At 43.7% G+C, this 71543-nt stretch overlaps 4 protein-coding genes across 7 annotated transcripts; 3 read left to right on the top strand and 1 right to left on the bottom strand.

The window, feature by feature from the left end:
• Positions 1-321: 321 nt before the first annotated feature.
• LOC139659552 (inositol hexakisphosphate kinase 2-like) lies at positions 322-8225 on the top strand. Of its 4 annotated transcripts, none has more exons than XM_071537858.1 (6): positions 322-1048; positions 3035-3269; positions 4083-4267; positions 4614-4789; positions 5443-5851; positions 5924-8225. In XM_071537858.1, the coding sequence occupies exons 1-6, from the start codon at positions 772-774 to the stop codon at positions 6091-6093; spliced, it is 1452 nt and encodes a 483-aa protein (XP_071393959.1). In that variant the 5' UTR covers positions 322-771; the 3' UTR covers positions 6094-8225. The 4 variants fall into 4 exon arrangements, with proteins under 4 accessions (XP_071393959.1, XP_071393961.1, XP_071393960.1 ...); XM_071537860.1 differs by having other exon boundaries at positions 5443-5821; XM_071537859.1 differs by having other exon boundaries at positions 5443-5812; positions 5894-8225.
• Positions 8226-43652: 35427 nt separating this feature from the next.
• LOC139659543 (protein transport protein Sec61 subunit alpha-like 1) lies at positions 43653-48971 on the top strand. The gene is made up of 12 exons (XM_071537848.1): positions 43653-43748; positions 44692-44759; positions 44868-44933; positions 45109-45187; positions 45430-45561; positions 45751-45860; positions 46234-46387; positions 46518-46678; positions 46908-47105; positions 47389-47580; positions 47702-47778; positions 47886-48971. The coding sequence occupies exons 1-12, from the start codon at positions 43742-43744 to the stop codon at positions 48070-48072; spliced, it is 1431 nt and encodes a 476-aa protein (XP_071393949.1). The 5' UTR covers positions 43653-43741; the 3' UTR covers positions 48073-48971.
• A 1467-nt stretch (positions 48972-50438) lies between these two features.
• Positions 50439-53426, top strand: chchd4a (coiled-coil-helix-coiled-coil-helix domain containing 4a). Its single transcript, XM_071537853.1, has 3 exons — positions 50439-50595; positions 51097-51195; positions 51287-53426. The coding sequence occupies exons 1-3, from the start codon at positions 50574-50576 to the stop codon at positions 51634-51636; spliced, it is 471 nt and encodes a 156-aa protein (XP_071393954.1). The 5' UTR covers positions 50439-50573; the 3' UTR covers positions 51637-53426.
• Positions 53427-53516: 90 nt separating this feature from the next.
• On the bottom strand, positions 53517-58378 carry LOC139659548 (netrin-4). The gene is made up of 10 exons (XM_071537852.1): positions 58303-58378; positions 57202-57689; positions 56767-57087; positions 56283-56409; positions 55284-55472; positions 54717-54933; positions 54462-54589; positions 54255-54323; positions 53950-54120; positions 53517-53677 (listed from the first exon to the last, which is right to left on the bottom strand). Exons 1-10 carry the CDS (start codon positions 58376-58378, stop codon positions 53541-53543), a joined length of 1923 nt encoding a protein of 640 aa, XP_071393953.1. The 3' UTR covers positions 53517-53540.
• Positions 58379-71543: the final 13165 nt, after the last annotated feature.

Below are 71543 nucleotides of genomic sequence, written 5' to 3' on the forward strand. Positions count from 1 at the left end.
ACTGCCTGTTCTGTCAGGTTGTTAAAACCCTCCTGTCACACAGAGAGAAAAACAGCTGAGTTCAGCTTGGCCCTCCCTCCTTGTTTTTATACTTCTTTCCCCTCTCTCTCCCCTCCCCCAGACCCCCCTCTCCAACCCGCCCTTGTCTTTGTTTGCTTGCTCTTTTCCCTCGAAGGGTTACCACCCAACAACCTGCTCCTGCTGCTGCTGATTGGTGGATTGAGGCTGATGGGGGCGGGCTGAGTGTCAGGCTAGTGGGAGCTTTACCAGTCGTGAGCCAGCGCTTGGCTGTCAGAGAGCTTTCAGTCTGCAGTGGAGACGCATGCAGGATCTGCGTCTGTCTGCCATATCTGCTGCTGCAGCACTAGTCTAAACCTTCATCAACACTCAAAGGACTTAAAAGGGGCTTTGTATTTCTACGCAGCTAGAAGAATTGCCAGACAAGGAGACAAAAAAGGATTTAAACATCTATCAAAAGCTGAGCCTTTTTCTTTTTCTGTTTCTATTTCTCTTCTATTTCCTCCTTCCTGTCCCTCTTTGTTTTCGAGCAGCAGAATCCCCCACCGCACAGACGAAATAGATCATCATCACAGCAGCCTCTGAAGACGCCGCGTGAGGAAGGGATCAGAATATCTTGCAGAAACCTGAGATCTTAATACAAGATACCAGGACTGGTTGAGCGAGTGTTCCTGCCCAGATACGGCCCCCACCACAGTGTGTGTGCGTGTGCGAGGCTAATGCCCGCGGTAGTGTGGTCAGGGTCAGAGGAGGATGAGTCCGGCTGCGGAGGCTCAGGCCCAGGAAGCCATCAACGCAGAGCAACAGCAAAAACAGCAGCAACATAAACTGCAACAGAACCAGCTGCAGCACCAGCAGTGCTACATGGAGAAAGGGGTGATGCTTGAGCCCTTCGTGCACCAGGTGGGGGGCCACTCCTGCGTTCTGCGCTTTGGAGAGCAGACCATCTGCAAGCCCCTCATCCCCCGCGAGCATCAGTTCTACAAGAGCCTGCCTGCTGCCATGAGGAAGTTCACCCCCCAATACAGAGGTAAGGCAAACTAGCCTAAACCAAACACTGACTGCCTGTGTTGTGGCTGCTGTTGTGTTGTTGTGTTCTATGTGCCTCCCTTGGGAATTGAGGTGGAAATAGATTTTTGCAGACACACTTTACTTTTCTGTGGGTCGTTGCAAGGTGTAAAGACTGTAGGGGACTGATTTTAGGGGACTGAGCTCCTTCCCCCTACACAAGCAATTTTTCTAGGTGCCTGCCAGGAACAGCTTGTGCTATACTGGACCTTGCCACAGGAGGGCAGTGTAGCAGTGAGTCCCTGTTGGCTGTGTGGTCTGTGTACGAACCACACCTCCCCACCTGGGTGGCCTGTTTGTAGGAGGCCAGACTGACAAGACAGGTAAGTTGGGTAAGCAGACAGTTGGGAGCTAGTGTTTCTCTGTCCAGTGCACAGCCAGTCCCTGTGTTTCCTCCCAGCATGGTGAATGCAAAACGAGGCAAAATCCTGCCTCGCTCGGGTCCAGTAGCCAAGAGATAGAGATCAATGGAGCTGCTGGAGAGAGCTCATGAGGTCATCTGAAAGGACCAAGACGGGCCAAATCCTCAGGATGACAGTGGATGGGCCCACAAAACTGATGCACACAGCACCACCACCACCTCCCCCCATGTCACGATCTAGAATAGAGCAGTCTGAGTGACGTGTACGATACCAAACAGAGACTTTGTTGATAGACTGGTGTAACATGTCAGCACTACCGAAGTCAAACAAAACAAAAACACATGCGCACATACTCTATCACCTTACACCTACAGTTCACAAATATATGCTCACATATTTCAACTAGCTGAGCAGGTTTTTTACTGAGGAAGCAGTAGGGGTTAAATCTGCCATGCAGTGAGTGACATCAGTGAGGCTGACTTTCTGCAGAATCTGCAGGGTCCTAAAAAGCCCTCTGTTGGGTTGACTCTACAATTGTATCCTCTTCCTCATCATTCCCCATACCCTTAAACTACCTCACGTTCCCTTTAAATGTTATATAAGACGCTGCCTCACGGGTCAGTGCAGCTGTTTCCCTTTTGTCCCTGGTAGAAAAGTGAAAGGTGAACCCTGCACTCCGGGAACATTAATCAGTGTCTTTCCTCTGACTGTCCCACAAGCCTCACTGCTGCTTTTAAAGTTTGCCTCCAGAACGCTGAGGAAAAAGGAAACAGTATTATATCTATACAAGGCAATTGTAATTGCAATTTTTTGTGTGGTGAATGTTAAATATGGGTTCTGTATGAGTTATGGCTATCCTTTATCTATCTATCTATCTATCTATCTGTCTATTTATATAGCTTTCTATCTAGCTAGCTTTCTATCTAGCTAGCTATCTGTCTATCTGTATATCTATATGTATCTATATCTACATATACATAACTCATCATGTTGTTTGTGATAAACTTGTGGTAATCTTAAATAAACTGCATTCTGTCTTGACATTTTTGTAGCGTTGTGTCATTTATGTTTGGCCTGGAGTAATTTTCTCTTTGCTGGTGCACGCTTTATAGCATTAGGCTGGCTTAAATATACTTTGTTGCTGTGTGTATGTGTATGGGTTGACTCAATGAGAAAGACCACTGTGCATAAATTGATATGGAAATATACGTACATGGTCTGCCCCTGTCCCCAGACTGTCTTCCTCTCTCTTTTTCTCCCTGTCTTGCTCAGTCTTCCTTTCTGTCCACATGTGTTGCTATAGGGAGATCAGTATCTCTGTGTCTGTCATAGTCTTGTCCAGGTATTGTTGGATTTCTATCAGATGTCTTAAAGAGACGTGGGTGCAGACACAAACTACTCTGTAAGTGTAACTGTGCTGCAGAGCAGAAAGAGATGGGGGTAAGAGATGCTCGGCACTTCACAGCTTTTTCTATCTTGTCAGCTTTATTGTCCTCTGGCCAATTTTTCTTCACTGCTTTCATGACACGTCTTGATGTCTTTTTTTTTATTTCCTCTTTCTGTCTCCCTCCCTCTCTCTGTCTCAGGTGTAGTGTCGGTGAGCTTTGAGGAGGATGAGGAGGGGAATCTTTGCCTCATCGCTTACCCCCTCCACAGCGACCCAGCAGGGGACCTGGAGAACAAGGACCCCTCGACCGACTGTGAGCCCAAGAGCAAAATGCTCAAGTGGGGCAACAAGATGGCATCCTCCCTGCTTGTGGACAATGAAAATTACAGCAAAGACGGCCGAAGCCACCACTCCCGCAAAGACAAGGATAAGAGGTGAGATGGGGAGGCAAATGTTCAACTCCTGGATTTACAGCCAGAGACAAAAAAACACTCCGGAACCTGTTGCCCTCCTTTTAGTGTAGGGTGTAGGAGGTGTGGTCAAACGATCAACAGACTGGGGCAATGTGAGTCACTTTCACAATCACATCAAGGCTCAGTGATATTGAATAAGTTGAGGTTGGCAGATGATGCATTGATCGCTTCAGAGCAGTTACTTAACTGTGATACATTTAACCCAGTCCTTCCATAGTTTCCCTTGGAATGCTGGAATCTGACTGACACAATAACAAGTGACTGACAAGAACAAATGACGCACGCAATGACTTACACATACAGCTACACATACAGCTTCATGCAAACAGGATCCGAATGCTGTAAGAGGCTGATCCCCAGATCTTGGCAGCCATAAGCAAGCACAGGCTACACCCCCATGGTTATGTAACTTCAATGCATGCTTATGCACACATACGCACACACAGATTTGATTCAGTCAGCCCTGACCATAGGAAAGGTGAAAGGACTAGAGGAGTGATAGTGGCTGAGGCAGAGGATGGGAGGAGGTGGATGTTTAAATTGATGGTAAATGTTGGTAAATGAATGACACTTTTGTTTCCCTTTTGTTTGTTGGCCCCCTCTTTATTTAGTGTGTGACGAAACAGTATATACACAATCGACCTGTAAAAGGCACCACTTTGTTGTGCAGGTTCGCTCAGTGTCAGTGCAGCCGATCCATGGTAACTGTTGTTAGTCCAGTCATGCTGTGCTGTAGTGTGAACTGATGAGTCTCTCTCTCCCTCTGATGTCCAGTGGTCATAAGCTCCAGGAGGATGTGGAGCTGGAGTGGCTGCAGCCGGCTGAGGTGCTCTACTACCGGCTGGAGCGCAGCCAGAGCAACGCTGTCCCACAGCATAAACACAACCCCTGGAGCCTCAAGTGTCACCAGCAGCACCTGCAGAGGATGAAGGAGAACGCCAAGCACCACAACCAGTACAGTATCCTTTCACTGACTGGAGAGCTGCATATTTACATGTGGAGAGGTTTATATGGTTATCAGTGGCCCATAGCTGAGAGGCTGGTTGTCTCATACGACTTCTAGGTATCAATTTATTTGCCTGTGGAGCGCTCACATCAGTTAGTTGATATTACTATGACTCCACTGACCATATTGTAATGACAATAGAACAAAGGTAGCATACAGAATGCAATCAATACAAGTCAATATAAGTGAAGTCTCTGGGGAGGGAGCTTGGAATCCAGCTGAGCGGAGTTGTAAGCTGATATCAGTGCATGTGAAGCCCCTGCTTCTTCCACTCTGTTCTCCTTGACTCGGTTTCACAGAATTCATCCTGCTAGAGAACCTGACGTGGCGCCACACGGTGCCGTGCGTGTTGGACCTAAAGATGGGCACCCGGCAGCATGGAGACGACGCCTCAGAGGAGAAGAAGGCCATGCACATCCGCAAGTGCCAGCAGAGCACATCTGCCTCCATAGGAGTCCGCCTCTGTGGCATGCAGGTAGGCTCCAAGCCAACACAGGGCTCTGTGGGGCTGTTTACTAGCCTGGTGTCCAGCCCCTATGAATCGCAGGTTTCAGCACTCAAATTCAAATTTGCATGGCGATTCATAAGGGGTCCACCATTCATTCATCCCTTATGAATCGCCATGCACATTCGAAGAGTGCTGAAAACTGCGATTCATAGGCGCTGGACACCAGGCTAGCCGTTTACCTGACTGACCTTTAAATGTGTCGGAACCTATTTAAGGTGTATTGGGCTCTACCTTGCAGCCAGGGTCTGAAATTAATACCTGCCAAATGCCTGTGAAATTTGTCTTTGACGGATAAATCGGTCGGCTACACCGGCCAGTAACTTTTTGAGATGAAAACATGTGAATGCTGGTTAGAATGCTGTTATATATACACAGTATATGTATACAGTTTTTTGGTCTTTACCTGTTCTCAGACTTTATACCTGCTGACCACCCTACAGTTTGTTTGACCGTGAGCTACTCAGATCAAAACAATGGCTCTGTATCAAACAGGCTTCTGTTTGGCTGCTTGTTACGCTGTCATAGTCACTTCAAAAATCCCCACTTTAGAACATCAAGTGTGCACGAAATATATCACAAACGTATTTCTAACCTCTCCATGTTTCTCCATCCCTCTCCAGGTGTACCAGTCTGACTCGGGCCAGCTGATGTTCATGAACAAGTACCATGGCCGCAAGCTGACCCTGCCAGGCTTCAAGGAAGCCCTGTTTCAGTTCTTCCACAATGGCCAGCGTCTGCGCCGCGAGCTGCTCTCCCCGGTGCTGCGCAGGCTCAGGGAAATGCAAGCCGCCCTGGAAGCCTGCGACTCCTACCGCTTTTACTCCAGCTCCCTGCTCATCATCTATGATGGAGAGCCCCACCGAATGCACGCGCGCCGGCACGCTGAGGACGGCCTCTCCGAAGAAGAAGAAGAAGAAGAGGAGGAGAACGAAGAGGAGACAGAGGACAGGGGAGAGGAGGAGGATGAGGAGGAGGAGGATGAAGTAGCAGGTGCGCTTGGTTTCCCCCATGGCCCGTCCACATCTAGCGGCAGCAGCAGCAGCAGTTGCTCCAGCAGCAGCGGCAGCCCAGGGGTGGGCAGCCGTCGCCCGGGCCACTCAGACCCCCGCAGCTACGCTGTGGATGTGAGGATGATAGACTTTGCCCACACCACCTGCCGATACTATGGGGAGGACAGTGTGGTCCACGAGGGCCAAGACAGTGGATACATCTTTGGCCTCCAGAACCTGATCACCATCATCTCCCAGCTGGAGGACCACAGCACAGACTAGACTGACAGCACGCATGAACACACACACACACACATATGCACACATCCAAACACACACAGATGCACAGTTACACAACATTTTACACACTCTCTCTTTTTATGACCCTTGGAAACAGCAGGGACTGGACTACAGAAGAGGAGAGATTTGCTCTTCCTCGCTTATCAAAACTGATGTCGTAGCCGGCCTCCCACGGTTCTCCCCCCGTTTCTGTCGTTGGTGCTTCTCAATGTTACTGTGTGTCCGTCTACAGGATATGAAGCAGACCTGAAGGTAACATAGAAGAGCCGTCTGTGATCTTCCGTTTAATTGAGTCAGTGTTTTACCCATTGTCACGTTACCGCATTCTGTTTTAACTCAGTTCATCGTTTAGGAAATAAGTTAGACAGCAAATAAAAAGCAGTTTTGAAGTCCAAGACGGTAAGCATGTTTTCCCTGTGTCCCATTCCAAAGAAAGTGCCAGCATTTTGCACACACAAATATGCACACTTATGGCCCTGCTTCACTACAGCCATCGGGCGTCAGCCATCAAAGGAATGATTCCTTTACCAGCACTGAAAGATGCTCCACTGCTCGCGTTGCGTCCACGTTGCGTTGCGTCCGATGGCTGCGTCCAAGCTAAAAAATCGGTGAGGCTCATCCTGATGGCTGACACATGCGTTCTCCGTCATTGAAATAAAGCTGAATTGATTGTTTTCTGGTGTATCCATTCAAAAGTCAACATGCTCTGTGGAGCAGGTAGAACGTCACATTGGCGCAGGGCTGATGGCGATGCAACGTGGCGCTGGTAGTGGAGCTGTAACGTTAGACACATTCTGATGAACAAGGCTTGTGTGTGCTACAGGTGGGACAGGGCGATCTGAGAGAGCAGGAGTTATCTGTGTGAAGACAGAGTTGACGGGGAAAGTGATCTCACCCTCCATTCATCTTTTCTAACTGTTCATTTTGCCATCCCTCTTTCCCCGTTCCCCTTCATTCAAAAGAGACTATATTCATATAGCTATCAGAGACAGATGATATAGAGATATTTATTTATTTGACATGTTTTGTAAAATAAACTAAAAAATGTAAAATAATTTTTAAAAAAAGAATGTGAATGGAGAATACTACATTCCATGTTATTAATGTTACAATAATGATATTAACCCTCTACACCCCATAGTGCCCGTTCTATATTTCACTATAGCGCCCAAGAGCGGCTATCATTTCTAAATCATTTTAAAAAAGTTGAGTTTTGTTTTATATAAACTTCAAGTTGTCATCAATGAACCAGACCCGGAAAATATATATGGTGACACTGACATGTTTGATTTTTTCCCGGGTTTAATTGTCCTCCAGCGGTAGATGTAACAAAGCACAGATCCTGTGCATACCCACGGCGCGCCCTCTAGAGGTCATCTGATGAACTGCAGGCTCCGTGCAAACCGTCCATGAGTGAGTGAGTGAGTGAGTGACCTAACTTTTCCACTTTCTGCCCTGCGGCAGCTTAGTCACCACTTTTAAAACCTTATGGAAGCTGTCAGATTGTGCTGCGAGACAGAACCTGACCCGCCGTGTACAGTGGAAAGTTACGGAGACATTGTGAGTTGACGTTTTTTGATCAAAATCGCTTATTCTTGCTCGATAAAACAAGACACAATCACCTTCTCTAAACAGCGGGACCTACATGACTCTCACTGCCAGAGACAGACACTGTTTTCTGGGAGGCAGTGCGGCGAAGAGTCGGTAGGACCGACCGGGTCGCACCGACTTTTCTCCATATAGCTACGTTTGGCGACTTTTTCCATATTTGTTTGGCAACTATTACTGTCTGATCTTATTATATTACTGTGTGGGTTGAAGCACTGGAGGTTTAGTATTTTCAAAGCTTGTCGTTAGCCAAGATAAGAAGGATTTGTTTTGTTGTCATACTGTGAATGTTGACACTAAAGTAAGGAGATGCTCTGAATCGCTTTGCCATGTATTTGGTACCACATTAAAGGGGAAGTTGTGTTTTTTTTTAATGGAAAAACTTTGTTTTTTTGGAATGAGCAAGAATTCTACTGGGGTCTAGAGGGTTAATTATTATTTGACATGTTCAGATACCTCTATCTTGTATATCTGTGTTGTCCACAGTTTGTTGGAGGAGAAATAAAGACTTGGTTTGTGTTAAATTGTCTGTTCTTCACATGTATGATGTTACTTGTAGACAAGGTCAGGAACTTTTTAATCAGTGGTATCAAGTTGTAGATAGACACAACAGATTTACTGCATCTGAAAATAATGTGTGTTCTAAAATTGGCTGCAATCAAATTTAATGTAAATGTACAGCATGGGAGGGCAGTTCCTGTGTGTGTGTTTGTTTGTTTGTGTATGACGAGGCAAATGACTGCATGCTGAGTGCCAGCCAGTGCCAAATAACTGGAGCACATGCCAAGCCGGCGGCCTGGTGCTTTCATTTCATGTCAGAGCTGCAGATACATGATGCTGCGCAGTACAGCCAAGATTGGAGACTCTCCCGTACATATCAATAGACTTGTTTATCCCGGACCAGAGGTATGCTTCCATTGCAGTGAGGCGGAGAAGGAGGATGACTGGTGTGACTACCAAAGAGAGATGAGACGGCTGGCTGTGAGGTCACCCTGGGCTGTCTGGACCGGTCCTGTTCATCTCCAACCGGTCCGAGGCAGAGAGAGAGCGAGTCACCAAGTCAGGCATCTGCTCCCTGGTGAATGTATGAGTCACAGGAGCGATGGGCTGCTCGGAGAGGAGCTATTAACCAGACACACAGGCTTGTGTCAACAGTGCGCACGGGCCATTAGCATTTCAGTGCCCTTTCTCTGGAATGTACCATAGTTTCACCATCAGTCTTAACCGTCAATCGAAGCAGCTGGAGGTGGAAAATAAATGTTACACCTACTCTACTTACTGTACTTAAGTAGATTTCTAGAGAGACACTAATTTTCAGGTATATTTTAAAGGACTTTTTTAAGTAACATTTTGCCTTTGAATAGGTGCCTTTGAATAGGTGTCCATGACAGCCTGCACCCACTTTGAAAACCCTAGTACATATAGCACTAAAATGAAAGTTGAGACGACATCTGTAGTCGTCCACAGCTGCTAACTGCATCCTTCTGTGAAATTGGAACCTAAATATTTTACTGACAACAGTTCAAAACATTTTTCAAAAGCTGGTTTATTATGAAATTTCACTGTGCCTTATTAATATCAGATGGTGAAAATTGTGCACTTATTTGGGTTGACATTGAAATCGATCTCCTCCTGCATGTCACCATCTGTCAAATGCTAGGTTTTGGACCTGGGTAATTTGTACAAGGAGATCTAGAGAGAGACCTATAGAGTAAAACCACTATATTTATACATATATATATATATATATATATATATACTACTACAGCTTAAGCATCTCATAAGCATCCTGTAGTTGACCATCAGTCCTTATACATGTTGTGCAGTGTAGCTTGTTGTCAATCTCAGAGACAGCCTATACTGTAATCCACTTATTCTGTTCTTATTCTGTCTGACCTGTCTCAGTAAAGGGTTATGACCCAGTAGACGGTCACTTGTAATCTTTAAGAGGCTGGGGGGAGGGGGGATTGGCTGTTAGCTGAGGCTCATGAGGAAGTAATCAAACCTGATGTGTGACAGCTAAAGGTGTGACGGAGTTCATCAAGCCACTGCTCACTCTGCTCGCTCAGCTGCAGTTCTGCCTCATGAAGAAGGAGATGTGTGTTGTAGAGCGCAGCTGTTGAGTTGACACACAGTCCTACCTCTGTCCTCTCCTCACATCACCTGAGGAAGAAAGCACAGCTGCCTAAACTCTCCCAACCTGACCTGAAAACAAACTTCACCTTCACCACACTCGCCTTCAATTGTTTGCATGAGTGTTTGTGCTATTCCACACACACACACACACACATGCATTATTGATGTCTTAAATCTCATCAGATCATCCAAAGATTTCAGCAGATTAATCCCCACACCCATCATCATCTTAATGACAGGAGTTCACCAGGGGCCCAATAAGGGGGCACCCTAATTAGGTCTACTGTTCTTGTTAGGGCTGAACGATGCATCGTATTTTTATTGTTATCACGATATGAATTTTCGCGATAAATGCATTGCAAAGGGCTGCGATAACTGGAGCCTTTTATGCAGGCCATAGTCGCCTGCAAGTCTACAATGACGCAGTTGCCTGTGCCTGTGCAGAGGCTAAAAGAGCTAAGGAGCGTGACAAAGCATGGCATAACCGCGGCCGGGTGTTCACTCGCCGGAGAGCTAGGCGGGAGCTGAAGGGGTTTAAGACCGACACAGAGCTGGTTTTCTTTCTCCTACACATGTAAGTGAAATACCAATAACGGTCTCAAATTGTGTTACCGAGGCTTTTAACTATTTTTTAGGACCCGTGTAGTTTATATCTGCGGTTATGTGTAATGGCATAACGTTAGTTTGTGTAGTCAGCTACCTGTAGCCTAGCAAATTAGCTTCACTTTGTCGGTACATAGCCGACTGCCGACAGAGAGTGGGGCAACAGAAGGGAGGGTGGATTTGAAAGATGCTTACTTTCATGTCCCAGTGGTGCCGAGACACAGGAAATTCCTGTGTTTTGCCTTTCAGGGGGTAGCTTACGAGTACAACAGACTAACGTTCGGCTACTCCCTGGCCCGCCGCACTTTTTCGAAGTGTGTGGACACGGCGCTCGCACCCCTGCGCCACCAGGGAATACAGGTCTTCTTTTATCTAGACAACCTGATTCTCATGGCCCGCTCGAAAGAAGGGGTTATTTTCCACACAGTGCAATTGGTGCAGCACTTAACCAGGTTAGGTTTTGCCATCAATTGGAAAAAGAGCGCACCCATACCAAGCCAACAGGCGGTGTATTTGGGAGTGCAGCTGGACTCCGCCACACTACGGGCGTGTCTGTCAGATCCCCGACAGATGCCCGTGTTGGAGGCGGTTCGGTGGACGAGACAGGGCGGAACAGTGACGACTTTGACCGTCATGCGGCTCCTGGCTCTCATGGCGGCGGCTCACCCTGTGGTTCCACTGGGGCTGCTGCATCGAGATGCCTTCAGAGATGGTTTGCCAGATTGTGTTTGGATCCACGACGTCACAAACGTCACATGGTAACCATCCCCCCAACAGCCAGGGAGGACCTGGCATATTGGGGGACCCCCCAAATACTGGCGGAGGGAACACCACTGGGGAGAGTGACCTCCTACGTGTCAGTGTTCACAGACGCCTCCCTGACGGGTTGGGGGGGAACCTGCCTGAGGCAGTCAGTCCGTGGTGTGTGGACTTCAGGGACAACCAGCACATCAACCTACTAGAGTTGACTGCAGTCATGCTGGTCTTACAGCACTTCCTGCCTCTGTTACAGGGGAAGGATGTGCTAGTGAGGACCGACAACCGTTCGACAGTGGCCTACATCAACAGACAGGGCGGAGTGCGATCCGCACCGTTGTTGAAGACTGCCGAGCACCTGTGGCGCTGGGCTACAGAACACCTCCGTTCTCTCAAGGCACTGCATATTCCAGGCCTGGAGAACACGGGGGCTGACCTCATGTCGAGGGGCAGGCCCCTGGAGGATGACTGGAGATTACATCCCAACATAGTGGACCAGATTTAGTCCCGATTCGGGAGGGCAGAAGTGGACCTCTCTGCCCACTGTCCCCTGTGGTTCTCTCTGTTTCCCTGAGATGCTCCCCCATTGGGAGTGGACGCGTTCGGACACACGCCATGGCCAGGAAAGCTGCTGTATGCTTTTCCTCCCCTCCGTTTCATTCTTCCTCTGCTGGCCAGAGTGAGAGTGGAGAGACTGTCGCTCATTCTGGTGGCCCCAGACTGCACAACGGCACTGTGGTATGCGGAGATAAGACAGCTGCTGGTGGCTCCGCCCTGGACAGTTCTCCAGTTTTGGGGGGCATTGTCTCAGGCGAATGGAGCGATAGGCGCGATGCCCTGCCTGGGACAGCCTCTCAGGGTTTGGTTCCTGAGAGGGACAGACTGATGCGCACTGGACTGGCTGTGGATGTGGTGCAGACCATCCAGAGCGTGAGGCCTCAATCCACCATTGATAGCTACAAGGCTAAATGGTTGGGCTTTCAGAAATGATGCGGGGAGTGGAACATCGATCCTTTGAACTGTTCAGTTGGATCTGTTCTCTCTTTCCTCCAGTGCCTGCCGCAAAGGGGGCTGGCGCACTCCACTATTAAAGTGTATGCGTCGGCAATCTCTTCCTGCCCTGAGGGGTTTGGAGAGAGGTCGGTTTTCGGCCACCCCCTCATGAAGCGTTTTTTGCAGGGGGCTAGGAGAAAATGCCCAGTGGTGCTTTCCACCGCCCCCCAGTGGGAACTTTGGTCTTGGAGGCTCTGTCTAAGGAGCCTTTTGAACCGATTAGGCAGACTTCTCTTAAGCTGTTGTCGGTCAAGACGGCTCTGCTGCTTGCTTTGACCTCAGCTAAGAGAGTGAGTGACTTGTGCGCTCTTTCGGTCCATCCCAGCTGTTTGCTGATACGTAGGGTCCTAGGCATCCTAGGCAAACTTGTTTGTCAGGCGCTGAAGACTAGTGAATGAGGGGCCGCTCGCCATTTATAGTGCGAAGCCCCATAGAGGGTGTATAGGCTCATCCTGATTGGCTGAGCATGTGCATGCAAATTTCAGTGCGCTGAGGCGACTAGATGAGTGGCTAAGCCAATAGAGCCTTGTTAGAGGGCTCCGCCTGTGATCATAGAACTAGAGTTACAATACTTAACTATCGTTATTTTTGTCCTTTTAGACCTATAACATAGTTTGGTAGACCGAGATCTCAACTATAGCTTGCACCCATATGCATGAAAGGCAGGCTCCGGTACTGATTAGATATACACTACCAGTCAAAAGTTTGGACACACCTGACTGAATGTTCTATGTTTTTCATTATCTTGAAGCCTGTGTATAAAGTTCTTTCCAAAGCCTTTGAGAAGTGGACCCTAACAAAATGTCCTTGGTGCTCTTTGATGTCTGTGTGTTGGCACGTGAGCAAGAAAATATTGCACTGACAGATTTCAGCATGCAGCGTGACCTCTCTCCTAAATAAAGGGGGAAGAGAGAACAGCACAACTCAGGCCTACCTTGGCCACAACATCGCTGGCTGCTTTCAATAAACCCCCACTCTGTTTTCACAGCCTGAGGCAGCAGAGTCCACTGCATGTTTGTAAATTGCATGACAGACAACGGAGCAATTCAGTGAGAGATGGTGTATGTAGATGGGATCACATGTAGGACTGTTCACACTACATAATGTGGTTATGTTCTCTGACACCATTTTAATCCTGAACCTAGCTTCCCTAAAAAAAGGGGAATTGAATACTGAGTTAATCTGTGTGTTAGATATGCAAGGCTGTGTGTTGTTGGTGCAATGTATGTGTGTGTGTGTGTGTGTGTGTGTGTGTGTGTGTGTGTGTGTGTGTGTGTGTGTGTGTGAGTGAGTGAGTGAGTGTGTGAGGGAGAGAATGATTATGTGGGAGGGTTTATGCAAGAGGAATTAAGCTTCAATTCTGTAGCATCTCTGGTCGTTTGGATCGGATTTCATGCAAACATATAAACCATGTGACAGCAGTGAGAAAATAAACCAAATGTTCAAAGACTGACCTGGGTGTATGTGGAGAGCAGTGATTGGCCTAGGTACACACATGCATGGGCTACACACACCCACACACGCAGGCACGCAAACAAAAATGGGAATGCACAGAGACCAAAATAGAAGTTCTGTAGTGTTTTCCTTATGTTTGTCTGTCATATCTCTATTGGAGAGAGTTAAGGACAAATCCTATAAACATCCTATAGCCAGGAGGGTGGAGCTGTGACAGTGACAGACATTTGGTCTGAACTGTCCTCCATACTCTCTGTTGACAACAGCTGCACAGAGACAGAGAAGACAGACTAAGTCTTAAGATATGTAGCTGTGGAACAGAGAGGCAGTCTTTCAGCAGTACATTTAAATGGATGTGCTTCTCAGTTCCTGAATATTCCTCAGTCTGTTGCAGATAATTATTAATGTTATACTGAGAGATGAATAAATGATTTATAGCTCACCCAAGAGGAAGGTAAAAACAAAGACAAGTGAAGTAGTGTAACAACCAAGCAAAGTTTAGAAAATGTACAGGCTACATCAATCATGGTGCTAGGTGCCACCAAATTGCATGAAATTTGCATTATTATTATTAATATATGTATATGTACAGTCGGTATAGTACAATGCCCCTAAATTTAACATGGGGAAATTTCATCTCCTATTTTTCATCATGAATGAACCTAAATCTCCTGAGATGCATAATAGTGGAGCAGATTAGGTCATTAAAAGGGAATGAAGTTGGCAGTGACAGATTGTCACTATTGGATATATAGGAAGTGTTTTATGGACATGCTGATCATCTAGTGTGTGATTCCACTGGCCCAGGAATCTAGGACACCATTTCATTCACAGCTTGACAGCAAAGGCAAAAACAGATACTACTGCTGTTGCCATAGTGATTTTAACCACTGTTATGCAACTGGTCCACTTGCAGCCCATCGCTCCTGTGACTCATACATTCACCAGGGAGCAGATGCCTGACTCTCTCTGCCTCGGACCGGTTGGAGATGAACAGGACTGGCCCAGACAGCCCAGGGGTGACCTCACAGCCAGCCGTCTCATCTCTCTTTGGTAGTCAAACCAGTCATCCTCCTCCTCCGCCTCACTGCAATGGAAGCATACCTCTGGTCCGGGATAAACAAGTCTATTGATATGTATGGGAGAGTCTCCTATCTTGGCTGTAGTGCGCAGCATCATGTATCTGCAGCTGTGACATGAAATGAAAGCACCAGGCCGCCGGCTTGGCATGTGCTCCAGTTCCGCTCAGCAGGTGGTGGGACTGAGCTTCACTGCCTGCTCATATTAAGTTAGTCCTATCATACTTTCCAGGGTATCTGCAGAGATATTAATTAATCTTTCACCATGTGCTGGCACTGGCTGGCGCTCGGCATGCAGTCATTTGTCATTTTCTCATACACACACACACACACAGGAACTGACCTCCCATCCTGTACATTTACATTAAATATGATTGTTGCCAATTTTAGAACACACATTATTTTCAGCTGCAGTAAATCTGTTGTGTCTATCTACAACTTGAAGCCACTGATTAAAAAGTTCCTGACTTTGACTACAAGTAACATCATACATGTGAAGAACAGACAATTTAGCACAAACCAAGTCTTTATTTCTCCTCCAAACTAGAGATCTCTGAACATGTCAAATAATAATTAACCCTCTAGACCCCAGTAGAATCCTTGCTCATTCCAAACAAACAGCTCTATCTCGAGATCACAAGTTTTTCCATTAAAAAAAAAACAACACAACTTCCCCTTTAATTTGGTACCAAATACATGGCAAAGCGATTCAGAGCATCTCCTTACTTTAGTGTCAACATTCACAGTATGACAACAAAACAAATCCTTCTTATCTTGGCTAACGACAAGCTTTGAAAATACTAAACCTCCAGTGCTTCAACCCACACAGTAATATAATAAGATCAGACAGTAATAGTTGCCAAACAAATATGGAAAAAGTCGCCAAACGTAGCTATATGGAGAAAAGTCGGTGCGACCCGGTCGGTCCTACCGACTCTTCGGGTCAGGTTCTGTCTCACAGCACAATCTGACAGCTTCCATAAGGTTGTAAAAGCGGTGACGCTTAGCCGGCGCAGCCATTTTTATATAGCTTACTGCTGGAGGACAATTAAACCCGGGAAAAAAATCAAACATGTCAGTGTCACCATATATTTTCCGGGCCCAGTTCATCAATGACGACAACTTGAAGTATATAAAACAAAACTCATAACTTGATTTTCTGTTTTTGGTACATTTTTAAATTATTTAAAAATGACTGGCGCTCTCGGGCGCCATAATAACACTGTACTCATTAATCCTCTAGCAATATCATTATTGTAACATTAATAACATGTAATGTAGGCTAGTATTCTCCATTCACATTCTTTTTTTAGTTTATTTTACAAAACATGTCAAATAAATAAATAGCTCTATATCATTTGTCTCTGATAGCTATATGAATATAGTCTCTTTTGAATGAAGGGGAATGGGGAAAGTGGGATGGCAAAATGAACAGTTAAAGGAAAAGATGAATGGAGGGTGAGATCACTATCTTTCCCCCTGTCAACTCTGTCTTCACACAGTGTGTTTGGATGTGTGCATATGTGTGTGTGTGTGTGTGTTCATGCGTGCTATCGGTCTAGTCTGTGCTGTGGTACTCCAGCTGGGAGATGATGGTGATCAGGTTCTGGAAGCCGAAGATGTGGACCACGCTGTCCTCCCCGTAGTGTCGGCAGGTGGTGTGGGCAAAGTCTGTTATCCTCACATCCACAGCATAGCTGCAGGGGTCTGAGTGGCCCGGGTGACGGCTGCCCACCCCTGGGCTGCCACAGCATGTGGATGGGCCATGGGGGAAACCAAGTGTGCCTGCTATTTCATCCTCCTCCTCCTCGTCTTCCTCCCCCCGTGCTCTGTCTCCTCTTCGTTCTCCTCCTCCTCTTCTTCTTTGGAAAGGCCGTCTTCAGTGTGCTGGCCCGTGTGTGTTCGGTGGGGCTCTCTGTCGTAGGTGATGAGCAGATAATATATGATATATATATAAGAGCATTCTAAAATGGGGATTCTTGCAGTGACTACAACTACATCCACCCAGACGTTTGCAAAAATGTAGATGCTACCACTTTGTGTAGAGCAGCGTAACAGGCAGTCAAACAGAAGCCTGTTTGATATAGAGCCATTGTTTTGCGCTGAGTAGCTCACGGTCAAACAGAGTGTACAGTGGTCAGCAGAGATAAAGTCTGAGAACATATAAAGACCAAAAACTCTACACATACATAATATATATATAATAGCATTCTAACCAGCATTCACATGTTTTCATCTCAAAAAGTTACCGGCTGGTGTAGCCGACCCTTACCCTTGATTTATCCATCAAAGACAAATTTCACAGGCATTTGGCAGGTATTAATTTCAGACCCTGGCAGCAAGGTAGAGACCTATCCGCCTTTAATAGGTTATGACACATTTTAAGGTCAGTCAGGTAAACAGCCCCACAGAGCCCTGTTTTGGCTCGGAGCCTACCTGCATGCCACAGAGGCGGACTCCTATGGAGGCAGATGTGCTCTGCTGGCAGATGGGGATCTGCATGGCCTTCTTCTCCTCTGAGGCGTTGTTTGCGTGCACATCTGGTTCTCTAGCAGGATGAATTGTGGGAAACTGAGTCAAGGAGAACAGAGTAGAAGAAGCTCAGTGGCATTCCACCAGTCTAGATCCAAGCTCCCTCCCCAGAGACTTCACTGATACTGACTTGTATTGATTGCATTCTGTATGCTACCTTTGTGCTATTGTCATTACAATATGTTGAGTTGAGTCATAAAAAAGTATAACAAAAAATTCCAGAAGTACTAGTTCCTGACTGGTAGTAACAACCACAGAATGAGATGTCCAAATAAAGTATTTATTTAAGTATGAATTAATTCAATACACCACTCAACTGAACTTGGGTTGAGTTCTTGTGAATGTCTGTGGTTCTAGAAGAAAGAAATACAATACATTAATAAACAGGTAGTCTAACATGAGCTGCTGAATTACAAGTGCTTGATGCAGTTTGCATTAAATCAATCGACTCTAGTAGGTACCGATAATTATCTCACAGTAGCATGTAGACATCTATACAATAACAAAATACTTTATTTAATTTAATTATTTAATTTAATTTAATTATATACTTTAATTATAAACACTCATTTGTATGTTAGCATGCTAACGGTGATGCTATGCCAGCGCAAACTGCTACTAACAGACTGTATAAACAGACTGATAAAGGTACAACAGAAACAGAAGAATTAGCACTGCCAACAATATACAATGAAATGACAACGGAACTTACTGTAACTGTCTCAGAGACATGTTTCATTGAGATGTTTATTTTATATGTTTCTGTCATAAATTCATGATTATTAGTTCATACAGTCTTTAAAAATGATTAAAAATGTATTATAAATATGATGTTAAAAGGGTAACATTGATAATAAATTCGTCTAAAATATACCACCTTAAAATAATGTTTGGTTAAAAATTTAGTGCGCTTTATGTAAGGTTTATTTAATGTAGAGTGTAACGGGTCACATGACCAGAGTTTAGTTAAGGGCAAGACCATGGCATTATGGGTCAGAACCAACATGACTGCAGAGGAAAGACATACGGCCTCAAAATAACCCTATTCTGCACGTGGTCCAAGAGGCGCACACGGTAATTGTCTTTCATTTGTTTTATATTTGTGTATAATGTTTTCAGTAATTTTATTTGATTTCAGCACATTTCTGTTGTGCTAACGTGTTTGGGCCTGTATATCAATGGACACTAGCTTGAGAGACTTTAAAATGACAATGAGATGTATATTTTGAACCTTTTATGTCTTTTATTTTCTTGTAGTTTTCACGGTGTCTGCTGACAAAACAGAGAGAGAGAGATAAAATAAAACTTCAGAAGACATCTGTATGATGCGTGGCCATTATTTCATTGGACCAGTGTAGCTACACTTACTATTTGCTGCACGCACAAACAGAAGATACTCAGTAGCTCATGGCAAGGGAAAACAGCAGAACTTCACTCACTAGCTGATACTCACTGTCTAATTAAATGGCATGGCAATCAGGTGCACCTAGTGGGTCCTTAGAGGTCATATCAACTAACTGATGTGAGCGCTTTAGAAATCAGACTCCGCAGGCAAAGAAATTGATATCTAGAAGTCGTATTAGACAACCAGCCTCTCAGCTATGGGCCACTGATAACCATATAAACCTCTCCACGTGTAAATATGAAGCCAGTGAAAGTCAGTAGAAGTCAGTGAAAGGATACTGTACTGGTTGTGGTGCTTGGCGTTCTCCTTCATCCTCTGCATGTGCTTCTGGTGAGACTTGAGGCTCCAGGGATTGTGTTTGACCTGCAGGATGCCGTTGCTCTGGCTGCACTCCAGCCAGTAGTAGAGCACCTGGGCCAGCTGCAGCCACTCCAGCCCCACATGGTTGAGGTATTCAAAGATGGCGGCCCATTCATTCCAGTCGAAGTTGCTCACCCAGCGCATATGCTGAAAAAGCTTCTACTGAATTAAAATGTTTTACTGGCATTGTTCCAGACCACTGAACTTGTATAAAATTCATAAGTGGACCTTCAATAAAAAAGTTTTGAGTACCCCTGAAAAGGAAGCCTTTCTAATCAAGATGCTGAAATATAAACAGCTAGAGCCTGGGTCATGTGCACAAGCTAGTTGCAAGGGGCCTTCAAATGGCTGGTCTCCCTAAGAGAAGGGCCAAGCAGTTAGCGAGGTATTGTTCAGTATCTCCTATCACTGGTAGCCGCTCAATATGGAGAAGGTGTTGCTTTTTATACCCATGAAGTGGATCCTGTCTGTTATCTTTCAACCTGCCATGATTATCATCCTGTGTGTGTGCAACAATGTGATTGCCAATTAGCCACTAATGCAACTGACTGAGTCCTAATATCTGACTGCATTAATAATGTTTATGTCCTTTGTATGCTTGTATTTATGTGGACATAAATAAATAATCTAAATGTGTGTGTGGATGGTTGCTGCTGGTGGTGGCGGGACAGATTACATGATGTGGAGTGGATTCTGTTGAAAATCTCTAAAAATGTAGAGAGATGAGGTTCAGATTCTACAGATGCAGTAAAGACAGGCTGAGACAAAGCGTTTGTGTAGTGAGCATATTTGAACATTCCTTCATGATAGTGAGTCCAGGCTCAGTGATTGAATCCCAAATCCAGGCTCAGTGATTGTGATATTGAACAGTGATGAGCACATTTGCCCACTCAGTGCTGGTGGCACACTTATCCACTGACCCAATTAAACAGCACAAATCAAAGTTGGCATGATGATGCTTACAGCTTTCAGCCTTCTGTACACTCTCCTGACTGATCCATCCACCACTGGTCAGTCTGTAACTCTCTGGGCCCACCAGAATTCATCACTTCACATCTATTTTTCAGTAGAATATAACAGAGAGAGAGAGAGAGAGGTAGAGGGAGATAGTTGAGAACAGCTCATCTGCCCTCAGATAAAGAGATATTTGTTCATGTGGTTACATAATGACCACCGAATTGTGAGCTAACAGAGGTGAGGACAGTTTTTTTTTTTTTTTTTTTCTCATCAGTCTTGAGGAAACTGGCAGATGAACATTTTGATGTTTATGTTGAAGTAAAACTATAATTACTAGTGCTGTGACTTTCAATGTGAATGAAGCACACTGTCTTAATGAAGCTTGCGTGATCCAGAAATGAAAGTATGTTTTAATTAAGTAATGCTTGAATGATACCAAAAAGATGACAAAGACAATTATACACCATGTATAATCTGGCCCTATGCACCATGCATGTGTATATTTACCACATATGCTGCAAATAGTCTTTAGCATTGTGCCAAAATACAATGACTATCTTTCGAGACAAAACAAAACAATCAATACAAATGTATTATCTGGATGCTGACCACATTTTTTGATAACTCAGTAATGTTGCCCCTCCCCAAGGCCGTACCTGTGCTCTAATCCATTTGAGCGAAGAAGCACACCGTGTCTGTGTGCAACCTCCAATTATGTAAACAGTCTGTTTCAGTGTACCTCAATACACTCAATACATGGAACCTCCAAGCCATGGAAATAGACCTGAGCCAGACTATTTACATTCGCAATTTGCATAGATATTAACAAGGTCAGGGTACATGATGTGCCAAAGGCATAGGTGCCATGCTCTGAAAGGCAAAACTCTCCTTAACGACTCTTTACTCAGGTATTAGCATTAATTCCACAGAATTCAATTTAATCAAATTCCCTCTGTTGTCATTGCCTTTAGCCAACTGTCAACTATCCCACAGATTAAGTCCACAGTGAAAAGCTCCATGCCATAAACCCTTCATCTCATGTCATTATTCTGATCACAATCAGTCAGTGGCTGGCCTTTTAAGATTTGCATTTATTTTCTTAAAAACAATTTTCCTTATCTAAATCACATCAATCACTGGGTGGAAATTACTCTTTGTTGACTTTTTTTTATAGAATTATGACCAACAAACTTTGACATTTTGCATAAGTTGTTGGTATAAAATGTCTGCATGGAACTGTGAGAATAGCAACGTGAAGGAAATGACTGATGGTCAGTTCACACTAAAACCCCTGTGTGTGAAAAGGTGCAGCTGATTGTTCCATTTGGCCTGTGAAAGTCAAAGTGAATAGAGAAAAAGAGTAGAGGCCAAATTGAATGAAATCATTAGTGGCTGATCAGTGGCAAAGGGAATGTATGTGAGCTGTAGTTTGTCTTGTTTGACACACTTCACTGTCACAGTATAATTTACAATTGAAGGAACCTGGTGTGATGAACAAAGAACTTCAAACCTTTTCATTACATACTCAAGAAAAACAATTTAATAGATTACAGACGGGCGATGATGGATGGGTGAAGTCTGATTGTTTTTTTTTGACTGTGTGTTTAGGCCCTGAGCCAGCAAAGCTCTGTCACCACCATACACAAAATAGATATATTACATAATTTACCAGTTAATATTCAGCTAATATTCAGTTCTCTGGACTTGGAGAAACCCCACTATTGAAGGACCTATAACAAATTAAAGCAGAGCAGAGGTTGATATATTGTAACTGCTTGGACATCACTTCCAGACTGTTGTAAATCTGAACTTGTAGATTCAAAATAACGTCAGGAAACTTTCCTGTGACATTATACTTTCTTGGTTAGTGACTGACTAACTGACAGCGCTTTCTCTTTCGTCACCAGCTGGATCTATAGAATAGGAGGTTTCAGAAGCAGACCAAACTCATACAAAGTATTAATCATCTGCTGTCAAAAGCCCATTCCACTCCTCCATAACCCATACTGCTGCAGTCACAATTTACATGACATAACATCATCTTTTTACCAAACATGTTGTGACCTCATTCGCAGAAAAAAAACAGCAGTGCTGACCTTCATTAACACATGACCACACACATATGTCCGGCCGTCGTAATGTGCACAGCAATACAGACACACAGTCTGCCTGAGGCGTGGGAAGCTGATATGTGAACAAGAACACATAGTGATGGTGCTACACAGCTGATTTGCATCTGTTCCACATGAGTCAGATCTTTTTTTTATTATTATTATTTTTAGAGATGACTAAATATATACAGTGAAGTGCTCCTGTAGGGGTGGATGCATGTGTGTATGACTACTAGTCAGTCAATGGGCCTTTCTGTCCGTAGATCCCGGATGGTCAGTCTCTGGGAGCTTGGAAACAAACTGGATTAAACAATTGGCTATTTACTTCAGCAGCGCTCCATCAATTTTAATCTGGGATCTATTTGTCCATATGCTTCACTGCTACATTAACATGTGACAGCTGCTGGTTGTATAACAGAGTAGGCCAAGGCCCGTTCAACTTATCAGGTCAATCGAACACAAAAGTGAAGTTTCTTGCTCTATTTTACAGTGATAAGTGGTTTTGATCTCAACAGATCTGTCTGTTGAGCAGTGAGCACCTTGTGTATGTACATGATGTGTGTGTGTGTGTGTGTGTGTGTGTGGGTATGACTTAAGTCACTTTCAGGGACACACACCAGACTTAAGACCAGTTGATTGGGGGCGGCTTGTGCAATTGGGGACAAAAGCTGTGTCCCCAATTGGTAAAAAGCTGATTTTTGGGTCAGTGGTTAAGGTTAAGGTTAGGTTCAGGTTAGGGTAAGGGTTAGGTTTAGGCAAGTAGTGGTTATGGTTATGGTTAGGGTATGTCTCCAGGAAATTAATGTAAGTCTATGTAAATACCCCAAAAGTGACATAAGTAAGACTGTGTGTGTGTGAGAGTGTGTGTGTGAAGTCTCCCAGATAACCATGTCACTCCATTCCTATCCAGAGTTGTAAGTATTATATCGGTCCTGAGCTGTTCACCAGCTGGAGGCAAGCATCAGTGCACACGCGCACACACACACACACACACACACACACACACACACCAGTATTTGTGCATGCGCGCGCGCACGCGCACGCATGCACAAATACGAATACATATGCAGGGGTTATGTAAACCCACCACTCAGAATAGAGTCTGCCCACAAGTAGGGGAAGGGGGATAGGTTCTCAGTGGTGTGTAAATGTTGGTTAAAGACAATTGGACAGTGGGAAGGATAAGAAGAACGGCATTATAATCCTTGGCTGTAATGTTTGAATTTTCAGTTCGTAACAACAACAGATCTGGCACCCATCCGCCAGTGAACCCACACCAGATTGTGGACGACAGAGGATCTCTCCGGCCAACAGAGCCACTTACGACCAAAAGTGTTTCACAGTGGGGGTTTTCAGCTTTAAGCCCTAACCCCTGTAATCCCCAACTAATCCAATCTAGGCATGACAATGTAATGTGCTGTCTGGATCGGAGCCAGAGAAACGCCCAAGAACTCGTATCAATTTCAGAGGGTAGCACTTCATATGACCTTCATTGGCAAGCCTCAATAAAGAGTATGTAATGTTAATGTTATTCTGTGCCCCTGATAGTTAATCATAATAATTAGGGGGTCAGTGTAAACTAGTTTTCACAGAGGGGACCAGAAGCCCTGGGCCAGCTCTAGCCCCAAAGCCTGCCAGACAGCGTCACTGGCACCGTTATGTAACATTCTAATTACATCTTGGCTCGCATTTGCTTTTCCCCTCTTCCTTTTGCCGTCTATCTCCTCTCTCTCTCTCTCTCCCTCTCTCTTCCTCTAGCTGAATGTGGTCAAGTTGATTCTATTAAGTGGTGAATAGCTATTAAACTTCATGGTTCCTCTTGTCATTATGAACATGGTTTATCCTCAGACAGAGGCTGCAGCATGCACACATTAGTGAGGGGAATATAGGCTAAACTGAGAGACTGGGGATGTTTTGAATTGAGTGAATTAGAGCAGAATAGGGTTAGTGCATGATTTTATCACCCAGTGCCAAGTTACATCATGCAGCAATATTTGTATTGATAATTTAGTAAGCAATTCCTGGAAGAATTCAGTTACCATGGTTTTGTTTTCAAATATGCTATGATTCAGCATGACAATAATGATCTCCATGATGTTTTGCAAATAAATGAGGTTTAGGTACAGGTGAATGAATTAGTTAAATTGAATGAATCTGAAGACTCAGTATTCACAGACAGAACAGTCTGCAACACAACACCAGCTGCAAACTTTCTGAAAACAGTTATTATTGTGCATTCATGTGCTATCCGGAAAAAAGGAATTGCCTACTTGGAAATTTCACATGAACGCCCTCCAAAGTCAGATGATTAAGTTGGAAACTCTGAGAAAATGTTGCTACCTGAGTTTCACCTGAGTTTCGCAATGGTGACCTTTGACCTTCTCAAGAAGGAGAAAAAAATAAAGCTATGTGTCAGTCAACAGTAAGAAAACACCTGGAAAACACATACACCTGCCGTCCAAAAAAAGATCTTTAAAAAAAGAAGAGAAAACACAGAGGCCTATAAGCACCTTTATTGCTAGTGTGTTGTTAGCCATACTAGCCTAATATTTTTTTGAATGAAGCTTGTCAAATTAGCTTGTTAAGCTGCAGGACGTCCATGTTTGTTTATTTTATGTCTTCTGGGTTTGATTCTGAAGTTTTAAGATTAAACATCTTTGATCATATAAATAGCATGAAGGTTGTTGTCTTTTGGTCCACTGAGGCCAAAGGAATAATAAATAGTTTAAAAGTTTACATTTTACTTAAGTAAAATGTAAACTTGCTGGATTAGATACATGAATTGGTAGGGTTGGTGCAACATGGCAGATTTTGAAAAATAAAAATGATGTTGTTCCTGTGATATTGATGCAAGCTTGCATGACTTCATGTGAATTGATATATGAAAACTAAATACAGCAAATTTAATCTAAACGCTCATTTTCTGTAGCATAATAGTTGTGAATTTGAACTGTAATTGCAGTATGCTGACAAGTTGTTATTGTTGTCCTTTTAGACCTATAACATGGTTTGGTAGACAGAGATCTCAACTATAGCTTGCACCCATATGCATGAAAGGCAGGCTCCGGCCCTGATTAGATATACACTACCAGTCACAAGTTTGGACACACCTGACTGAATGTTCTATGTTTTTCATTATCTTAAAGCCATTTTGATCTAAAGGCTCATGATTAAATGCTTAAAATTAGTTTCTTAGACAAATATAAATAGTGAAGTTGATGCCTATGTATACATTTCTTTCCAAAGCCTTTGGCTTTCCATCAAGGCAAAAGGTGCGGCTACTTTAAAGAATCGAAAATATAAGATACTTTTGATTTAACACTTGTTTGGTCACTTTTTTGCGTGACAGACAGTGGAGCAATTCAGTGAGAGATGGTGCATGTAGATGGGATCTACATAGTGTGGTTATGTTCTCTGACACCATTTTAATCCTGAACCTAGCTTCTCAAAAAAAGGGGGGGGGGGAAATGAATACTGAGTTAATCTGTGTGTTAGATATGCAAGGCTGTGTGTTGTTGATGCAATGTATATATGTCTGTGTGTGTGTGTGTGTGTGTGAGTGAGTGAGTGAGTGAGTGAGTGAGTGAGCGTGTGAGAGAGAGTATGATTATGTGGGAGGGTTTATGCAAGAGGAATTAAGCTTCAATTCTGTAGCATCTCTGGTCGTTTGGATTGGATTTCATGCAAACATATAAACCATGTGACAGCAGTGAGAAAATAAACCAAATGTTCAAAGACTGACCTGGGTGTATGTGGAGAGCAGTGATTGGCCTAGGTACACACATGCATGGGCTACACAGACCCACACACACAGGCACACAAACAAAAATGGGAACGCACAGAGCCCAAAGAGCCCTGTAGTGTTTTCCTTATGTTTGTTTGTCATATCTCTATTGGAGAGAGTTAAGGACAAATCCTATAAACATCCTATAGCCAAGAGGAGTGTGGAGCTGTGACAGTGACAGACATTTGGTATATAGGAAGTGTTTTAAGGACATGCTGATCATCTAGGGTATGATTCCACTGGCCCGGGAATCTAGGACACTATTTCATTCCCAGCTTGACAGCAAAGGCAAAACAGATACTACTGCTGTTGCCATAGTGATTTTAACTAGTGTGTAACTGTGTGATAACCCAGACTGTTCTGGACCACCACATTACAGTATAGGCTGTCTCTGAGATTGACAACAAGCTACACTGCATGTATAAGGACTGATGGTCAACTATAGGATGCTTATGAGATGCATAAGCTGTAGTTGTACAGAATATTACACTCTGGTGGTTAAGCTGCAGTAGGACTCAGAGGCACTGAAAGAGTACTGCAATATTTTACTCAATACTCACATCAAAGAAGAAGTAGCATTCAGTTGCTTGCATGAAAAATTCATTACGATTTTACACACCCCATTTTGGGCTAGATCATTAGGTGCCTTCTAGCTCTTTTCAACAGAATCATAGTATTGGTTATAGGTGGTAAAGTCTGTTTTACTGTATATGTCTCTCTCTCTCTAGATCTCCTTGTACAAACTACCCAGTAGGGTTGGGCGATGTCTACCAAATTGGCATATGACGATGTCCACAGTGAAACATCGCGATAGACGATGACATCGTTGTACGGTTGTACGGGGGGGGGGGTGATTTTATAGACAAACAAGAAAAGATTTTCCATATGTCCATAATGAAACGGATATATACTTTCTTTTATACTTTTTGCATGTATGTAGCCTATGTTGGATATTAATTACTATTTCCTCCCTATAGCCTATGCTTAAGCAACCTCATTAAGCAGATCATCTGATTATAAAAAAATATTTTAAATACTCGTCATAGTGATGTAACTGCATAACTGCAGCACTTTGCTTCATGTTTGGTAGGCGCAGTAGTCCGACTCCTACCTTTTTGAAATTTCGGTTCCTCGGAGAGAACGGGAGAGTAGTCCGTTGTGTCTGTCCGTCTCTATTCATTTCAATTCATTTTCAATGAGAGCTGTCCGTTGTCCGGGCAACGGCGGGCAGCGCAACCCAGTTGAACTTTTTCTTGACGGATTCATCACCGCAAATCAGAGGCGTTTTTAAAAAAAATAGCGTTTACGTTCCAAAACAACCCAACGAACAGAAATCTATCCGTTAGTATTTCTGTCCGTTTTTTGACGGATCAGTGTGGCCGGAGTTCGCTCTGTAGGTAAGTTTGAATCCTCAGTTTTGAGATACAAATAAAGACTCACCCCCCCGATTTACTAAGGCAGGCGCAAACCAGGTAAATTTAAAAATAAATTTTATGTCTGGCCTAAATTAAAAACATGCTTTCACTGGGCGGCAAATAGTGTGATTAAATAAGCTGTTTTTCCTTTAGTAAATCAGGTGCAAGGAGCTATTATAATAATTAGAATAAACCCATCCTTCATTTTTGCGCTCTCTGTCTGGGGGCTTTTAATCACGATGTTGCGATGTAGAGGGCTCCGTGGTCGATGACTGTTGGCCATCGGCGATGGACGATGGTATCGTCCATCGGACCAACCCTACTACCCAGGTCCAAAACCCAGCAGCATTTGACAGATGGTGACATGCAGGAGGAGACCAATTTCAACGTCAACCCAAACAAGTGCAAACTTTTCACAATCCGATATTAATAAGGCACAGTGAAATTTCATAATAAACCAGCTTTTGAAAATGTTTTGAACTGTTGTCAGTAAAATATTTAGGTTCCAATTTCACAGAAGGATGCAGTTAGCAGCTGTGGACGACTACAGATGTCGTCTCAACTTTCATTTTGGTGCTATATGTACTAGGGTTTTCAAAGTGGGTGCAGGCTGTCATGGACACCTATTCAAAGGTAAAATGTTACTTAAAAATTCCTTTAAAATATACCTGAAAATTAGTGTCACTCTAAAAATCTACTCAAGTACAGTAAGTAGAGTAGCTGTAACATTTATTTTCCACCTCCAGCTGCTTCGATTGACGGTTAAGACTGATGGTGAAACTATGGTACATTCCAGAGAAAGGGCACTGAAATGCTAATGGCCCGTGCGCACTGTTGACACAAGCCTGTGTGTCTGGTTAATAGCTCCTCTCCGAGCAGCCCATCGCTCCTGTGACTCATACATTCACCAGGGAGCAGATGCCTGACTTGGTGACTCGCTCTCTGCCTCGGACCGGTTGGAGATGAACAGGACCGGCCCAGACAGCCCAGGGTGACCTCACAGCCAGCCGTCTCATCTCTCTTTGGTAGTCACACCAGTCATCCTCCTCCACGCCTCACTGAAATGGAAGCATACCTCTGGTCCGGGCAGTGGCGTGTCCAGGCCATTTTGGCTGGTGTGGCTGAGGTGGGGCACAGACTCAAGCGAGGGTGACACTGAGCGCGGCATTTAGGAAGGATGTAGGCAGGTCCCATTGCTGTGTGGGTGTTGTTGTGTTGAAAAGACATGTTTTAATCGCTTTTTGGATTCAACTGTTGGAGATTGTGTGCCTTGTGTGTTTATAGCCTACCTATTGGATAGCAGCGCTCCCGGCTATCTGGAGGTATGAAAGCTCTACAGTGAAGTGATGAAATTTTGAACACAAGGCAGAGGATTAGGGCCACATGAAAAATGTATTTGAGTTCTGAGATTAATAAAGTTAGAATTCTGAGTTTAAAGTCAGAATTCTGAGAAAAAAAGTCGGAATTCTGAGATTAAAGTCAGAATTCTGAGTTTAATGTCGGAATTCTGAGATTAAAGTCAGAACTCAAATTTTTCTCTTTCCTCTTCCATACAAGGCCCAGGTTGAAAACAACCAGAATTTTCAGGCATCACTGTCTATTTTATGCATATAAAAAATGTAGGCTACTAACATTACCTCTTGGTTTTTATCTTCAGGTGCGTGCTGCATTTATCTTTGCCATTCAGTTTGGTTAGGTTTTTTTTTCCACATTCAAAGATCCCTAATTTGGTCTTCTCTTTGCTCCCCTTGATGTGTTTCTTGGAACAGGTGCGTAGTTTTGGAAAAAAAAAACTGCACCAACTTGATGGTCCTGCCTCCAACATGGCCATCAGCCAATCCTATCTCAGGAATCTGAGGTGGAACCTGGGTTGGCCAATTAGATTTTAGGGCTGGGACTGGCCACCCCCTAGATACACCCCTGGGATAAACAAGTCTATTGATATGTATGGGAGAGTCTCCTATCTTGGCTGTAGTGCGCAGCATCATGTATCTGCAGCTGTGACATGAAATGAAAGCACCAGGCCGCCGGCTTGGCATGTGCTCCAGTTCCGCTCAGCAGGTGGTGGGACTGAGCTTCACTGCCTGCTCATATTGAGTTAGTCCTATCATACTTTCCAGGGTATCTGCAGAGATATTAATTAATCTTTCACCATGTGCTGGCACTGGCTGGCGCTCGGCATGCAGTCATTTGCCTCCTCATACACACACACACAAACACACACACAGACAGGAACTGACCTCCCATCCTGTACATTTACATTAAATTTGATTGCTGCCAATTTTAGAACACACATTATTTTCAGCTGCAGTAAATCTGTTGTATCTACAACTTGAAGCCACTGATTAAAAAGTTCCTGACTTTGTCTACAAGTAACATCATACATGTGAAGAACAGACAATTTAGCACAAACCAAGTCTTTTTCTCCTTGTATACTCAATAGGGCAGCGAGTATATCTGGGGGGAGGGGAAGATTGTATGTCAGAGAAGGTCTTAAAAATGTCCTTCCAAAAATTAACTAATTTTGGGCATGTCCAAAACATGTGAATCAAATCAGCTGGAGACTGTTGGCATCTGTTACAGGCATTGTCGGTACCAGGGTATATCAGGGCCAGTTTTGGTCAGTTCACCTTGGTCAGGTGAACTGACCAGAGCAATCATCTTGGTCAGGTGAACTCGGTGAAGAATTTTAAATTGGATTAATCAATGTCGTGCACAAGGTGGCCCCCTTTACACCTTCTCGTATCCAGATTGTATCTAGATATGATTTAACCTGATTACATTTACACCTGGTATTAATATGTGTCTCCAGTGTCCACATTGAGATCCAATTGAGATCCGATTGCTCTGTCCAGCTCAAACAACCGAACGTCACATCCTCCTCTCGTTTGCACGGGTCCAAAAAAAAAAAAAAAGATGATACCCATCCGTGAAGCCGCGCTATTGTATGGACTTATGCTTGCTTTTGGAAGTGGGGAAGAAGCCGTCTTCAACAACTGGAATGCCGAAGACGAAAGTCGTGCGCGATTACGTATTTCCGCCCACGTAGTAGTTGTATGTGGATTGAAAACGCAATTGCATTTACACTTGTGTTCAATGTGGCCACAATGCGTCCCTGACCACCTCCGGAGGTGGTTTGGCCGATCGGATCACAATCCGTCCTCAATGCGTCTTGAGTGCATTTACACCTGTACTTTCATGTGGTCAAGCACTATCTGATTGCAATCCGATCACCCAAAATGCATTTTAATGCAAGGTGTAAAGGGGGTAAGAGATGAGCAGTGTACCTGTTCCAGGATTGCTTCCCATTGGTCATTAGAAAACTCTAATCCCAGGTCCTGCTCCCACAGTGTTTTTAACTTCACTATACTTTGAAGGTTAAACAGTAGTTCTTTTGTGATAAAGTACCGTAGGCACAGTGTGATTTGCAGGCTGTCGGCTGGTTGCAGCAACTCCAGTACCAGTCGAGTCGAGTTCTAGTATTCAGTATAGGGGTTACGTATGTACTGAAACTCGAGAATGAACAGCAATGTACTACTACTTCCTCATTGAGTGAGCCGCTCATTCGGGTTCTCGAGTTTCAGTACGTACGTAACTTGTATACTGAATCCTAAAGCAACTCGACATGGAAGTAGTATACGCTCAAGATGCTGCTTGTCTCGGACAGCTTGCAGATAGTGATTTGAAAGTGAAACTAGAAAACCCAAATGAACGGCTCACTACTACTTGGTCAAAGAGCGGGTTTGAAAGTGCCTTTGTTTGTTAAGGTGCAATCATTCAATCGTTTAATGAGCTTTGATGGAAACTCGAAGTAGGAGGAACCAGTACGTACCACTATAGACTCGGTATGTTTCGAGCTTGAGAATGATTCGTTGAAAAAGATTTGTTTGTTCTTTTTTGACCTGCACTAGCTCTCAGGTGCTATGGGGTGTAGAGCCTTCAAAACTGCTTTTTATTTGCTGTCTAACTTATTTCCTAAACGATGAACTGAGTTAAAACAGAATGCGGTAATGTGACAATGGGTAAAACACTGACTCAATTAAACGGAAGATCACAGACGGCTCTTCTATGTTACCTTCAGGTCTGCTTCATATCCTGTCGACGGACACAAAGAAACATTGAGAAGCACCAACGACAGAAACGGGGGGAGAACCGTGGGAGGCCGGCTACGACATCAGTTTTGATAAGCGAGGAAGAGCAAATCTCTCCTCTTCTGTAGTCCAGTCCCTGCTGTTTCCAAGGGTCATAAAAAGTGAGAGTGTGTAAAATGTTGTGTAACTGTGCATCTGTGTGTGTTTGGATGTGTGCGTATGTGTGTGTGTGTTCATTTCTAAAGGGAGGCACACAGAAAAGCAAGAGAGAGAGATGCAAAACAACAAAAAAAAAATAATTAACATGCTTTTTCTACAAGCATGATTCACAGGGAGTAAATGGGTTTCATATTGTCACCAAAACACACATCGGATCATAAATTAGACCTACTGGTGTGATCAATCAATGGTTATGGTTCACATATGGTCTAGGTGCCTAATGGCTATTACAGCTCACTATATGTATGCCAAGCTGTGTGTAATGGCTCTGGCTCACTGTATATAGGCCTAAAAGTCCCTCTTTGATGTTATCAACGTAGATATTACACATCTGTGCGCATGGTTTACTGATCTGTGGGCACGGTTTAGTAGTAAATAGTAAGAAAACCGTGCCCACTGATTTTTTTTTTTTTGTACCATAATATCTAACCAAGGCCAAGGTAGGCCTGAGTTGTGCTGTTCTCTCTTCCCCACTTTATTTAGGAGGGAACATCAGGTCACGCTGCATGCTGAAATCTGTCAATGCAATATTTTCTTGCTCACATGCCAACACACAGACGTCAAAGAGCACCAAGGACATTTCCTTAGGGTCCACTTCTCATTTTGGCATACACTACCAGTCAAAAGTTTGGACACACCCATTTTTCTTTACTTATTTATTTATTTATTTTTTACTATTTTTCACATTTTAGAATAATAGTAAAGACATCAAAACTATGAAATAACACAAATGGAATTATGTAGTGACCAAAAAGGTGTTAAATCAAAACTATCTTATATTTTAGATTCTTTAAAGTAGCCACCCTTTGCCTTGATGGAAAGCCAAAGGCTTTGGAAAGAAATGTATACATAGGCATCACTATTTATATTTGTCTAAAAAACACATTTTAAGCATTTAATCATGAGCCTTTAGATCAAAATGGCTTTAAGATAATGAAAAACATAGAACATTCAGTCAGGTGTGTCCAAACTTGTGACTGGTAGTGTATATCTAATCAGGGCCGGAGCCTGCCTTTCATGCATATGGGTGCAAGCTATAGTTGAGATCTCTGTCTACCAAACCATGTTATAGGTCTAAAAGGACAACAATAACAACTTGTCAGCATACTGCAATTACAGTTCAAATTCACAACTATTATGCGACAGAAAATGCAGCACTGCTTCCCAGTGAGTGAGAAATGTAATTACTGTGCTGACAAAGGTTGTAAGAATGAATTACCGACAGAAAATAGACGATGATTGTTCATCATATGCTTATTTAACCATTATAACTACATTCCAAGGGATTCTCTCCATTGTTGGCACCCACACAATTTCTGCTTATGTATCTAATCCAGCAAGTGGCACTTATTTCCCCCCTTATTTAATTCCAATTTTTAAAACTATTTTTTATTCCTTTGGCCTCAGTGGACCAAAAGACACCAAGCTTGCTACTGCCTCTAGTTTTAAAGGTTGGCAATTGATTGAGATTATGTTCTATGGTTTTTAAATTTAGTTGTGAGGGGGGAAACTGTAAAATTTGGCATGCAGATTGATTTAACCTTCATGCTATTTATATGATCAAAGATGTTTAATGTTGAAAAGTTTAGGACTAATTGTGCGTTCGGTCCGACATCCAGGACTTCCAAGTCGGCTGCTAAACAGCGTTGTGTTCATGTGCTATTTTGTCAGAAAATCAAACCCGGAAGACATAAAATAAACAAACATGGACGTCCTGCAGCTTAACAAGCTAATTTGACAAGCTTCATTCAAACAAATGTTAGGCTAGTATGGCTAACAACACACTAGAAATAAAGGTGCTTATAGGCCTCTGTGTTTTCTTTTCTCTTTTTAAAGATTTTTTTTTTTGCATTTCTGATTTATTGGATAGTCACAGCAGAGAGAGACAGGAAAGAGAGAGGGGATGACATGCAGCAAAGGCCTGAGGCTGGATTCCAACTCGGACGACTGCAATTAGGACTATCGGTTGAGCCACCAGGACGGCAGGTGTATGTATTTTCCAGGTGTTTATTTACTGTTGACTGACACATAGCTTTATTTTTTTCTCCTTCTTGAGAAGGCCAAAGGTCACCATTGCGAAACTCAGGTGAAACTCAGGTAGCAACATTTTCTCAGAGTTTCCAACTTAATCATCTGACTTTGGAGGGCGTTCATGTGAAATTTCCAAGTAGGCAATTCCTTTTTCCGGATAGCACATGAATGCACAATAATAACTGTTTTCAGAAAGTTTGCAGCTGGTGTTGTGTTGCAGACTGTTCTGTCTGTGAATACTGAGTCTTCAAATTCATTCAATTTAACTAATTCAATTCAGCTGTACCCAAACCTCATTTATTTGCAATTGCGGGGGTAATTGTAACATTTTTCACATTTTCCCTCATAACTCACAGATGACTTTAAATACAGCAGCCATCCTTTGATATAAGAAACATATATAAATAATGAATAATACAATTGATATATTTTCACTGAAAAGGACAAGACTATAATATTGAATGTAATGCAAGAACTCATAGTGCTACAATTGTTGTAACGGTGGTTGGGGGCAATTGTAACACTTGAAAAACAGTCATATTAACCCACTTAACTGTATCTCAAATAAAAGCACATCTCAAAGTAATCACATTACTGCTATAGTATCTAGTAATGTTTACTTAAGATTTTTTTTGTATATGGTATGAATTCTTTTAGATGTCAGGGATTGTATGCATTCAATGCCAAAGTCTATTTTTATTTTTGCTGATATTTTGCAATATATTTCATTCAAATATATTGATCAGCTGATGAGTCAAGAACAGTCTTTAACCAAATACTTTAATGAAATGGTAATTACTGTGCTTAATTGACAATGAAAGGAACTTTGCTTTTACAGAAACATGTAATATTCACATCTGTTGATATATAATATTGATTGAACACATAAAAATTAATGAATATGTTCAATTCTAATAGAAATGTATGTCAACACATACAAACAGGGTGCTTACATTTGGGCATGTGGCTCGGGGGCAACTGTAACAACTGTGATCTTGCAGCCATGATTAAATCTTGTATGCTAGCTAACAGCTACTATATTAGAATAGGTTGTTTATGTTAATTTTTAACCAATAACCTGGAGATAAAAATTATATAAGTTAAGTTAAATTCATAAGAAAAGAATAATGTACATCCAAAAAGTAACTTTCATACCTGAAAATCATTTTTTTTGTTGAAAATTTCTCCTCAAGTGAAATGATCCTGATTCATTTCCTCAGGCAGAGAGAGAATCCTACTGAGCATGTGCAGAGTTAGTGTCTCATCACTCTAGCTTGTTTCTGATTAGAGGAATTGAGTGTGTTAGAATTACCCCCGGTCTCCTCTACCTAAACCTCATTTATTTGTAAAACATCATCATCATTATTGTCATGCTGAATCATAGCATATTTGAAAACAAAATCATGATAACGGAATTCTTCCAGGAATGGCTTACTAAATTATCAATACAAATATTGCTGCATGATGTAACTTGGCACTGGGTGATAAAATCATGCACTAACCCTATTCTACTCTAATTCACTCAATTCAAAACATCCCCAGTCTCTCAGTTTACCTTATATTCCCCTCACTAATGTGTGCATGCTGCAGCCTCTGTCTGAGGATAAACCATGTTCATAATGAGAAGAGGAACCATGAAGTTTAATAGCTTTTCACCACTTAATAAAATCAACTTGACCACGTTCAGCTAGAGGAAGAGAGAGGGAGAGAGAGAGAGAGAGGAGATAGACGGCAAAAGGAAGAGGGGAAAAGCAAATGTGAGCCAAGATGTAATTAGAATGTTACATAACGGTGCCAGTGACGCTGTCTGGCAGGCTTTGGGGCTAGAGCTGGCCCAGGGCTTCTGGTCCCCTCTGTGAAAACTAGTTTACACTGACCCCCTAATTACTATGATTAACTATCAGGCACAGAATAACATTAACATTATACACGCTTTATTTTATGCCCCTTCCCCTACTTGTGGGCCAGACTCTATTCTGAGTGGTGGGTTTACATAACCCCTGCATATGTATTTGTATTTGTATTTGTGTGTGTGTGTGTGTGTGTGTGTGTGTACGCACGTGTGCACTGATGCAGCTTGTGAACAGCTCAGGACTGATGTAATACTTACAACTCTGGATAGGAATGTAGTGACATGGTTATCTGGGATACTTCACACACACACACACATATGTACACATACACAAGGTGCTCACTCCGCATCAGACAGATCTGTTGAGATCAAGACCACTTATCACTGTAAAAAAGGGCAAGAAACTTCACTTCAGCGTATGAAGAAACAATGAAACAGTTTTGTGTTCGATTGACCTGATAAGTTGAACGGGCCTTGGCCTACTCTGTTATACAACCAGCAGCTGTCACATGTTAATGTAGCAGTGAAGCATATGGACAAATAGATCCCAGATTAAAATTGATGGAGCGCTGCTGAAGTAAATAGCCAATTGTTTAATCCAGTTTGTTTCCAAGCTCCCAGAGACTGACCATCCGGGATCTACGGACAGAAAGGCCCATTGACTGACTAGTAGTCATACACACATGCATCCACCCCTACAGGAGCACTTCACTGTATATATTTAGTCATCTCTAAAAATAATAATAATAAAAAAAAGATCTGACTCATGTGGAACAGATGCAAATCAGCCGTGTAGCACCATCACTATGTGTTCTTGTTCACATATCAGCTTCCCACGCCTCAGGCAGACTGTGTGTCTGTATTGCTGTGCACATTACGACGGCCGGACATATGTGTGTGGTCATGTGTTAATGAAGGTCAGCACTGCTGTTTTTTTTCTGCGAATGAGGTCACAACATGTTTGGTAAAAAGATGATGTTATGTCATGTAAATTGTGACTGCAGCAGTATGGGTTATGGAAGAGTGGAATGGGCTTTTGACAGCAGATGATTAATACTTTGTATGAGTTTGGTCTGCTTCTGAAACCTCCTATTCTATAGATCCAGCTGGTGACGAAAGAGAAAGCGCTGTCAGTTAGTCAGTCACTAACCAAGAAAGTATAATGTCACAGGAAAGTTTCCTGACTTTATTTTGAATCTACAAGTTCAGATTTACAACAGTCTGGAAGTGATGTCCAAGCAGTTACAATATATCAACCTCTGCTCTGCTTTAATTTGTTATAGGTCCTTCAATAGTGGGGTTTCTCCAAGTCCAGAGAACTGAATATTAGCTGAATATTAACTGGTAAATTATGTAATATATCTATTTTGTGTATGGTGGTGACAGAGCTTTGCTGGCTCAGGGCCTAAACACACAGTCAAAAAAAAACAATCAGACTTCACCCATCCATCATCGCCCGTCTGTAATCTATTAAATTGTTTTTCTTGAGTATGTAATGAAAAGGTTTGAAGTTCTTTGTTCATCACACCAGGTTCCTTCAATTGTAAATTATACTGTGACAGTGAAGTGTGTCAAACAAGACAAACTACAGCTCACATACATTCCCTTTGCCACTGATCAGCCACTAATGATTTCATTCAATTTGGCCTCTACTCTTTTTCTCTATTCACTTTGACTTTCACAGGCCAAATGGAACAATCAGCTGCACCTTTTCACACACAGGGGTTTTAGTGTGAACTGACCATCAGTCATTTCCTTCACGTTGCTATTCTCACAGTTCCATGCAGACATTTTATACCAACAACTTATGCAAAATGTCAAAGTTTGTTGGTCATAATCCAGAAAGTGGCTAGGTCTCCCCAGGTGCCTTAGCAACCTAGGGCTCTATGGAAAAGGCATCCTGGAACTTCCCGTCTCCAGTCTTTCAGAGGAGTACAAGTGCACCAAAGTAAGGCTGGAGATGACGCTGACAGAATCCCGTGACCCATTTGTAGCCCAAACTGCTCCCACCCTGGCAACTGGGCGGAAGTGGACCCCATCAGCAGCTACACAACAGGCAAAGGCAGCCCTCAAGCACAGGGACATCGTTGGCCACGTACAACAAGGGAGAGGAGGCCTTGGCCTCGGAGAGAGCAAACCATCCTGGCACAAGGCAACTCCATCTCAGCGACGAGGTCTCATGGTCGAGGAGGTGCGCCGGCAAGAACAGGCAGCGAGGTGCGCAAAGGCCGTTTCTCAAGCAAAGCAAGGGCAGTGGATGAGATGGGAGGGAGTTGAGAAGAGAAAGTTCTCTTGGAAGGAGTTGTGGGACATGGAAGCATTTCGAACCAGCTTCATTATACGAGCCACATACGATGTCCTGCCATCTCCCAAGAACCTCAGCCAATGGTACAGCGAAGACCCTACGTGCCCCCTCTGTCCATCTCCAGCAAACCTGAAACACATACTTGTCGGCTGCAAGACAAGCCTTACACAAGGCCGTTACACCTGGCGGCACAACCAGGTTCTGAAGTGCCTAGCAGCTACGCTGGAGAGCAGACGGACAACCATCAACGCCCTGCCTCCTCTGTCATCCCATCCTGCAGCTGCAAGAGAGTTTGTCCGTGAAGGTACGAAGCAGCCCAAGGCCTGTGCTTCCAATCAAGAGGCCGGGCAGTTGGGAGCAGCACGGGACTGGAAGCTACTGGCGGACCTGGAACAGAGGCTCTGCTTCCCATCTGAGATCACCACGACCAATCTCAGACCGGACCTCGTGCTTTGGTCCACCTCACTTCGCACCGTCTACATCATAGAGCTTACAGTGCCCTGGGAGGATGCTGTGGGTGAGGCCTACGAACGTAAGAGGCTTAAGTACGCTGAGCTGGCAGCCGACGCTGCAGAGGCTTCGTAGGCATGTCAACTACCAGGCTGCTTAAGGACATGGGAATCCGAGGCCAGGCCCAACGTCAAGCCATCAAAGCCCTCTCTGGTGCTGCTGAAAGGGCGAGCCAGTGGCTCTGGATTAAGAGGAGAGACAACACCTGGGCTCTGAAATAACATCAAGAACAAGATGACTTCAAGGGGGGTGAGCCTGGGACGCCAGGCCTCATCGCTGAACCCTCTGGAGGTGTAGTGGGCTCATCAGTGAAACGCTGAGGAAGGAGGGTGCCCACTTGAAAACCCTGAGACGTCATCGTCATCCCCACTCACATCAGCAAGGTCTCAAGTCGCTCATCGTCATTCCCACTCACATCAGCAAGGGCTCAAGTATGTGCAAACAAGGGATTGTATCACCTAGTCCTAAATAGAACTGAACTTTCTCTGTTGGAAGGAAAAAAGTCAACAAAGAGTAATTTCCACCCAGTGATTGATGTGATTTAGATAAGGAAAATTGTTTTTAAGAAAATAAATGCAAATCTTAAAAGGCCAGCCACTGACTGATTGTGATCAGAATAATGACATGAGATGAAGGGTTTATGGCATGGAGCTTTTCACTGTGGACTTAATCTGTGGGATAGTTGACAGTTGGCTAAAGGCAATGACAACAGAGGGACTTTGATTAAATTTAATTCTGTGGAATTAATGCTAATACCAGAGTCGTTAATCAAGGAGAGTTTTGGACTATAGATATGGACCCCCCCAACTCCCTTTGCCTACACATATCAAATACAAAACACTCACCCAAACACTTACAAAACATTTACAATACATTCATGAACATCTTATACTAAGGTCAAGATATCCATGTTTATATTAATTAGGGGTTCAAGCCCCGAAGGGGCTGAAACCCTCTTGTTTTTGTGTCGGTTTGTTATTATTATTTTCCTGCCACGTTGGTGCAAATTCCCGTGAGTTGGTACATCGCAGAGACATCAAATTTGGCCCAATGACAAATATTGGTAACCATTACCAGGTCCGGAAAAATGAACCCAATCTGTCTGAAGGTGCCGCTATAATTAAAGGTTTTACGTTAAAGGCCATAACTTCCACACCGTAAGTCTGATTTTCACGAAACTTGGTCCACATTATACAGGTGACCATTCTCTACAACTTTGCTGCTGTCGTTTTGAAGATATTAATTTTTTAATTTGAGAGAGAGCGTGGCCTGTCAGCTAAATTGTCGTAACTTCATGACCAATTGTCACGAAACTTTGTGAACATGTTCAGATATCATCAATGACCATGTGTGCACAGCTGTTTTAATCTTGAACAGTAGGGGGCACCACAAATGCGAAAAGTTTATATCTCGTAATCGGCTACATGAATTCATACGAAATTCGTTTTCCACAATCTAGGGTCATGACTCAGTCGATGCATAAAACTTGGTAAAGATTGATTAAAGTGGGCGTGGCTTATTACAACAAATCTAAATCTGTAGACATTTCACATTCCAAAATTTAAAAAATCTAAATAAATCACCTGTACGTCCTAGAGAGCTGAAATTTTTTCAGCACATCCACTGAATTGTGACAAAAGTTTGCCTCACTGCAACCTATGGTCAATTCAGAAGTCCATCACTCTATATTTTTCTAAATATGCTAAATCAATTAACATCTATATCTCCACAAGTCTTCATTCATACGCTACCAAAATTGCCACAGACATTCTCTTGATGGTAGATATCAAGTGTTTCAAAGGATGTTCAGATCAGTCAAACGGTGAGTCCGCAGTGACATTCAATATCTTGCTGTAATTTGTACTGTATGCACAACATTTTCTATTTCATCTAATTTTTAAACAAATTTCACCAAAATATTTGACAATACACTCGAGAAAAGCATTTCTATCCCCAACAGTTAAATTGTTGTGATTGTTTTTTGTGACATCCCTCTGTCTGTCTTCTGCTTGTGAGGTTGGTTTGGCTTCCTGGCTCAGGAGCCAGTGGGCGGCGTTGGAGAGGGCGTCAGGAAACTACCTGCACCTGGGTAGTTGTGGCTTCATTGTTAACCTCTTTGTCATCGCCTCAACTTGTGAGAACGTGTGTGGAAGTCATGTGTTCCCAGTGGCGCAGAGTCACCTACTCTCTGGATACAAAGGTCCAGGGTTCGAAGGTGGCCAAGTCCTACTTGCCAACAATGTAATAATTCATGCATGTGGTATGTAAATAAATAAATGTAATCATTTTCAATTTACATGTCAGTACCATTCCGAAAAGGCTTGAACCCCTTTCATGGCCGCTTGCGGCTATATTTTGTCTTGTGTTTATATGACTCTGCTCTACGTGCCTCTTTCCATTTGTCATCCATAACTAAAATCCCTATTTTTTATCAACATTTAATGTACACATTATGTTTTGTTTTATATGTAATCCACTCTTTTGCTATGTTCTTTTTTTTGTTGTTTTATGTTATGACCTTTCAGAGCATGGCACCCATGCCTTTGGCACATCATGTACCCTTACCTTGTTAGTATCTATGCAAATTGTGAATGTAAATAGTCTGGCTCAGGTCTATTTCCATGGCTCGGAGGTTCCGTGTATTGAGTGTATTGAGGTACACTGAAACAGACTGTTTACATAATTGGAGGTTGCACACAGACACGGTGTCCTTCTCCACACAAATGGATTAGAGCACAGGTACGGCCTTGGGGAGGGTCAACATTATCAAAAAATTTGATCAGCATCCAGATAATATTTATTTTTTTGTTTTGTCTCGAAAGATAGTCATTGTATTTTGGCACAATGCTAAAGACTATTTGCAGCATATGTGGTAAATATACACATGCATGGTGCATAGGGCCAGATTATACATGGTGTATAATTGTCTTTGTCATTTTTTTGGTATCATTCAAGCATTACTTAATTAAAACAGACTTTCATTTCTGGATCACGCAAGCTTCATTAAGACAGAGTGTGCTTCATTCACATTGAAAGTCACAGCACTAGTAATTGTAGTTTTACTTCAACATAAACATCAAAATGTTCATCTGCCAGTTTCCCCAAGACTGATGAGAAAACATCCAAGCAAGATCTTAAATTTAACAGGCTATTCAAAACACTGTGAGAAGGAAAGACTGGAAAGACTGGCATTTGCTTGTCCTCACCTCTGTTAGCTCACAATTCGGTGGTCATTATGTAACCACATGAACAAATATCTCTTTATCTGAGGGCAGATGAGCTGTTCTCAACCATCTCCCTCTACCTCTCTCTCTCTCTCTCTGTTATATTCTGCTGAAAAATAGATGTGAAGTGATGAATTCTGGTGGGCCCAGAGAGTTACAGACCGACCAGTGGTGGATGGATCAGTCAGGAGAGTGTACAGAAGGCTGAAAGCTGTAAGCATCATCATGCCAACTTTGGTTTGTGCTGTTTAATTGGGTCAGTGGATAAGTGTGCCACCAGCACTGAGTGTGCACACACACACACACGCGCACACACACTTAAGTCACTTTTGGGGTATCTACATAGACTTACATTCATTTCCTGGAGACTTACCCAAACCATAACCACTACTTGCCTAAACCTAACCCTTACCCTAACCTTAACCTAACCCTAACCTTAACCACTGACCCAAAAATCAGCTTTTTACCAATTGGGGACACGGCTTTTGTCCCCAAATTGCACAAGCCGTCTTATGTCTGGTGTGTGTCCCTGAAAGTGACTTAAGTCATACCCACAAACACACGAACACACACACACACACGAACACACACACACACACACACACACACAATGACTAGCAAACAGTCTGTAAATCTGAGTGGCTTGATATCATTACTGGGACAACACTGAACCCTAGTGGCAGAGAATTTCTCAGGTGAAAAACATGAGAGAAAGATGTCTCTCCTCAAAATAAATTGTTTCACAATAAATTCATTTGAAATGCAACAAATTTTATATATCATTTTAAAAAATTACTTTAAAATGAATAAAACCATAACATTAAAGTCACTGCAACAGAGCAGAATGTAAAAGAAGTAAACTGATCGGACAAGATTTGGGTAAAAAGTTGGTTTAAACTTAAAAATAATGCTGCATTTTATTTCTACAGTATTTTTTTTTTATAGAACCTATGGTGATGTAGCACTCAACTGATAACCAAATAACCCGAACACCCTACCATGTAGTCTAGAGACAGCCAACCAAGAAATAGCCTATACTCGAAGATGGTCAAGAACACAGTGAACAGATCTCATTACTCAACATAAGTCTTCCCCAACATGACACTATCTGTGCAAATCTGCATGACTTCACACAAAATCAGTCTGGTTCAAGGACTGTTGAAGGCCAGGATTCTCTTTCTCAAGTTCAGCCAGTCCCCACCACAATAGCTTGTCTCTCAGCTCTGATCCTACAATAGGCCCTATACCTACACATGATTATGTTAATGTTGAATTATAAAACATAAAAATATATATGCATGTCCCCAAATTTGTACTTTTCTCACCCTAATTGTAACCACTGCTTTTACACTCCGCTCCAGCCTCTCTCCTCTATGCTCTGTCATTCGACCTCTCTTCCTTGGTGGTTCGTTGTGTTTTTTAAATCTATGATTTTTTCCTGCATGTAGGAATACAGAAACAAAGCAAGAGACAGACGGAGATGACACTGTTTAAAATGCATGCATAGTTGGTTAATTTAGCAGAAGAATAATCTGAGCGCTCTCATTTAACATTGAGCATACTCAAGCTTCCATTGCTTCTCTACTTCAAGCAACTCTGCATAATTTTGCATGTAAAAGCATTAGTCTGGCTACTTTATGAGATTTTTTGGATCCTCTGTCCTCTCCAAATCATTCGTTACACACACGCTGGCCATTTAAAACTCAGTCGCACCACATGATTACCACCATCCCTGATCAAACCCCAGGAGTGTGTCCTGTCTGGACCATGGTCTGGACTACAGCAGGGCAGAGCTGAAAAGATGGACGCCCTCTTGAGATGGAGAAGCTCTGTGCAACAGGGAACCTTTGTTAAAATGCAAACATTAAAACATTAATCTTACATTTTCCGAGTTGATAGGAATTGCTTATAACTTCAAATAATGTATTCTCATGGGCACCGATGAACAGTCGAGTGTGCCCCAATGCCCGTGCTGTGTGTGTACTAGCGGCGTCTCAGAGAAGTGACGTGTATCAGCTGCTTGTCTGGTGACGTGTCTCTACAGATCTCTCTTTTCTTACGGAGCGGCTGGATGGAGCCACACTGACTCTACTGAGCATTCAAAGTGGCACCAGTAACACAACAGGAATAGGCCAAAGGACATCATGGGAAGTAAGTCATCTTCTTAAGTTGTATACATGTGTTAAGGGTGATTTAAATTACCTGTTGATGTTGTTTTATCTCGCGCACTAATGGACATTTAGTGTTCGTTAGCATGCTAGCTAACCTTGGGTAGTTAGCAAGTTATAGCTATCTAGCTCCTTACGTTAGCTAATGCGAAGTTGCTAGCTATTTTCAGCTCTACTACCGTTAACTACCGAGGCTCGTATCATCAGCTCAGTAACGAGTTTCTAATGTTTTAATTGTGTCCTTCAAAGGGGCTTCAAAAGTCTCCCCTTTTAAATTAACCAGAACCTGCTGGCTGCTCATTTATCTGCTCGTTTGACGATTAGCTTCAGTTAGCAACACGCTAGCTAACGTTAGCTGTACGTCACCATGAACTGTTAACTATATCTTGAGGATATTTTACCGTGACAGATTGAAAATAGCTTTCTTCCACAATTTCATGGCAGGAATTTGATTAGATTTGCAATGGTAAACTAACTAACCAGACACTTAAAAGGAACTGAAGGGCATATATTAAATCACTCGCTGTCAAAGTCAATTTCAGTGATTGACAGAGCTGATCAGCACCAAGGCAATGTAGCCAGCACAATAATCCCATACGGTCTAATAATTATTATGCAAATGTGAATCTGTTGTCATCCTTGTTCACTGTTCATATTTTTCTAAATATACTTCTAGTGTAGTTAAATGTTGAGCTTACTGTTACATTAGCCAAGTGACCCAGACTGCCATGTTTAGCTTTGCTGGCAGATGTTTAGTTAGTAGTTTGTGATGACGTAGCACCTAAGCTAAAGTGACTGAAGAGGACCAAAGTCATTTCAGACTTATTTACAGGTCTACAAATACTGCTAGAGCTGCTGACTTTAACGTTGTGTTGAAGCAGTGTTGTTTTGGTCTTTTTTTTTTAACTGTTAATCTCTTTCTACAGTAAAATTTTTGGAAGTCATCAAGCCGTTCTGTGCGGTCCTGCCTGAAATTCAGAAACCAGAAAGAAAGGTATACTTAAGTCTTTGAATGTGTAGTAAAGCTAATTAATATTGACATATTGTGCATGCAAATGTGAATGACTATGAAATGACACCTATTCCTTTTTAACCCTTACAGATTCAGTTTAGAGAAAAAGTACTATGGACCGCCATCACACTCTTCATCTTTCTAGTGTGCTGCCAGGTTAGTGTCCATTGATGGGGAAAAACTCAGCAACAACTTAGTTACTTTTGACTACATTGAATCTATTAAATAGTGCAGGGGATACCACAAATCAAAACAAATATTACTGGCTATATGGTATTGCTGAAGGTGTTTTGTTACACACCGTCTTGTGTCTTTTTCTCTGTTCATTCAGATTCCACTGTTTGGCATCATGTCATCAGATTCAGCAGATCCCTTCTACTGGATGAGAGTAATCCTGGCTTCTAACAGAGGTGACTTAATTGCATACTCTTAATAGGTGATCTCAGACTTAATCACAAAGTTGTTTTACTGTCTCATGTGCAGCTCTAGCAAGGAGAAATAATCTAATACCTATGTTATCACACCTCAGCTTTGACGTGGTCTCCTTATCAAAAGTGATAACAGTGATAGGCCTCAATGCCTTGTTTCGGCAACCACTACTACACTGTTAATGTGATTGCCAGATACCAATGGTGTCCACTTTTTTTTCCAGGTACTCTGATGGAGCTGGGTATCTCACCCATTGTCACCTCAGGCCTAATCATGCAGCTGCTGGCTGGTGCTAAGATCATTGAGGTGGGAGACACCCCCAAGGACAGAGCCCTCTTCAATGGAGCACAGAAATGTAGGTCCCCTACTCGCCACTGTTACTATTTTTAGAACTCACCACATACTTTTGAAGCCTTGAAGCATTCTTGTTTACTTTGAAGCTTGCAGTCTCATAATACTATTTGTTTTGCAGTAACATCAGTTTTGCAGCAGCTCTGTCTGCAAGGATACCAATTGCAAATCATCTCTTTTTGTCCTTTTGCAGTGTTTGGAATGATCATCACCATTGGACAGGCCATTGTATATGTTATGACTGGCATGTATGGAGACCCCTCAGAGATGGGTGCTGGAATTTGCTTGCTCATCATCATCCAGGTTAATAAAGTCTCCCATTTGATACAGAGTTTGATACAGAGCCATTATTTTGCATTGATTTGATTTGCTGATGGTCAGAGAGTGTACGGTCACCAGCAGACACACATTTTGAGAACAGGCAAACACTATGTAACAGAGCCATTAAAATGTTTATAGTCTCAAAAAGTTACCTGCCAATGTGGCAGGGCACCCTTCATTTATCCACCAAAACCAAAGTTTACCGGCATTTGCTGCAGGGTGGGTGGTAATTTTGGACCGTGTCTGGAAGTTTATAGCAGCTTCCATAATGTTGTGTTTTAAGAGCTGTGCTAAACGGTAATTGGTTGTTTCTGCCTGGCCAAACTTGATACTAACCTCCTGCCTGTCTCTCCAGCTGTTTGTGGCAGGTCTGATTGTCTTGCTGCTGGATGAGCTGCTCCAGAAGGGCTATGGTCTGGGTTCTGGTATCTCCCTCTTCATTGCGACCAACATCTGTGAGACCATCGTCTGGAAAGCCTTCAGTCCCACCACTGTCAACACTGGTAGAGGTACGGGCACTGGCTTGCAAGAATGCAGAGTTTCTGAAGCTGAACATTGGGAAGGGAGAGAAATCGGATGTTAGCCTTTTGATCCAACTATATTACACTGAGTAACCCTGTGACTCCTATGGTTTTTCAGGTACTGAGTTTGAGGGAGCCATCATCGCTCTCTTCCACCTGCTGGCCACCCGCACAGACAAGGTGCGCGCCCTGAGAGAGGCCTTCTACAGACAAAACCTGCCCAACCTCATGAACCTCATCGCCACTGTCTTCGTCTTTGCAGTGGTCATATACTTCCAGGTCAGCTGGCAACCCTGTCTGGATATATAGTGTGTCTTGACTGCCTTTATTGTAGTAAAGGCATTTGATTCTTTATGAATGTTTTTTGTATGCAAGATTTGAAATAAATATCAGCTTTCCGATAGCTAATGTAGAATTCTGTTCATGAAGTTGCAAGCAATGTTTTGCTGACTGTGTTCAAATAGGGATGGTCATTGCTTAACACTTCAGGACATTGTTACTCCTCCAGGGCTTCAGGGTGGACCTGCCCATCAAATCAGCACGCTACCGTGGTCAGTACAACACCTACCCCATCAAGCTGTTCTACACCTCCAACATCCCCATCATCCTGCAGTCTGCCTTGGTCTCCAATCTTTACGTCATCTCCCAGATGCTCTCTACGCGCTTCAGCGGCAACTTCCTGGTCAACCTCCTGGGAACCTGGTCTGTAAGTACAGAATGCGCCATCAGGTGCTGCATCATCCCTGTCTCACAACACATCCAATCTCATTGCAACGTGCTTAAAGAGCAGGAGCTCAACTCAATGCATTTACAGAGCAAGACAACAACAAGCAAGATTACTTGATTGTTTTGACTTGGAACTGAGGAGTCTTTGTGTTAAGTTTCTAATAGGATACAGTCACATGTTTCAACTCACTAATACACTAGTAAGCCGTGGGCATACACAGACCTCATTTTTATCTTAACAAAAACAATCTTTGTGTGTTCAGGACACCTCCACTGGTGGACCAGCTCGTGCCTATCCAGTGGGCGGTCTCTGCTACTACCTTTCGCCTCCAGAGTCATTTGGTTCTGTACTGGATGACCCAGTTCATGCTGTCATTTACATTGTCTTCATGCTTGGCTCCTGCGCCTTCTTCTCCAAGACCTGGATTGAGGTCTCAGGATCCTCTGCCAAAGATGTAAGTCTGTTTGTGCAGCCTGCTTGTTTAAGAGTCCATGCTTGTATATAGGATGGTGTAAAGCATGATGAAACATGCCACAAGTTATCCACATATTTAACTTTGTAACTGTGTGTCTCAGGTGGCTAAGCAGCTGAAGGAGCAGCAGATGGTCATGAGGGGACACAGAGAGACCTCCATGGTGCATGAGCTAAACAGGTACAAAGCAACCTTGGAAATAGACTCCCAGAATTCTTCAGGTTTGCAATGTACTGCATATATTAAGTGTTCTACCAGCACGTTTAATGGTTTTCCTCTTTTCCTAGGTACATCCCCACAGCTGCTGCCTTCGGTGGTCTCTGTATAGGAGGGCTGTCTGTCATGGCTGACTTCCTGGGCGCCATCGGCTCTGGTACAGGAATCCTCTTGGCTGTAACCATTATCTACCAGTACTTTGAGATCTTTGTCAAGGAGCAGAGCGAAGTGGGCAGCATGGGAGCACTGCTCTTCTAGAAAATTCCTATCTTCCAACACACACCAGACACACAGTAGCCACTCTCCACAAATTACTTTGTTTTATTTTGCATTCTGTGTAATGCGCACAATCAATACATTTTGCAACTGGGATACGTCATTTTTCCTGCCACCTTTGTTCTCCACCGTATCCTTTTAGGGTACGAATGCAGAGAAGACGGGTTTGCATTTTGTCCCAGGGTTCAGCATTGTATTGTGTTTCCTCTGTCCTCTTTTCAATACTTACTACTCATCTCTGCAGGCTGCCTAAATTCTCATTGACTGTCTTATCTGCTGAAGAATGCCTAAAAGCACAAAAGTGTGAGGTTCAGTCTTTGACTTGCCTCAGGCGTTATTCACTGCAGCTTGTTCAAGGAACATTAAGACAGTGACACCATGTTAGTTAGTGCTTATTTCAAGCATAAAGCACTGTGCCTGGACATTTTGGGAGGGTTGAAAGAAAGCCATGTCATGTTCATTTCAGGTCAGCGGAGACTGTGCTCGAGGTTTTTAGGGGCCTATAGTAGGATGTGAAAAGTATAAATAAAATATACTTGTACTCCTAATACAGCTTTGAGAAGTCTCAGACAAGCTCTTGACGGTTTGCATTTACCTTTATTTTGATGTTTTAAATCATGGACTATGTTTATATTCACTCTGGTCTTATATAGGGCACAATGTTTGTCCTCTGTCTCTGGGTCCTAAAGGGAAGTGTTTGTCTATATCGTCACGCTCTTTTATTCCCAGACTGAATCGCTGCACAAAACTGCCGAGACATGGTTGGATGAGGGTGGGTTTGGTAGGGATGAAAGGGAGTTTCATTTTTGGTTTTTACTTTCTGTATCGGACATAATTGTGTTATTAAAAAAAAAAAACAAAGAGGTTTTTTTTCCAACACACTTCGAAATTGTGTCGTAATTCATAGGCCATGCATGCTGTGCATGCAGTGCATAATTTGTAAATGATGAGGTCCCGGAACACCAAGGGGTCGGTGTTCCCGCGAGTCTGTCTGGAGGGAAAAGGTACCGGAACATATCAAGACAACAAGCGCATTGGAGCCCAAGTAGGTCCGGTGGTGCAGCCAAACAGCCAAAACATTACTAAATGACAGATTATATGACCTTAGAGCTCCGACTACTGGGGACCTATAACAATATGTGATTATTGTATAGGCTACATAATGCTCATTTTGTCCAAACCGAGTTCGGACAAACCGGTTTTTACAAACCTGCCCTTCAAGTAGTGGACTAAAGATATAACTGCGCTGTGCACAACATAAAAATCCCCGCATACTTGGCTGTGAAACATCCTAATCATACATAAATACATCAAGGAAACTGCATCGGCTTCAACCATTTACCAGACAAATTCTGGCTCGAGTAGTTACGCATTAATATTCAACACAAATACTTTAATAGGATATCTATTTTAAACGTAGGAAACAATGTCAGCGAATAATGAAAACCAATAAAACCTATCATGGTCGTCAGGTCGTGCCATGCAGCTAGAAGTCGGCCTAAATGCGCAGACTCAGCTGGACCGCGCTGGTTTTGAAATGCCCACATTGATGTGAGGTTTACAGCCCTTCACTCAACCAATTATATTACCAATTATTTCTGGACACTCAACATAACATGCGCAACTGCCCACATATTTAACTGTGGGACTTACAGGTCCGCAATAATTTATGTTTTCTATGCAAATATGAATTTAGATGTTATTGTTATTATTAATTTTCCAAAAATAGTCCACACAGCGAACATATGGACAGCAAATTCAACTGCCTTTTAGCCATGACGATGTCTGAAGTTTACCATAACATACTCTGCAGAGCAGCTCACCTCTTTCTAATAGGGTAATCACCTGTCTTCATATGGAAATGAGCCAATTAGGTTTTTACAATGGAGTGGAAAGGAAGAGTCAACTACTGGGATTATTACATGGCAGACAAAAAAAAAAAAAAAACGTTCATGCCACCGGAGGTGCCGGGTCCATGTAAATAAGTACCGGAATGCAAGTAGTCCAAAGCCGCACTGTAAGCACTGTGTGCATTTTATCTGAACACCACTGGATACTGTTTTTTGAACAACATTCATCTGAGTCCCTGTCAGTCGTCATTACTTTAGGCCAGTTGTGAAATGAAGGAGAATGCAACTCTGGAGCCTTCGGCCCCCCCTGTTACACAGCGACATATTTTAAAAAGAAAACCATGCCGTGGGGGAAACTATAACCTCCTTGGAGTACAAATCCAATCATTTAGGCACATTACGTAGCTCGGTATGGTTTCATGGTTGGACCGCAGCCCTAAAGCCCAGCATACGTCATTATTGTGCGCCCTGCGGATTGACAGGTCAGAGGCAAGGAGGTAGAGGGGTAACGGAGCTGTCGCAAGACGCCGGGTGGTTTGTCAAATGAAATCCTGGCATTGTTGACTAAGCCCCTGCAAAGTTAACCTATCATCGTTTACGACAGAGGCTCGACGGACATAAGCATCGGCAGGCATGTCGTACTGCAGACAAGAAGGTAATTTCGGGTTTCATTCATTTCAGTCCATGTCCAGCCAATGTCATCCAGGGAGCCAGCATGCTAGGCTACTAGTAGCAATGTTACCGCAGTTAAGTCGTTAGCTGCCAGGCTAGTTAGCTCAACCTACGTGCTTGCCTAAGGCTAGCTTTATCCTTAGCTCCGCCATTGTAGTGATATTATAACTTTATACTGAGCACTGCAGCAATTTGATATATATTTTACTAATGGGGGCTTGGAGAGCTGCCAAGCGGCAAAGCAGATCAACTCAAGTCAGTTCATATTTAATCTGCGCTGCTTGAGGAGCATTGTGGGCCCAGTTTCATTTGACAGTTTCATTTGTTTCCTGACGTCATTGAGTAACCAAATATTACAGTAATATTTTATATTTGTTGTTATATAAGGACCAAATAATGGCATCAGAAGTTTCTCTGACCATCCAAAACCAGGTTTCCTACTTTTAGGATTCATTGTCATTCCTGTTTTTCCTTCCCACCCAAGGAAAAGATCGCATCATCTTTGTGACCAAGGAGGACCATGAGGCACCCAGTAATGCTGAGCTGATTGCAGATGACCCCAACGACCCCTATGAAGAGCAGGGTTAGTCACTTGAACATTTTAGAATCAAAGGTTCCTTAGTGTATCAAGGCATACCATCAAATTGCTGTTGTGTGGTTGCTCGCTCCTCTAGGCCTGATCCTGCCGAATGGAGAGATCAACTGGAACTGCCCGTGCCTGGGGGGCATGGCCAGCGGACCCTGTGGCACTCAGTTCAAGGAGGCCTTCTCCTGCTTCCACTACAGCAAAGAAGAAGTGAAGGGCTCCGAGTGCATCGATAACTTCCGTAACATGCAGGAGTGCATGCAGAGGTACCCCGAGCTCTATCCCCAGGAAGGAGACACGGAAAGCTCCCCACAAGAAGAGTCCAACACCACTGCTGCCCCGGCCTCCGACAGTGACTCTACCCCTGCTGTTTCAACATCTGAGTCTGCTCCCTCGTCTGACAGCGTATCACCAACAGACAGCCAGACTGCCAGCTAAGGCCAACCAGCCGTCCTCCACATTCCCTTGTTTTCTCTGTGTACAAGCACTGCCCAGCATAGATCACTCTCCATGAGAACCTCAGCTGTGTGGCCCGATCGGCCTGACATCTCCTCTGGTTTTAACACCGGTAGTCACAAGGGAGGAGGGGTGAAAAAAACAGGCCCTAGAAAGGCACAGCTCTGACACTCACAGGCAATATTCACAAAGGCCATGGGAGGAGGAACTGAGTGTCATGGGGCATATTTACTTTGATTTAGGCTGCTTTGTCTGCTGAGCACCTGAAGACCCGGGAATAATACACTTTAGTGACAATGGGACAAACTACTTGCTGCAGGGACATTCACTGAAAGACTTATATGCAATAGGAATTCAGTTTGCTGTGTATTGTCCTGCTTCAGGTCACATGAGCCGTTTCTGTGCCATTCTGCATTACCCACTTCACCATAGGTGTGTATTGTCCTGTTAATGTCACTGGTCAGACTACTAGATAATGATCACTGGGCTTAGCCTAATCATTATGCTTGACAGATCTCAAGTAGTGAGCACTAGATTTTGAATTTGAGCAATGTCTTGCCTTTGCATGATTGCTATTGACTTAAGGAAGTCACTTAGATTCAAGACAGTTTTCACTCTTTAGAGCTGAATCCCTTTTTCTTCCCTTGCTCGAGAGACCAAATCACAGTACCCCTTACAGCTAAGGAGAATGTTTCCTGTCTTTTTCAATAGTAGACTACTCCTTAAAAATAATGCCCACATCCTTTACTAATAAGCAAGCAACAAGGCTAATTGAGCCTTTTCCACAGCCCAAGCGCAATGCACATTACATTGGTGTTAACACAAATGTAACTCTACAAATGTAACTCTCTCTATGCTTTAAACTGTGTATTGACATTCATCATCCTGTGGGAACTTAAGGGCCTAGTGTCCAAATACATGTGGTGCTATGTGAACAATGGTCTGTTTTTGTTTGTTTGTTTGTTTTTAATAAGATTTCCTTCGTCTGGCCTAGGCAAGGCCATAAGTGGGTCATCATATGTAACTATCAATGCATAAATGTTTCCATCATCCCAACATTGTTGCCCTCCAGAATCTAAGGCTCCACTCAGAATCAAGATGCTGTGGTCACCATTTGAAATGAATGTCATTCAAGCCTTAATGGACTTCACGTTTATAACGTGTCCAGATTAAAATGAACACTGAACCATACCTACTTCCATTCTCTTTCTGTCCTTGTACTCTAATACCTCAATCGAATTCAGGTGACCATGAAGCATGCTTTGCAGGGTGTTGAATATGACTACATGTGAAGTCAGAGCAATATACCCTCTTATATGAATGATCTTTTGATGTTGTGAGTCTTACTGGGGTTTTGTGAGCTGTGCTGATTGAAACTGCCTAGAAGACTTCCACACTGAGTTAAACCAAGAGCCAGACATGAGTCAGTTAATGGATACTTGAATGTGTGTATTAAGACAGAATCACACCATATTTTACAGCCTCCACACATCTCAGTATATTCATGATGATATATTAGTTTGGAGAAAAGCATAGTCTTGTGTGAAAAGGCTATAATGTCCACATTGCAAGGTTTGTAGCATCACATAGATCACACAGGCAGAAAGTCTATTAAACGAGACCCACCCAACATTCATTTCAGTCTGTTTTTTTGCACCCACATATGGGGAATACGTCTCTTCAGTTTAGTGATGTAGAGCTAACTTGAGTTTAATTCTTTGGTTATTTCCACTTTGATCACATAGCACAGTCCCATAACAGTGAGGAGTGCTCTTGTCCAATAATTTTCAGTCCTTTTGCTGAATTGTCCACTGACTCTGTGTGACTTTCTTTGTCAAATCCTGTGTGAAATCCTGTGTGACCCATCATTTTTTGGATCCTGTAGGTTAGGGACATCCATGCCTTAGGCCCTGTGATATAAGTGCCCCCAATCTGGGTGTCCAGGGTGCCACTACGCTCTGCATGGTGACCAGCAAACGGCCTGTCCCAGCCTCCTCAGGGCCTGCCAGCAGGTACTCCATACCTGGAGAAGGAGAGAAGAGAGAAGATATTGTAAACTGATTTAATCTACATAGAATGTCTTTTGTACCATCAGGTGATCACCTGATCCACTGAAGGCCTCTATTACTAGTAATAATTTTTACTGGAAAACCTTGAGACTGTATGCATCATCTATAGCCATACCTGGGGCCCTCTGATATGTGTGTTGGCCAGCATCCATTCAATTTAACTGTACTATGTCTACCTCAAATCACACCACAAATTCCTATCCTGTCGTGTTGGACGGTGTCCTACCTGGGTTTAGGATGGGACAGGTGCAGCCGCGGCTGGTCCAGGACAGAGGATAGATGCTGATGGTCCCCAGGGACAGCGCCACCTGGCCCGACCGAAGGACCTTTCGAACTTTGACCAGCACTTCTGCGTGGCTGCCCTTGTCATGAGCAGACAGCACACTGGCTTTGATCACTGCCACAGGCCACAGAGACGGATCAATCCAGAGTTAGTAAGGACTGAGAAGGTATTTTCAAAGCATCAGTCTACATATAGATCACAACTTTGAAACGTATTTCAAATGTCTGTGAATTCAACAGATTTCTTACCATAGTCATGTTTGGTCTTACAGAGGTCAGATACACTTCTCAGCTTTCTCTCCTTACAGCTGCACTTTCCTGTGTACAGGAAACTTCCATCTCAATTATTTTGTATAAAACCCAATATCAGCATGATTTTAAGCATTACAGATGAAAATGACATGTAATGAGCAACAGCATTACTTAGTTGAATGTAAGTTTATACATCACACTCACCTGTGTAATGCAAGGCAGAGACTGCAAGCTCCTTTGACCACGCTACCTCACCTTCATTGGTGAACATATGATCCAAATCAGGAATTTTTCCACCGATGGGCACATTGAAAACCTGGTTATTTGAATAGCTGCCAAAGTGGAAAGGGATACATCTGGTCAAGGTTCATCTTTATTGATTATCTCTCATACAATTCTACTGTAGCTTTCTCGGTATTGTGCAAGGAATTTGGCAAAACCAAAAACCATATGGCTAACCTGTCAAGGCACTGGCCAGTGGTTGGATCGCAGCTCTGAGGGCAGGCGCAGGGTTTGCAGCCCTCCTCTCCAAAGCTCCAGTACCCAGGCAGGCAGTGGCTGCAGCTTGTGCCCCCTATGCCAGATTTACAGTGGCACTGCCCGCTCCTGGGGTGGCACCAGGGTCCCTCTTCTCCAGGATGGACAGGCAGTGAGCCCTGTGGATCACACCAGCAGCCTGAGAAAGACAGAGATAAATGGACTTATATGCATAAACAGCTTAAACACATCCTGACCATGGTGAGGTGAAGAGTAATCACACTAGTTTATTTTCCTCTGGCTTCTGCTCTCTTCCACTTGACACAATATGCAATTACACATACATACCAGCAGATGGAGACACCAGATGTAAAGACTCTGCACATACACATGAAATAAAATGTCACATAAGCCTATTTCATTCCCAGGCATTTGTTCTTATGAATGAATTCCACCAAGACATTAAATTGGGGGCCAGATATGACAGATTTATCTGGTGCTGCTTCTTTATTTTGCTTTACTGATCACCCCCTGTCCCGAGCCTCTTACGTGTGCAGGCGTGGGGGGAGTGGAGGGGCAGGGACGGGTGGCGGTGGTAGCCATGGCGACAACGCTGGCACCTACGCCCGACGGTGTTGTGGCGGCAGTCGTTACAAACGCCGCCGCTGGTGCCACCGGAGGAGAGCCATGCCCGCTGGGAGAAGTGACAGCTATCTGTGTGACCGTGGCACTCGCACTCTGACGTCACACAGTCACATGACAGCGGAGAGAGAGGAGAGATGAGATGGAGAGAGTCAAAGTGAGGGATGGGAAGGGGGGGTGAGAAGCTAAGCTTTGGTACGAACAATCATATGAGCCTATAAAAAAACTAGCTCCAGTGAGAAACAAGTAAACTCTTGAGCTGTATACACAAAGTCTAAGGCACTACTTTCTTGCCCTGATGACCTTATGGTTGAAACGCGTTGGCTCTAAGCCATGGCAATAAAGGCTTCTTAAATTTCAAGCTTTTAGTCTCTTCCTTCCTTACTGGACTTAGAGAGCCTTGGACTTTGTGTATAGCGCTCAACAGTTTTCTCATTAGAGGCTTTCAATCTTAGAGCTAGTATCTCAGTTTTCTACAGGTTTGATTCCTGTTCCCAATGAGTATCTTTAAACCTAAGGACTTCACTGCTTCTTCTTAATCCACAAGAGCACCAAGTGTTATTTCAGTCCTATGAGCCTGTTTTGAAGTTTTTTGAACAGTCTATGTACTTGCAGTTGTATAGTTGTATAGACAAATCATGTGCTGACTTTAACTATGACTACACACAACATTAATTAACAGTGAAACATTTTAGTGAATTATGAAAACATCTCTCATCTGAAAAATTTGAGACAGGCTTACACAGTTTCTCTTGTTAAGACTCCAAATAGTATCTGTATTTCATTCAAAAGAGTTGCTCTGATTCTCCCACCATACTCCGACTTCTTCACTGGCTCTATTTATCACCATGGCCGAGATCTACTGACCTAACAGCTGGTGATCCTGTTTGGCAGTCGGCCACTTACTCTGGCACGGGTTTGGCTCCCCACTGCTGCCGTTGGCAGGCCTCCAGGGACGGTCGTTGTAGAGCGGAGCACACCTCTCACAGTGCTCCCCTGCTGTGTGGTGAGTACACACACACCGACCAGGAACCTGCAAGGCACATGTGGGGCTGCTCAATAAATTCACCTACATTAGCGGCAGTTACAGACACCTGTTGGGTAGAGAAACTGCAATAAACGCACATCCAGACAGCTGCTATAAAGAGCAGTACGAGCTATTTAAAGCCCTTTGACAGGTGATTTTAACATCCGTCCTCTGTAAGTATATTTCACATCCGGACCTAACATCCGGACACCTGTGCTCTACAACACTGTGAGTGAACACAGGCCAGCGCACAAACTGACACACACACATTCACTCACTCTTTTTCTCACGGTTTCTTTCTCTTTATCACTCATTTGTTTCTCTGACACACACCTGCACACACAGGAAGGATAAGGTACTCACCATGTTGCTGTCCTGCAGTGTATCCTGGCTGCTATTGTATGCTATACAATACTCAGCATGCCCGTGGCACAGGCAGGTCCCTCTGGCCAGTAAAGTGTAAATGGCATATGCTGCTGAGACTGGGCTTTCTGCAATGGGCCTGGGGGGCAAAGCTGAGGCTGGGGCACTTGTTCCCTCTGCAGGGGGGGTTGGAAGTGCTGGGCAGGTCTGAGCCTTCAGGAGTCTGATGCGGAGGTTAGTAAGAGTCAGGCGGGCAACAGTCTCTGGACTGTAGGGGTCCAGCACTTTAACACTGCTGGGGCCTAGGGTCCGCAGTATCACCTGGGTAGAGAAGCAGAACTCTAATCTATACTGAATAAAACAGTGTATGAGTGGAATTGTGTGAACCTACTGAACAATAACATGTATATTACACCTTTGTACATATTCCCTTACCTCCCCACCACTGCAGGGTGTAGCACCAGTATAACGGGACGTACAGAGCGAGCCTGGCTGACTGAGATCATCATGCAAACCAAACTCCAGGCTGCAGTTGTGGGCGAACAGCTTGAGAGTTTCCCAGGTCTTTCCGAAGTCTGACGAACGTTCAATAGCCATGGCGGCGGGCCGGGGCGACCGGAAGAGCAGAACCAAGTGGGACAGACAGAACTGTGTTTCCAGATCCAAACGGATCTCGTCCTCCTGCCCGGTGGTACCTGCCCCCGATGCCCACCAGGTGTCCGGATGTAAGAAAGGGTCGTCAGCCATGTGGGCAGGTGGGTGGGTGTCCTCGGGGCAGAGGTGTTGGGTCAGAGGAAGAGGAGAGGGACGTGGGCTCTGGTGGTGGGAGTCATTCCCACAGCAGCCTGAGAGGGTGGTGAGGGTCCTGCCGCTGGCCAGGTTCCCTATGGGTGGACTGCAGGCACGATCCACACATCTGGAAGCTGAGGCAGAGGTGGATGCAGAGTCAGTCAAAGAGTTATGATACTGGAGAGGAAATTAATTAAGGGAGGAAGAATGAAAGAGCAGCCCAGGAGGCTTCATCAATGTTATATTTGGTGACAGATAGGCTTTAGAAAATGAATAGGCATTTTCCAGCACTGACATCATGGGCAAAAGCAAGGCCCTCTTCATTGTTTTTCCATGAATATTTAATTTGCCAGACCATTGTGGCACTGCTGCTTAGATGTGACACAGAATCCTGCCCTTTCCCCATGGGACAGCATCAAGGCTCTCAGGTTGCATCTAATGGCAACCTATAAAAGAGCCGCAGGCCAGCATCGCCCTATCAAATTTATCAGCAACAGGTATGACCTTTGCTACCCTTTTACTGTAAAGATAGCAAGAAGCAGAAAAAAATAACAGCTGCACATATCCGTAAGCCATAGAAGGTAATAAATTCCTTACCCAAATTACGCAGTTAGGTTACCATAATACTCTGCCCAGTCAGCAACATAGCCTGACCACAACGTGAAATAGGAAAAGACACGTTTAGCTACGTTGATGTAACTAATGACTAATGCGTCAGAGAAACATCAACAGAGATGATGCACTCACCTGCTCCGCTCCGCGCCAGCGCCAAAAACAGCCCGCAGGCAACCGCCAGCATCTGAAGTCGACCTTTAACAGGCATACTAGACACTCTCTCCCGTGTTTCTGCCGTGTTTACAACATACACAGTGCGAAAAACGCCTTCCAACAGCATTAAGTCTCAACATTATGTGCATTTATCTAAGGACAAGCGCATTCCCCTGCGAGCGGCCAATTGCGCAATGCGCACAGCGTCCAGATGAATCCATGAGTCGTTCGAGATGTTTATTGTTTTATCGATGTCCTCAGGATGGTTCTAATGATGAATAATCCTCAGTAAAGTTCACAGCATCCTTAAGTATAGGGCATCCCTCTGACAGCAGCGGATTGTGCGTCCAAGTTGCAGTCTATGAGTCGTCGGTAACAGAATAATCATTGGGTTATGGGTTGTTGTAGTTGGTCCGAGAATGAACGATCCACATTTTATGTAATATCAAAATGTCACTCGTTTCCAAACGATAGAAGATTCCTGTCTCCATCCATTTCGCTCAATAAAACAAAAGACTGCGTATGCGCGGTGACCGCAATTACTGCCTTAAATCAATCCAATCAAATTAAATCACTCAGTTAATTCACTAGCAGCCAACCGAGAGCTGCGCAGCCTGCAGACACGGTGAGTCGAGCATGTGTCCAATGTCCAGATCTCTTTACGCACAAGAGACGAGTGCGCGCTCTATTTATCCAGAGCCCCCGCTATGCGCGCTGCACTGCAACAACACTAAACCACAACTACCCTGGACGAGACGGGCTTTTTTTTTCCAATCTGGCGGCACACTGACTGCCCCACACTCATCCATGCGCTGATTCCGCAAAAGCTCGTGAGCAGAGTTTGTAAAGGGGAAGGCAGACAACAGGCAACAAGGGCTCGTCAACGTGGTTAATGTGAACCAGCCGCACAGCGCATACCGACTATACCAGGTCCCTCCACTAACCAGGGCCTCGTAATAGGGCGAGGAAATTCGTTTATCTACTCCTGCCCTCCTGTTTTTCAGACACAGTAATTCCAAGTTACAGGTCTGTTTGAAGTCTAGTTGAAGAAACCTGAGAAAGGAGACAGAAATAGCCTTCAGAGCAGATCTGTGCAGCCTGATGGCGCATTGTCACACCAGTACCAGCCGAGTTGTTGGATGAGGGAGAATGACAGTGAAGATTTGTGTATCTGACTTGGGCAAGAACACCATCTGTCTGCCTGACTGGGTGGATTATTCTCCCATTCTCCGTTATAACCCAAGACAGTAATACTGGATAATAAACACATGGCTTGCACAGTGCTGATATATCATAGTGCTTCTATTAAATTCCTTTTTAACCACATACATGTCAGGAAATTTACAGTCTTTGGCTGAACTTGTTGATGTATTCCCCCTCCCTGGCACACACACACTGAATCCATGGAATAAACACCCTGTCTCCTCAGTTTTATGGCTCAGTGTAAAATGCTATGGGTTCAGAAAATTGGAATAGACGCACAAAATTGGATTGGTTTCCATAAATGTCTTTAATGCCATACAAATTGTTTACAGACCGGCCTGACTGCCATGCCACAGAGTAGAGAACAAAAACAGAATTACTATGGAATGGCATATGGGGCTATGGTATTATATGCGTTATGGTTGTACTGACTGAAAATGTGATATGATGATTTAGGAGCAGCCAACAGTGGGTTTTGTCCCAGTTTTCAATCCCCTATTCCTGGGAATGTTGCCCATCTACATTGCCTCAAAACATATCAAGGTACTGAAGTCTTCATGTGAATGTGATTAGAGAAATCAGCTCTGGCTTGAAATAATATCAACTGATATTACAATACCCTACATCCCTGTTCCACCAACACCGCTACCACTCCCTCCATCTGTCACCTCATATATCACCACATCTCAGTGTGTTGTATATTTGCCTTCGTTCATCCCTCCCTGGTCTTCATCTTCATCCCAATGCTTTCTGCTCTAACACCAGCTAGTGTCTGGCAGGCCTCTGCAGTAAAACCCCAGAGGCTCTCCTTCATCTTCAAACATTTCATTGTTTCTGCTTTGGTCTCGCTCCAGTGGTGCAGTATACGCTATGAATAGCTTTATGGGAGATTGGGATAATCCTGTTTATGAGGGATTAACTGTAATGTTAGTGGCGTACAGATGTAGTATCTGGCTGCTTGTGTCATTGTTAAAGACTGATGTAGAGTCAGTCAGCTCCCTGACAGCGCAATAGCCTGACTTACTGGAACCCATGGAAATGAGATTCACATCTTCTCACAGGTTGCAGGATGGGCGGGCACGTGCGCATTTGCGTGTGTGTGTGTGTGTGTGTATTGCTTCACATCATCAGTGTAATGGCTCCAGCTGTGGTGCTACTCTGACTGATGACTCAGGCTGGTTCTGGGGAAAGTTCAGCAAACACAATGACATGATTGATATTGTATTTATTTGACTTGCAAAATCAGGATTATTTATGAACTGAACTGTCAATTTCATTTGCAATTGCGCAAATCTAATAGAGTTTATAAAAAGTGTAGTGTATTTGCGATTCAGTAAATGCAAGTCACTGAGGTTTGAGGTCAAGGTTTGCGACAGGATGGAAAAGCGAGCCATGAACCATTTTTAAGAGCAGCCCGTCATCTATGTTTTGTTGCTCATTTTAGCTTCCAAATGCAAAACACATTGAATTTTTAATTGACGAAATTGTAATTATAGGTAATTTTCTGCAGTGCCAGCCCACAACCAATAAAGTCCTGTTTACGACATGTGAAAGTATCAAGGAAGTAAAACAACGGAATTCACTCTGCCATTCCCAACACTTCTTACAATCCCAGCACTGAGAGTAAAAATGTTCACTTTTTTTTTTTTTTGTCCAGGAACTTTCCCTGCAATACATTCTCTCAGTGTTCTGGATGTGTCTTCATCATGGCCCACAGCTGTGAGGGGTCAAATACCAGCCAGGCGAGGTCGCAGGGATCTCCTACCTGCCCCGTGACTGCCTCTCTAATTGCTCCTCTTTCTCTCATTTACTAGGCTTAATGGAGGCTGGGGTTAGGGAGTCAGGGTCAGACGAACAGGGAACCCCCCCACCCCTGCCCCCATAATCCTCACTGTTTGTCCAGGCTGCTCAAACATGCGTGTGTCGAGAACATGGTGTCACTCCTTACTTCTCCATCTCTCCCCCCTTCCCTGTCTTGTGTTGGTCCTTGTGTCCTGTATGTCAGCTCATATGTTCCCCTAGGAATGAAGAGGATTAAGCTGTTTCCTTACACGACTTTACAGTGAAAGGCCTCATAGGCCTAAATGATCCAGTCCTGTTTTGTTTCTCCAAACAGCACATGTATTCACTCATTTTATTATCAATCTAACCTGCTGGATGTAGAAAGATTGGGTTTATTCCAGTATAAGTGAAAATGCTTCAGTTTATAGCCCTTTCCTGTGTAGAGTAGTGACACACTGGCCTGAGCAAAGTATGATCTTATACAGTAATCCCCTGGCCAGAAGAGCAACAAGTGAATGCCATGGTTACTGTGGTTTGTGCTTAAATACAGAGGTAAGAGTTGCCCTGTTGATTTAAAAAAAAAAAAAAAAAGTCATAGCTGTTATAGCTAAGCTACATGGTACTGATATATTTCTAAGATTCAGGCATATCTGCATTAGATAATTGCACTCTGTAGGACCATACATCTGATGCACAGAAAGCCAACATACAAAATTAACACAGCAGAGCTTGTAGCATATACACTTTGTGTTGTTAGATTAACTTCCCAACGTTTAAAAGAGATGGTACGAGCTGTTCAAAGTGTGGGAGACACCAACAAGATATAGGGGGTGGGGGCTTGATCCCTAAATACCTGACCTTGAAGAGTGTCAGTTGGCAGAAGTTGAAAGGTCAAGGTGACAGTTCAACTCCAAAGGTCGAGTTCAAGTCCAATAAAAAGAGGAGGATTGTTTTTCTTTTGGTTTCTTTGAGCTGCTCTGTTGTCCTAGGGTAATCTCCTTGTTGACAGTTATTATCAGTGTGAGTATGATGATCAGTGTGGACAGATACAAAGAAAATCTCCTCTCTGGTGACATGACACTGCTCTGTGCTGCCATGATCCTCACGTCATAGAGGGGTATTTACAAACCCAGAAGAGACGGAGGTTTAAGTCAGTTTAAAGCTGATTCCGTTAACGGTGTGTGTATGCGCACATCCGCTATGTGTGTGAGTGTGTGTGTGTGTACATGTATGTCCTTACGTGTGGGTGTAATAGGTTTAAATTGCACAGTGTGCTTCTTTGATCTGAGAGAATGAATGACACAGATTAAGCTGTCAGGCCAGGGACTGATAGAGGCCAGATGAGGCAGGATGACAAATCAAGGCCCCTGTGGAACACTTGGGCAGAGTGCCAAAGCAATAATGTGTGTGTGTGTGTGTGTGTGTGTGTGTGTGTGTGCGTGTGTGTGTGTGTGTGTGTGTGTGTGTGTGTGTGTGTGCACGAGCATGTGTGTATTTACATGTGTGCTTGTTCACAGAGGAGCTGTGGTCATAAACTCTTACATATGTGTAAGCGTAGGGAGACTATGCTGAATTGCTTCAATTTATTCTTTATTAATTCTTAACAAGAAAGAATGACTGGAATGTTAAGAAGAGTGATTCATTTGAAGAGGTTTGGGTTGAGTGGTGGTGACTTATTTATAGCTGAAACTCCTGTTTAATATTGAACAACCTCCCACCCACGAGCACACTTGCAAACACACATTCCTACCACTGGCCCTGTCAGTCTCAATCTCTCGTTTATTCCCTTTCTGACTTCTTTATCTGTTTACGATGTTATCAACCACCATGCTCAAGATTTTCTCTTGTGTTTTATTCACCCATTCACGTACACACACACACACACACACATGCACACACGTTCACATGCACACAAAGACACACAAACATTTCTTGCTCGTTCTTTCTTGGCTTTCCCTTGCCCACCCACATAAACAAACTCAAATGCCAGCACACACTGGCTTTCTCCCACAAAAACACACTCAGACCATATGCTAGAGATTCTGAGTCAGTGCTTTCTTATTCTTCCAGCTCATATCCGCACACCCACTTAGATAAAGCATACTGACTTGGGTTAAGTAGCGTTTTGGACTTTAACTGTTAAACAACATTAATGGCTATCAATGGTTTGGCCCATTTGAACAAGGTCAATCAACATCAAGCACACTGGAGGTCAGAGGTCAGCACAATGAGGCTGGGAAGATGTTAGCAAATCACACCGGCCACATCAGTTCAACATCAGTTGGATGCAGGCCGCATCCAACTGATGCGGCCGGCACACACACACACACGCACACACACACACACACACACACGTGCATATACATGTAGTATAGGCACGCACACACACATTAGTCTCAGTCATTTTTTTTTTTACTTTAGAACAGTGAGCATTCTCCCCTATGTTGAATATTTTTACAACCCATGGTGTCTGATCTTTGAGCTTTAAAGTGACTCTGGTTCCCCTCCTAAAAGTCACACTGAGAAATGGGGCAAATGAGAGGAAAAATCAAATGCAGCTGTTTGGGGTCCGGGGCCACAGGTTGCGAGTTCCAGTGTCTCATGTCTGGCCACTTCGCTGCTTTAAGGCCCTTCTTCACTCGTTAAACACACTCTTTACTTGCATGCCAAGGGTCTACCTATGATTCACTCGACCCGAGACGGTAACTTCAATGTCTATCCGAGCGGAAGGGTCAGCATTAAACAACAGTACCTAACATGACCAGACACGGCTGAAAATCCAAACTCCATGGGGGCAACCCCTTACGTCGCCGGTCTCTGCCTTGCTCTTGTAAAATGCGCAGCCACAAAACACTGTGATGTTAATGTGACATTTGCTGCCCTGATGGTGTATCTATTTCATCTATTAACTGGCACCAATGACATTCATAGATCACTGTGGTGTCTGAGAGTGGACGCCATGTAAAAGAGGGAAAGCACTTTGAAAATGGGGTGCAGTGATGGGTTGTAAGTGCTAGGTGTGAAGCATTCTTACACTGTGTCCAGGTGTGGTGAAATAATACTTTTTAGCTTTGTGGCTGTTGAAAAACTTCACCACCAGTCTGCACAAAAGCTGAATGTGACTTTACTGGAAAGTCTACAACATGCTTCCTTATGTTTACATCCTCATGCACACATGCAAAAATATTCACACTCCCACATAAGGGTGTGCCCACATTTGTGGTTGGAGTGTGAGTTTCTGCAGGGGAAAAGAGGTGTGTGGGAATATGTGTGACCACTAAGCCCTCCTGGCTTATCCAACAATGTGACAGTAAGAGGCGGATAGTCAGTGTTTGATCCTATCAGACAACATCTGGCCCTCAGGAGGAGCTAAAGTTAGCAACACATGCTGATCTCATTACTGTAAAATGGGAGTTATATTCACACAGGCATGACCCCCACAACAGCCCAATACTGTAAAAGTAGGAAAGAGGGAGGAGAAGGGGATGAATAATGGAAGAATCTAAGGATAAAAAAGCAAGGGGATGCATTGTAGAACTGGGTGGGCGTGTAAGCGACTAATGCTGATTTTGTTTGATGGTTGATGTTGGGCCAGCTCTTTAATGTGAGGATATAGCTGCTGCTGGACTGTCAGAGAGAGCAGAGGGGCAGAGTGAGAGAGAAAGAGGGGTACAGGGTGGATCAAAGCTGTAACAAGCTTGTTAGAATTTAATCAGTTCCACACAGCCGGAGCTGCTAGCCACATCTGTCCGATCAAGTCCCTTCGCAGTGGTGGGCTTCAGGCTCCAGCGATGGCCGCAGCGCTGCCTGCCAAAGCTTGGTAGGCAGCCATGTTTTGAGGACCACCACCTCATCAGAGACTTGTGGGGCTTGTGTGGTTTTCTTTGGATCCTCTCTGGCCCAGATCCTCTCGCTGATCTCATCAATACGATTAGGCACCTGCTAATGATTAATAAACTGTTGTGACCAGGAGGGGTTGTTAGCATCAGACAGCTGAGAGCGCTCTGATATGATAATGTCATGATTAGATGTGGGTTATATAGACCCTCGGGGAAGTCTTTTATTGGGTTTGGGCTTCCACAACGGGTGAGGTCATTGCTTTGAGACTGAGCTCTACTGAAAAGAAGCCAATGAAGCGAAGAGCCCCTTACTGTAGATCAGGCCCAATCTTGAGTAATAACAGACTGATGCACAGAATTGCAGCATCCATAGCATCTATTCAGCGCCACAGCATCCATATCAAGTCACTCTGTTTGTTTGACCTTTTTGGCTCAACAGCAAAGCACTCCTCGTCATCTCCATGTCCTTCTCACAGCACTTGAGTACAGTGATGTGGGTCACCTCTGACCCCCTTGTCCTCATGAGCCAGACACAGGACCTCCTGTGGTCTCAGTTTGGATTTTCATACAGACTGTGCTTCTTCAAGTAGTCTCTGTGCCCCTTTAGGCCTTAATGTTATCCCCATCTGCATGGCAGCATGTCCTTCGCAAGTGACACGTGAGGATTCAGACACATGAGACCATTAATTTGTGCTTGGCTACACAATCTGAGGCTGCTCCGATGGGTTTCAACCGAAGAGGCCAGGGTTGGAGATGGGGCCGGGGTGCATGATGCCTGTCATCCACCATGGGAACCAGACCAGGATACGATGCCCTCGTGACCTAGGAGTGTGGGGATCGCACGGGTCAATGGGGTTTTCCCCTTGCAGGCCGCCGTGGGTGTGACAGGAAAGGACTGCAAGTTTGAGTGCAGGAACATGTCCATTCCAATCACATTCCATTTGCTTATCATTATTTCCATTACCATCACTATCTTCACCAGGAACAGCATGGGATGTAGGACGCTAACCTGTGGCGAGCAATGACCTGTCAAGTTTTTGTACTGGTTATGTAACTAGAATTTATTATTTAACTGCCAGTTTAGCCTACACATAGCTTTGATGTTTGTGTTTCCTCAACACATCTTATTTGTCCAATCTGTCCACAACAGGAACTTCTAGGCAAGACCCTGTCAGACTATGAACTACTGGACGAGTTCTTCTACAGCCTCTCAGATAAGGACTTTAATAGAGAGTAAGACATGCAATCCATACAAAGACATCAGGCTAAATTTTGGGAGACTGATATTTTTTTTATATGTTTTCAGATGGGAATGAGAGTTATTTGTTGGGTCCATAATGGTTAGAGTGAATAGAATGAGATGCTAACTGAATAACAGTGATTCTGTCCTCTGTCTCTGGCTTTTTCTGTGCAGGTGGACAGCTATTGGGTGGCCTCATAAGATAATGACCCAGATGGAAGCAGTAGGCGTCCAGCATGTGGACGATGAGGAGCGCTTCCACAAGATCCAGCTGGTCAACCAGAACAACTTCCAGGAGCAAATAGACTCTCTACTGGTCAGCTGGGCCATCTGAGTTATTCTTTTATCTTCACCAGCCACTTATCACAGTGCGGAGAGCTTCAGTATTGGCACTTCAGTCAGCTGAAAAATGACAACCAAGTGGCAACACAAGCTGCAACTTCTACCTAATGGGTTTCAATGAGAAATTAGAAACTTCTGGTTTCTAAGTTTCTGGTAAAGAAAAATAGGCAACAAAAATCTCAAGGTATGCCGTTAAATAGTTAGTTACAGGCTGCCCCAACAAAAAATCTATAGAAGTCATTGAAACCTCTACAATACTATGTGTAGTTATGCTTAACTCATGTCGTCAATTTCCAAAAACATGTGCTCAAGAGAGGCCTTGGTTTATCTGTTGTAATCTTAGAACTTCTCTTTTTCAAGTCTAACAGGGTAAGTTCATCTCATCTCACTGTTAATCACCGGAACTGTGTTTGTAGATGCTGGTCGCTGGGTTTGCCACCCACACAGACATTGATCATGCCCATGAGACAGCCAACAAGGTGAAGCAGGCAAAAAAGCGTGCCAGACTATGGCCCAAACCTACAACAACAGAGAACGTTTCTTTGGGATTCCCATCACTAATGTGAGTGGGGAACAATGTATCCAGCATCTTTATCTTCAAGCAAAATAATCTATTGATATACTGTATGTGGTCACGCCAGATGCTGTTTTAGATTTTTGCCCTCTTGGTTTGAACTGTTTAACAAACTGGGCAAGAATACACATTTAACTTGTTTTTCTAACAATGAAATGTGTGTCACAGTATGATCGACTGCAGAAGCTGATGTCCCCTTCAGGGACCTTTGGACCACCACTTCTGACTGGCTACTTTGGCATGAGAGCTGGCTCAATGACCCGCTGTCCATCATCAACCCCGAGCAGCTGGGGCGCAATGTCACAGATGCCTTCAACACCATGCACAAGTGTGTCCAACAGTTCAAGGACATCCCTGGTTAGTGACACATGCTTCATTACTTTTATTGGGTTACTAGAGGGATGGATACGTGTGGCCTGTGTGTTCATACTTTGACAAAATGAGGTGTAATATTAGAAATTACACTTTTATCTTATATTTACACTTTTAGATCGTGATTGTGTGCATCTACCCTCAGTTTTCTCACCCGCTCACTTTCGCTTTCCCTTTTTCCTCTGTGCCCCATCTATCTCTAGACTGCCAGATGGTGGCAAGTGAAATCCACAGCAAGGACTTCTGTCCTCTCATCCCTCTGATCCAGGGCCTGAGGAACACAGGGATGAGGAGCCGCCACTGGCAGATTTTTTCAGATCGCATTGCGATGAACATCTAGGCCAAAGCAAACCTGACCTTCTCCCGCTGCCTGGAGCTGGGCCTGCAGAAACACATGGATGAGATAGCCCACGTGGCTGAGGTGGCCGGGGAAGAGTACGCCATTGAACAGGTACCATACCCAATTTAACAACTACATGAATTGTTACGGATCCTAGGTGTGTGTTTCTTCACATTTTACACAATACAGTCAGCTGTGTAAGTATTGGGCAACTAATGTATGTTATAATAATAGATTCATCATATTAATTGTAATGTTTCAACACTGCATTTTTGCTGTATATATTTTTGGTCTGGTCAAATTTTCATATGGCCTCTCAAACTAAACTACGCCAGGCTCTGGAAAAGATGGAACAGGAGTGGTCGAGGCACCTACATGCTTAAGAGCCCAGACGAGGCCTCCCAGCTGCTGGACCAACACATCGCCATGACCCAAAACATGTCCCTCTCTCCTTTCAAGAAGCCCTTTGAAGACCGCATCACCACCAGCTCAGGAAGACGCAGGTACACACACATATACACACACACACACACACACGTTTACAGTAAGACACCTTGTATCGTTGCCATGTCAGTGCAGTTGTTCATGTTGTGCTGCTGCCCTCTGTTGGTGCTTGCAGGATGTGCTGGAGAAGTTGCTGACCTGCCAGCGCTCCTGGCTCAACCAACAGCCCATCTTCAGCTCTGATGATATCTACTGCCAGCTGCCTGTGGAGGAAAGGAAATACCAGAAAATGGAGCACACATGGAGCACCTTTGATAACTGCCAGGTTAGGGCTCCCACAACAGTTCCCATCATATAAAATGGAGGTTTGTTTGTGGGGATACAGAGAGTAGCTAGATGATAAAGATTTGTGTGTGTGTGTGTGTGTGTGTGTGTGTGTGTGTGTGTGTGTGTGTGTGTGTGTGTGTGTGTATGTGTGCATGTGTGTGCTGTCCTGTCTGCTAGACAGTCTGAAGGAGTGTAACAAACTGTTGGAACTGGTCCAGAAGGGGCTCAATTGTCAAGGGGCTTGATAATTTGATAATACATTTTTCATCATTATCATTATTTATTGAATGACGGGGGTCAGTCAATGTTTGTATGTCTGTTTGTATGTCTGTATGCTGTCAGTGTTTGTATAATTTTATGTGGACCCCAGGAAGATTAGCAACCGCTGTAGTGGAAGCTAATGGGGATCTGAATAAAGAATAAAGAATATTGCACTTGCCTCTTCAACAGATTGACTATTCTTCTAAATGAGATTAAATGCTTCAATGTTGCCAATATGTCAGTATTCTAGAATCATTAGTTGTGGAAACTAAAATGACAATAAAAGATTATACCCTATTAATTGCACAGGCCTAGTACAATCTATATTGAATATTTGTTCATAGGTTCTGCTTCCTGTCAGATGATGATCTGCTTGAGATTCCCAATTTGTAATGGAAGCTACTTTTTGTCATATGTACAAGGTGACAGGTAAATAAAATATAAAGCATACAGCAAATGGATACTTCAGGAAGCTCATTACTGCATTCTCTAACCCATTTCAGAATAGACGCTCACCCAATGTTCAGGTATTAGCTTTTCAGTACAACAGAAGCAACATTTGTATTTTTATAACAGAACATTAAAAGTGCTCCAGGAGCATGGTGTCGAGGGCCTAATCTCTGATGCAAAGATAAAGTCTAATGAAGTTTACTGTCATATGACGGTGAATCTACTGACCCTTCTCAGTTGCTTCCCGTGGGTTTACATCACTGCGGAGGTCTTATGACAGAGACGTGTCGCTGATTGTTGAGAGAACAGCAAAAGAAGTTGATGCGATCCTAAGAAAAAACAAATCTACGGAACCTTTGGAGGCTGACTGGTTCAGGAAACTTATTGTGAACGTAGCAGCCATAGAAATCTCAGGATATCTTCTGGAAGAGCATCTTAACGGGCCAAAGAAGGCGCAGAAAAACAGAAGATGTTGGAACATTACTGGAGGGAAAGGACAGTCAACAGTCTCTTTTCTTTGGTAATCTTTCTTCTCCAAATGTCACTGGAAAACTCACCTATGCTCCTTCAACTGAGGTTTCTGCAAATTTCAAAGAGAAAGTTTTCAGCAATTTGGCTCCTGAGCTTTCCACTACGATGGCTGCCCTAGCAATCCCAGAAGCCATTGAAAGACCTCTGTGTTCTGCTCCAGTAGACACAATTGCCACCCACTCTGGAGCTGTAAAGGAGGACTCCATGTCTTCCAAACTCAGTGTTTTTGATTCAGGCGTTGCAGCAGAAGAAGAAGCCCTTGTACAGCTTCCCACCTCTGCTCCCCTGGGGACAACTGTCATGACAATTCTAACTTTAAACGAATACTCCACACATTTCATTGGTGATTTCTACACACTGGCTTTGGAGGCTGGCTCTAAGTTGTCCATCACAGCATTCCAGGAAACCATTTCAAAACTTCTCAGCTTTGCTCCTCTCTGGCCTTCATCAGAGCAAAGTCAGGCAAGAAGAATTCCAACCATTGCAAAGCTGTTGTAAGAAAGGTGGCTGTAAAGTTTGCTACCAAACAGGATGTCAGGGCCGGCCTAGATGCCACTGCAAAACTCACCTATGCTCCTTCAGATGTTTGTGTCTCCACAACTTTAGAAGCAAAAGCGGTTTCTTCAGCTTCATGGTATAAGATGGTCATAGAGATTGATATGCATTCTGCCAAAGTGGAGCAGGATCATACTGGACCACAACCTCCCACCTGTGCACCTGTGGATGTTCATGCTGAACCATCTGCACAACTAAAAGAGGTTTGCATTGCTACACTGAATGACTTAGCCTCAGAAGTTGTTTCCAGGCAGACCCGCAAAGCAGACCAGGGAGCTTATACACACACTTCTACCTCTCCTCCCCTGGATAATATTGTCACCACACATATGCTTTTAAATAAGGATTCAGCATATTAAAAAAAGAGTAGGATTTCTGCAAACTGGCTCCTGAGCTTTCCACTGCGATGGCTGCCCCAGCAGTCCCAGAAGCCATTGCAAGACCTCTGAGTTCTGCTCCAGTAGATACGCTTGCCACCCCCTCTGGAGCTGTAAAGGAGGACTCTTTGTCTTCCAAACTCATTGTGTTGGATTCAGACGTTGCCTCTAAGCAGGCCATCAAAGCAGAACAAGAATCATGTGAGAAAGCCACAGAGGCTGCTGTCACAAATGCTGTCAAAGCAGAGCAAAGTCACACTGGACCACACCCTCCCACCGCTGCACCTGTGGATCCTCTTGTCTCCACACCAGCTAAAAATAATGCCTTGAAAGCAGTCCTTGGTGAGGAGGAAACTGGTCTTAAGGAGGAAACTGGAGCTCCTGAAGCTGTGGCCACACTGGGTGAGTTACAGATATTGTTGATGTGAATTACACAAACCATCTGATATATTTTCAAAGAGAGAAAAGTAAGTATATACATAGATATATAGTAACAATGATGCTGTTAAATATAACAAAGGTAAAACAAGAGAAGATGTGAATAGGGAACCAAAAATGAGAAAATATATCGCTGCTATTATCC

This window comes from Centroberyx affinis, unplaced genomic scaffold (genome assembly GCF_046629955.1).
Source record: "Centroberyx affinis isolate AG114_WGS23_722 - 3 ecotype Tasmania unplaced genomic scaffold, CSIRO-AGI_Caff_v1 ptg003137l_1, whole genome shotgun sequence".
NCBI classification, from domain to species: domain Eukaryota; kingdom Metazoa; phylum Chordata; class Actinopteri; order Beryciformes; family Berycidae; genus Centroberyx; species Centroberyx affinis.

Excerpts from the sequence above, each read along its gene's own strand:
- chchd4a (XM_071537853.1), top strand. The coding sequence starts at position 50,574 with ATGTCGTACTGCAGACAAGAAG. Across the intron at positions 50,596-51,096 it reads GTCGTACTGCAGACAAGAAG|GAAAAGATCGCATCATCTTT; the intron begins GTAATTTCGGGT and ends TTCCCACCCAAG. Across the intron at positions 51,196-51,286 it reads CGACCCCTATGAAGAGCAGG|GCCTGATCCTGCCGAATGGA; the intron begins GTTAGTCACTTG and ends TCGCTCCTCTAG.
- LOC139659552 (XM_071537857.1), top strand. The coding sequence starts at position 772 with ATGAGTCCGGCTGCGGAGGCTCAGGCCCAGGAAGCCATCAACGCAGAG. Across the intron at positions 1,049-3,034 it reads GTTCACCCCCCAATACAGAG|GTGTAGTGTCGGTGAGCTTT; the intron begins GTAAGGCAAACT and ends TCTCTGTCTCAG. Across the intron at positions 3,270-4,082 it reads CGCAAAGACAAGGATAAGAG|TGGTCATAAGCTCCAGGAGG; the intron begins GTGAGATGGGGA and ends TCTGATGTCCAG.
- LOC139659543 (XM_071537848.1), top strand. Across the intron at positions 45,861-46,233 it reads GCTTGCTCATCATCATCCAG|CTGTTTGTGGCAGGTCTGAT; the intron begins GTTAATAAAGTC and ends CTGTCTCTCCAG. Across the intron at positions 47,779-47,885 it reads ATGGTGCATGAGCTAAACAG|GTACATCCCCACAGCTGCTG; the intron begins GTACAAAGCAAC and ends CTCTTTTCCTAG.
- LOC139659548 (XM_071537852.1), bottom strand. The coding sequence starts at position 58,378 with ATGCCTGTTAAAGGTCGACTTCAGATGCTGGCGGTTGCCTGCGGGCTG. Across the intron at positions 57,690-58,302 it reads GCTGGCGCGGAGCGGAGCAG|CTTCCAGATGTGTGGATCGT; the intron begins GTGAGTGCATCA and ends CCTCTGCCTCAG. Across the intron at positions 57,088-57,201 it reads CACCCTGCAGTGGTGGGGAG|GTGATACTGCGGACCCTAGG; the intron begins GTAAGGGAATAT and ends TTCTCTACCCAG.